The sequence below is a fragment of the Molossus molossus genome, unplaced genomic scaffold (assembly GCF_014108415.1).
Source record: "Molossus molossus isolate mMolMol1 unplaced genomic scaffold, mMolMol1.p scaffold_m16_p_1, whole genome shotgun sequence".
NCBI lineage: Eukaryota > Metazoa > Chordata > Mammalia > Chiroptera > Molossidae > Molossus > Molossus molossus.
The window spans coordinates 10,448,243-10,520,331 of record NW_023425344.1 but is presented as its reverse complement, the minus strand read 5'-3'; the positions used below and the strand labels follow the sequence as shown (position 1 = coordinate 10,520,331).

General features: G+C 43.5%; 1 long non-coding RNA gene across 1 annotated transcript; it reads right to left on the bottom strand.

Annotated features, from left to right (window-relative positions):
• Nucleotides 1-46,356: 46,356 nt before the first annotated feature.
• Nucleotides 46,357-59,147, bottom strand: LOC118631661. Its single transcript, XR_004959880.1, has 3 exons — nt 59,117-59,147; nt 47,170-47,234; nt 46,357-46,394 (listed from the first exon to the last, which is right to left on the bottom strand). It is a non-coding gene; the product is annotated as an uncharacterized LOC118631661 (long non-coding RNA).
• Between the last annotated feature and the right edge of the window lie 12,942 nt (nt 59,148-72,089).

Here is a 72,089-nt window from a genome sequence, read left to right as displayed (position 1 = left end):
TGTGCAGACTTTGATGAAACCACTTAAAATGCTTCTTGTACATGCTCTCTTTTATATCAGTATATTGTATCGGTAGGTATATGGCTACCTGAGTTCACGCTTTCCCTGGGAAGACTCATGGAATAATGTATTTCTCTGTGGTTCTAGACCAGTGTGGCAGATGATCACCCAAGCCTGTGTACACACCCTCAAGAGTGCTGGGCGCTCATTATAAATGTCCATCAGTTCAATCACTTCTTATTGAGACATTTACTTTCCCAGTGAGTTGCTAGATGACTTTTGATGGTTTTGTGTAATGATTATGGATCTCAGGTTCTACGTCTGTTAAGAGACAATAATCAGGGAATCAAAAAAAATGTAGAGACATTTGGAGAGTATGCATTTACCCCACACACGGGAACTGCGCCAGATCCCAGAGATGTAAAGGTGACTCAGCCTGGAATTGCAGGGTCAAGAGCAGGATTGTTGCAATGAGCCCTCGAAGCTCCAGGTGGAAGTCTGTATGTCCTGGATCAGAAGCAGTCCCGAAAGTGGGCTCATTTCTTTCTTCAAACCATGTCTGGACCATCTCTTTCACCAGGTTAACATTAAAGGTAAAACAAGGTAACAGATTATAAGCGATGTGAGTAAATAAAATTACTTTAAAAATTCCGCATTGGGGAATTATCGCTGAATCAGTGGGTAGAAGTCATATATAATAGCCAGGACATTTAGTTAGTGGAAGGAGATTTTTGAGGATCGATGGAAATAGTTATTTCTGGAAATAGCCTGTTGTTTGCTGATTACTGTTAGTTGGCACCCGTTGAATGCCTTTCCCCTAATGTACCTAGAGATTTGTGATGGAATTATCTATGCAAATTGAACACTTTAAAAAAGCCCTCCGCAAACCTGTATGTTATATTTATAAACTTTACATTGTACTAAAGTCAGCAAATGTCACAGAATTAAAATCAGTAAATGCAAAAGTGAAGGTTTCCATAGCAACAGTAACTAACCCATATTGCATGTAAAATGGAATGTACATTAGGATTTACATTTAATCATCTACTAGTAGAGAAAGATACTATATAGAACAGCTGCCACATGATACATTGAGGTGACCCTGGCAGCTCTTCACTTTCAAACTCTAGGTTTTAGCTCCCGTCACCCTTTGTATCTACTAAGTTTTGACTCCTTGAAGGAAAATGAGGTAGAAAGAGTTAGAGGCAATGTCAGGGCAGAGGTGTGCACCCCAAGACTTAAATGTAGCAGAATATCATCTTTGCATAAATTATCAATCAACTCAATAGGTGTTTCAGAGAAAGGAATCGATCCAGAATACTAAACGCTTATGAAATTGTTGCCTGTTAGGTGCTTAAGAAAGTTTATCCAAATCTTTGGTGCCTCTAACACTTGGTAATGAGACAGGGTTTCATGGCTTTGAGTTGGTTGTAGAAAAAGGCCCAATAGGGCGGTGGTGGGACTGGGGGCAAAGACGTGGGTCATAGCCCCAGTTCACCACTTCTGTGCTCTGGCCTCCCTTGGTGAACTTCAGTTTCCTCCTATAATGTATCCCTTAGCTATTACCAAGGGTTCTGTGTCTCAGACAGGACTGGGAGGAGGAGGATGTGGGATACTTTGTAGACCCTGAAGCTTATGGGGACGATGGGATTGCTAGTGTGTGAGCTGCTTCATGAGGTGGGCACGGTTCTCAAAAGGTGGACTGCCGGGGCCTGTCCTTGGCTGTGCCCTTGCATGCAGGATGTCCCCTCGCCTGCCGGCCTTCCTGGCCCTTCGGTAAAGAGCTCCAAGCCGCTCTCAGCAGCAGCAAGGCCTTCTCTTATCAGGAGATGGCTCCCGATACAGTCCCATGGCACCGCATTTTCTCTGATAAAATTGGGAGAAATGTTAGTACTGACTAAACATATGACTCATTCTAAAATGCACTTATTTTAAAAAATAATTTTAAAATTATTAATCATAAGTTTTCCCCCATAAACCCAAATGGGTTTTACATTTCCTGGCTTCTGCTCTCAGACTCTCTACATAGACGGTCGAGAGTAGGCACTGGATCTGCCTTTTATCAAGTAACCATGGTAATTTCTAAAACATTATGTTTAAGTCGATCAGTTAATTTCACATAGCTGAAGGTGTTAGAATGAGGTTATCTGCCTATGACCAAGATCAGAATTTTGCTGCCAGTCTGGAAGCCCTGTTCTAGTCATAACCCCTTTCCTTATGTAGTATTAAGGGGCTTTTTGGGTATAAACTTGCTGGTGTTTTACCTTGAAGTTGCAGCTGCTGTTTGGAATTCGGCCTGCCACACTCGCCAGTGACTACCCGTTGGCTATGTTTGGTTCATTTATCTTCCCGTCCATCAGATGAGCCATGGCCTCCTTCTGCTTCTTCCTGCCCAGACTGATTGCATATGCATGTCTTGTGGCTGTCGGTAGTCTATCGTCCCTGGCTTGTGTTTTAGAGTTTACATCATCTTTTCTTATGACACAGAATTTTCAATTTATACTTTGACATTTTATTTTATTACATTTTTTTTTTTTTAGAGAGAGAAGAAGAGAGAGAAACATTGATCGGCTGCCTCCTGCACGCCCCCTATTGGGGATCAAGCCCACAACCCAGGCATAGGCCCTGATTGGGACTCGAACCGGGACCTCTCAGTCATTGGACCACGCTCAGTCCACTGAACCACACTGGCCAGGCATATACTTTGACATTTTATTTATTTACTTTTTTATCCTCACCCGAGGACATTTTTCCATTTTTTGTACAGACAGAGTGGGAGGGAGAGAGAGGAAGAGAGAGAGAGGGAAACATCGATGTGAAAGGGACACATCGAGTGGCTGCCACCCGCACGACCAACCAGGGCCGGGGACAAACTGCAACCAAGGTACATGCCCTTAGCGGGATCCGAACCCGGGTCTCTCCGGACCGCAGGCGGACGCTCTAACCGCTGAGCCAAACCGGCCAGGGCTACTTTGACATTTTATTAACCCAATCTCACTCCTGTGCATACATAAATAGGGATATGAATGAAATAAATTGGTTTGCTGTTACTAAGACTTCTCATACTAACTTTTCAGAGTTATTCTTTGATTCATAGCTGTCCACCGTTTTCCACAGAGTATAAATTTGGTGCAGCCAAAAATGTTGGTAAGAGAGCATTCTTCAAAATAATGTATTAGAAGGAAAGCCGTTGGTACCGGGCTCTGAACAGGCTTTGCATTATGTAGAGCTTGTCTAATTTTAAATTCGATTTTCAGAAATGTAGCTAATCTTGTCAGATGCACAATCTCCCGATTCTTAGCTTGAACCATTTGATTTTGAGAAGCTGAGGAGTGATCCATTTTTCTCTCCCAGTTTTCCCAAGTCCTTCACACCCATCCTGCAAAGTATGAGGCTTTAACAAATAATATTTGCCCCTGGGCAATGACAACCATGACTTGACAGGGATGGAAAATTAAAATCTTGTTGTAAACATACCTGAGACTTCGGAGCCTGGCACCACTGGTACTGGGGAAGTGCATGTCGGACTTGATGAAATACTTGTAGATAGGGAGAGGGGGGATTTTACTGCACTTGTTGTTTCTAACCTGCTTTCTCACCTTAAAGTATATTCTAAACATCTTTTCATTAAACATTATGTAAAACTAGAGTTTAAGCCCGGCCCATGTGGCTCAGTGGACTGAGTGTCATCCCATGAACTGAGAGGTCCCAGTTCGGTTCCCGGTCAGGGCTCGTGCCCAGGTTGTGGGCTCGATCCCCAGTAGGGGGCGTGCAGGAAGCAGGTGGTTGAGGTTTTTCTCTCACATCAATGTTTCTATCTCTCTCTAAAACAAAAAAATCAATACAAACATATCGAAAAAAACCCCAAAACTAGACTTTAAGATCTGCAGGTTTCTTACCCTATGCGTTATCACAGTACCATCAATGCTTTTTTGGTCTTGTCCCCTAATGCTGTTGTAAAGGTTTCCCATGTGTTTTTGTTTTTCCACTCGAGTGTATGTAGGGTGTTGAGATATTTAAAAATGATGCTACTATTGTTCATAATAGTAAAAAATCCTGAAATAATCTAAATGTCCATTAACTGTTGAATGGATAAACCAATGTGATATATCAATAAAATGGAATAACTTTTAAGCCATAAAGAGGGAACGAAACTCTAATAGAGTCTACAGCGTGGATAAACTTTAAAAATATTATGCTAAATAAAAAAAAAGCTGTCACAAAAAGACCACATACTGTATTATCATGTGGTTAGGGACAGGTGGGGACAGGTGTTCCTGTGATGGACATGAGGGAAAGGTGCTAAAACCAGTCATGGAGATGACATACTACTTGATAATTTACTAAAAATGAAAACATTATGGCTTTTATGCTATACCTCAATAAAACCACTAAAAAAACCCTGTTCTGCCACCAGAATATTAAGTTTTAAAACAAAATATATGCAAACTAATATAAAATAATATGAAAATATTGTTTTAGAAAACTTCTTTAAAATTAAAGTAATTTATACTTTGAAGGCATAGGATCGAGGTGTAGACAGCCTAAGGACAAAGAACATGCTTTGTCGTACAATTTCTGGGTGAACAGAGCCCTGACACCACCAAGGTCAACCACAGGCCACATGTCAGATGTGCTCTTCCACCATTCCAGGTCCACCCCTGCCCTAGCACTTTCGATGATGGGCAGCCCACGTCATTTGGGGGCAAACTATCCTGTTGACTTAGTGACAATAGTTAAAGCAATATAAAGAATTAATCCCAAGTCAGTCTTTTTGTCGCATTCAACCGTAGGCCATTTTCTGAGCTTGTGTTTACAAGTCTGTTCTTTCTTCTGTAAGACAGCATTCTACTCTCCAGATATTGGGAGCTAATGGGCCCATGACTCTAGGTCTTCTCCTTGATGGGCTAAATAGTCCCAGAGGACCCAGCTGTTCTTCAAGTGCCATGGAGATGCCCATATGTGCCATCTCCATAGCATTTTACCAACCTGCCTCTTGACTTGCCTAACTCCCCACTGGGCAACGAGCATCTCCTGATTGCTTTCCTTGGCTGTGCGTCAGTGGGACTCCTAGAATTGGTCTACGAAGCAGGGCAGTTACCCCCCGGGGATCAGGACAGTCTTGGTTTGAATATGGTGGGTCTTCTGCGTTTCCTGCTTTGTTTACAGAAGTCATAAGAAACTGACTTGTAGATTTGTCATCTTTTAATGAAAAATATGAAAAGTTAACGAATAGTCAGAGGCTAGTTATACAACACTGATCAGAAGCTGTAAAAAAATTTTTTTCCTTCTTGTACTGGCTTTTAGACTACTTGCAAATGTTCTCTTTGATTGTAACCCTACAAGAGGTGTCTACAGTCCTGCCTGCCTTTACTTATAACAAAAGAAGCCATAAGTTTGCCTAAGAACCTGAGAAGACCTGTTGGACCCATTTGTTTCTCCAAAAATATTTAAGTGCCTGCCATGTACCTGGCATCTATTCTCAGTGCAGGAAAAGGAGAAGCAGTATCCAAAACAAAGGTCTTGTTTGTTTTGCCAGTTTAGAACTTAAAATTCTATGGAGGAACCAGGTAACAAACAAGCCCACAGATGCATATGTGATATAGTAACATGTGGTGATAAAATACTATGAACACAAATAAATGGATTTGGGAATAGTGAGCTATGGTGGACAGCACTCTGATCAGGGAGGACTTCTCGGAGGAGATGGCATTCGAGCAGAAACTGGTGTGTGGGTAACTGTCTTAACTGGGTCCTCTCTATATATATAAAGAAAGAACAAAGCATGTATATACATACATAACTTTATTACACATTTTACTGACAGAAAGAAATGTAGTTCACAGTGTATGAATAATAATAAAATATCCAATATTCTTTATTATAAATTCTGTGTAGCCAATTAATTTTCCCAAACCGCTTTCATTGATTTTTGCTGAATTTTTGTATTCATAGCCAAACTGTAATTTTAATTGACAAGAGTAGTTCTGACATGGATGTTAGCTGATGTTTTCTTTTGCATTAATGAAGAAGAAGAAAATGAATCAACATATATAAATATCTGAATTTCACTCATTCGTCAATGGCCTGAGTTACTTCTCTTCTGAATAGGATAAGAGTTTTCAAATACTAGAAGCGTATTTCCTCAAATGTGCTATTCACAAGGTAATGGCTATACTTTTATGCTTAATCTGCGTTATTAGCATTTCTGTCCATCACTTTTGCAAATCCAATCAACAAAACAAAAATCAAGCCCCGACTTACAGCATTTGCCAGTTCCTGTGGTGTAAATATTCCCTAGCTACTTTGGAGCTACCAACATGCAGTCACTGAACATGAAGAGCCGCACACCATTATGTAATAGTCCCACCACATAGATGCAACAGACATAAATAACCTCAAAAGCATAGTAACAGTGAAACAGAGCAAAATAATTAGGCAGTCTCGAGTATTTATAACCTGTGTTTTTAATATAATTGATTTAACTGTCATTTAGCAACAGTCACAAAAGTCCTAAAAAGTTTCTGGCCATCACTTTTCTTATCTAAGATGAAGAATTTGGACTAATGTGATATTTAAGCTTCCTTTAAATTCTAACAAGCTCTGAAACTAGATAAGTCTTTAAATTCTCTTCTTCTAATGAATGCGGTGGGTCCTGCTCCTCTTGGCTCCGTGGAGACTCCTGGCTTTCTCAGCTTTCCCCGGACATTGTTATGGTTATGGTTAGGGTTAGTTTTCCAGACTCTGCCAGTCCACTGCATCTTCAGTGTCTTCTACTTGCCTCCGAATTTGATGGCCTGCTTCTGCAGCCTTCGTGTAAAAACTCAGTGGCTTGCTTTTCCCAGTTAAGTATTTGGGGATGGTAGAGGGCAGCCATTTGTTTCCAGTGTTGTTGCTGGCTGACATTCCAACTTGGGCACCCGCTCACATCAACTCAAGTCACTCGCTCTGAATGAACATGTCCCCAGAGACTGAGATGCCTGTCTGAGAAAAGACTGTGAATCGAGAAACAGACTCAAGGAACTTACTGAGTGCTGTGCTTGGACCTCCACATTGATGTTCTAGACCACTTCCAAATTAGGGACCGATAGATAGGTATTTTTTTTTTTTTTTAGATTGTTATGTTGGAGAATGACTGAAGATATCACAAGGGAGCGTGAACATCTGCACATTAGTTATGAGCAGCTCCAAAGTCAAGAGATGAAGCCCATGAACTGTACCCTTATGATTTAGAAACTCCCTGCCTCGATAATAATCATAATTTTTAGGTACACCCACGGTGTAGTGGTTAAAAATTCAGGCCTTTGGACCTGACTTGTTTGCGTTTGAATTTTAGACCAAACATTCCTTGGCCACATTATCTAACTGACTATGAGTTAGTTTTCTCATTTTGAAATGCAAGGTGATAGTAACAGTAACTACTTTGTCAGGATGTTATTAGAATTAGATGAATTATTACTGTTACACGGTGTTCATATAAAATGGTAGTTTTAGAAGCTTCATCATACTTATAATTTTATTTTCTCTTTAGAACAACTCCTGTCTTAGCCAGTTTGGACTGCTATAATAAAAATACCATAGGATGGGTGGCTTAAATAACAAATATTTATTTTTCAAATTTTTGGATGTTCAGATGTTCCAGATCAAGGCACTGGCAGATCTGGTGTCTGGTGAGGCATACCTCCTGGCGTGGCCAAGCACTGAGACACTTAGCATGATGTCTGACAAATGGTAGTAACAGTCATCATCATCAACCTTATCATCATCAACATCATCAACATAGCCATCACCTCCATCATCATCATCATCACCACCACCTCCATCATCATCATCATCATCATCATCATCACCACCACCATCATTATCATCATCATCACCATCATCATCATCACCACCATTATCATCATCACACCATCATCATCATCATCATCACCACCACCACCACCACCACCATCCCCTGAGAGGAAACAGAACTTTAAGGAGGTTAAGCTACTGGGCTAAAGAACACTGAGGTGAAGGTCTTGAATAGGCAGTGCCCCGGTGAACAAGAAATGCTTCTATGTTACATTGTACTTGGTTGCAACTACTTTGGTCATCATTCTTTGAAAGGATTTATCCCTTCTCAAAAGGTTTCATCGTTTGACTACGAAACATAATTGAGTGGGGAAAGCATTGGCCCTGGACTCCAAGTTTTTCTTTTTATTCTTTCTCTTCATTGACTAACCTTAAGTATGACCACAGACAATTCACATCTCTTTAAGGCTCAATTTCTTCATCTGGCAAATGAGGGTGTTAGACCAGGTAGCCTGTCTAGTTTTTCTTTATGTCACAATTTTGCTTTATTTATTGGATTTAGTTGATTTCTTTACTTGTGTATTTATTTTAATTATTAAATCCATTCTTAAAGTTAAAAAAAAACAACAATGTGAGGTAGTATAGAGAACTTTGTTATTCCATCGCCAACATCTCATAAGTGTCTAATTCACCCCAGTCCTTTCCAGTGTAGTTGTAAGTGTGCTGCCTCGTAACTTATATGTTCATTAACTTTATATCCTGTGTCTTTTCCATACTGATGCCTTTTTGTGTATTGATTGTTTTGAAATGGCACTCAGGAAAAAGAATTCTGCACCGTCACCTTCCTTTCCTCCAGCTCTTATCACCCAGCCCTCCGTAGATATCCTGTTAGGCTAGAACAACAATGATACTTCCATGCGGCGATAAGGCCTTTGAAGGGAAATAAAATGGGACCAGGGGTTGGAGAGTGACGGGAATGGGAGGAGCTGATTTAGACAAGGCCACGAGGGGAAGTCTGTCCGAGGGGACAGCGGTGGAGAGGCCACCTGCAGGAAGTGTGTGCATGAACCGTGCGAAGGGCTGGGGAAGAGTGTTCTAGGCGGGCAGCAGAATGGTGGGAAACCTCTGCAGTGTTCGTGGGGCAGCAAGGGGGCCCGCGTGGCTGAATGCGCGAGTGGAAGAGTCTATTCCTGAGCCCTGAGATGCATCAGTGCTCTTGCCCTCTCCTTTCCGAAGTCAGGCTGGATCCTCCCCGTGCGACTGTGGGCAGCCAGGTGGCGGGCGCTGAATCATATGCTCTTAGTCACTTGCTCTTCTGCTGTGGGGCTGATTTGGCTTAAAGAGAAAGAGGGGGTTGGAGATGCTACCCTCCATCTGAAGCGCTGCCATCACGGGCAGCACACATCTACCAGATGGAAAATGGTCCTTCTCCCGCAGGCCCCAGGACCCTCCTGATCGCTGGGGCTGGCTGGGAGGCTCCCTGGCTGTGTCTCCAGCGGGGCTTGTGGAGCTGAACCTGCCACCAGGCCAGTCCTGAGTCCCCACACATTAGAAACTTGAGCGCAGTCCCAGTAGGTTCCTTCCTTCCTGCAAGAGGGGCCAGAGCAGCATTTTGTGAGTACTGGTCAGCGGCACCCCTGGGGGCCTCAACATGGCCAAGGGAACTGTAGGCAGAGGCCACTTTTTAAGACATGGTTTTGGTTTCCTCGTTCCTGTCTTTGCAGCAGATGTCTTTGTACTCCTGGTGCCATGAGAGGGGCCTTTCGTACGCTGGAGATAATTACCAACCCCGGTCTTCAGTCTTTACATTGTACCCGAGTCTAACATTTGCTTATGAACTTGGCACCAAGGCGGTCAGAGGGCTAAGGCACAATCTCGCATGTGCAAAGCAAGTCCAAGAGGCCTATTATGTTTTCAGGAGTTTTCATTCTCATGTTTGAAGGTAGGGCTGGGTTCTGATGTGATGAATCACTCTTGGACTTACCCCTGCGTTTGTGTATCAGCTTTGCCCTTAAAACATTTACCTTGGATCTTTGGAGCAGAGATCTAATAAAATTGTAGAATAGGAAAGAGTCATGTATATTCATCAAGTTAGACTAGCTCAGGAGCTCAGTGCCTTCATGAAACACAGTGGGTGGTCATCCCCCCTCCCTCTCTCATTCATGTGACCGTCCAGTGTGGGTTGGTGGGAGTAGGGATGGGCTTTGCTCCACTTTATACATTCAGGGACCTCCTCGTGTAGCAGTTACACTGGCTTCCTGTCCAGGGCTTCCCTTAGGGCCTCTGCATTCAACCAGCCAACAGCACAGTGTGTAAAGGTGAGGCAGGGGCCTTTGAAACAGGCCTGGAGGTGGTGCAGAGCATGGTCCAGGGCTCAGCCATCAGGAACTCAGAGGATGGCTCTGGCACCCAGTGTTTCTCACAGTGCTTTGCTGCCCGCCTGCATCAGTCACTTGGGGTGGCAGGTGATGACTAAGAGTGAACATTCTCTGACCCAAACCAAGACCTATGGAAGCAGAACAGCTGAGTGCGGGGCCTGGCGATCTGCATTTGATTCTTCTTTTTTTTTTTTTTTTTGCTTATTTCTTGGGGATCTGCATTTTAATAAACCGCCCCAGCTTGAGGTTTAAGATTCACTAGCTAAGAAAGTAGAGGGTGAAGAAGTAAACACGATATTTATTTAATCATGTTTATTGAAGGAAAAACATGATAAATGCTCCTCTCGTTCTGCTTTCTCTACCTTTGGCACCTTTTCAAAGAGGAATTAAATTAATAACTTGTTGATTTGTAACTCTTGCCCTTTAAACATGTAAGCTCCCAGCACGCTGCATGTCAGAATCATTAGTCAATACATCAATACTCTTAAGGAGTCTGCTCACTTAACTAATAAAGCAAAGCCAAGGCTGTTTTTCTCCCGTGTCCTTGGCCGCCGGAGCCGGTGCCCTCTGACTGGAGGCACGCAGGCTGCCAGGGCAACGCGGGTGATGGATGGCTCCTCTGCTCAGCTGGCTGTGACCCTCGGATCCTCTTCCCTTTCCTCATCCTCTTCCTTTTCCTGGTGACCAATCTCTGCGGGGCTTGGCATCCTTGTAAGCGTTACACAAAGAACTTCAATTTTGCCGGACTTCAGGGGCGGAGGGTGGTGGCATTGTTCCTGTTATCGTTTGGCTTAATAATTCCAACTTCCTTATATTCCCGTGGGAACGTGGAGGCCTTTAAAGACGACCAAGGGCTTCCAGTAGCATGGGTCGCAGACAGCCTGTTTGGAGAGAGCTCACCCAGGCCCGCGCTGGAGGCTCTCCGATTCACCTGAGACAGGGCTGTTTCTATAGTTACACTGGCACCGCACTTGTATTCCTATCTCCAGATATTTAGGGGGAGAATCTAATAATCAAATATGGAGAAAATGGTATTTTACTCAAAAGAAAGAGACTAAGTGTTTTCGTTCTATTTCTGCATAGCAAACGCATGGAGATCTTATAGCCCAGAGAGTGAGCCATTCTTCTGAAATAATCTTCATAGTTTAAAACAGCTATGAACAAGATGAAAAAACTTTTCACTGAGAACTTCTTATGTGGAAGCCTCTTGACATCCTTTGTTTCTTATAACAACCACATGAGAAAGACAACGCTGTGCCCATCTTACAGATGAAGAAACTAAGGTGTAAGATGGTTGGGTTGTTTGACTGGCGTGGGCTCCTGGGGCAAGTGAGCAAGAAGTCAATGCAAATCAATGCAATGCAGTTCAGTTCAGCTCCATTCAAACATCTCCTGGGCACCTATGGAATGCTCCCAGCACATTCAAGACTTCACTAAGTCTCTGTCTGGGACATTAGGAACAGCATTGCAAGCAGAGGGAAGAGTGTGTGCAAAGGAGGAGTGGCCAAGCCTCATGGATCTGGGGGATGTCTGCTGCTACCATGTGGCGGGAGTAAGAGCTGGGCTGAAATCATGTCTGGAGGCCACACAAAGCTGTCTCTGAGCTTCCGGAGCCAGTGAGGAGAAGGCTTGAGTGTTTTAAGGCAGAACTTCAGCAGGATAATACTCGTGATTCAAAGGAGGGCTGGGATTGGTGAGAAAGTTGGAAGTGAACGGAGCTATCTGGGGAGAAGTGAGGAGGCCTGAGCTAGATTTTGGTCCCCAGAAGCTGAAGGGTTGTTATCCATCCTGTATTCTCTGAATGTCGGAGGCAATTCTGCCTCACAGAGAACACTGGTCAATAACTGGAGACATTTTTGGTTGTCACAACTAGCGTAGAGAGCTATTGACATCTAAGGCATAGAAGAAGCCAGGCATGCTGCTAAACATCAGACCACGTACGGGACAGTCCCCCACAACAGTTTCCCAGCCCAAAACATCAGTGGTGCCAAGGCCGAGAAACCCTAACTGATCTGTGATTTGGGTACAACTGGCTGGGCTCTGACTAACAGTCCCCCTTTTGATCAACTTAGTGAGTCTGTGCTTGAGTTTCTTTATCTGTAGATGTCAGAAAATAATAGAAATAATTGAGTGGTAGGACAAAAAAATTGTATGAACTTTCCCAGGATTATTTTCATAGATTTGTTCTTTATGGACTCATCGTCAAGCAAGGAAGAAGTCCTCCATACCCCTGTGAAGCAAACTGCTGGGGTGGTTTCCTTATAGTTAACGTGTCTATTGTATTTAAGCTGCAGAATCCTCGTTTCAGGACTAATGCCTGCCTTTTTGGCAAATTACCTTTAATCGATTATTTTTGGGTAGCTGTAGGTATGCCCCTTGGGGTATCCAGTTTTATTTCACTGGGCAGGTACAGATCCAGGTGGTAAAGAACTCCAGTGTGGCCAAGGTCAGTATATTGCCAGCTCTGAAATAAATTCACCCACCGTGACTTTGTCCACAGATATGGATCACTGCCAAGACTGCTTCAGCATTATAGAGTCTCTCATTGAATAGGCATGGAACAAGTGCTCTTTGAATGACATCGTCTGCAAGCACTTTGTCAGGGGCCGTAGAGCATTTGGATGGAAGAGACCACCTGCACTTTTACAGATGAACAAACTGAGGCCAGAGACGTGGGGTGATTTGCTTGAGGTCACACAGCTGCTGGGTAGCAGCCGCTGTGGATAAGTACTACCAACACCACATTCAGGACCTGGCAGTGTTTCCTTTCAGTATGGGCAGAGGTAGCTCAGGACGGTGGAGACCTTTAGGTCCTATCTAATGCAGCGATGCTCATCAAACTGGGGGGATTGCATATCAGCTCATTTAAGAGGACCACTTTGTTTTCTTCGTAACTTGGGTCTTCTTGGACCTAAATGATCAAGGCTCTGAATTGGGCTACATGCTCTTAGGACACATTTTTAAAAAGTCCCATTAGTATTTAAATGTATAGGAAAGTGTAGGTAGAGGAACGTGCCTGTAGGATCATATTACTTATTAGACTACCCAAACGCACCTGACTTTCTTAGTGTCTGTCTCAGCAGAAATCCATATTACGCAGACCCTTTTGGCTAGGTCAGGGCCTTGGAGAGTTGCAGTGTGGACATTTTCTCCATGTTTGCAGTGAATTAAGGGCCACATTGCCCGAGAGGCCTGACGCTGAATCCTGTCTGTATGACTGACTGACCTCTTTGAGCAGTGTTCCCATCTGTCAAACGGGGATAATAATGGTACTTGCCTCTACGTACTGGAGAGGATTCAATTATTTTAAAATTTACATTTTTTTTTGCATAGTGTAATATATATATATATAATCTATTTTTTATTATTGTTATTATTATTGTTATTTCACAGTGAAATGTGTCTAGCACAAAGCAAGTTTCAACCAACGATACTCTCCTCTCTTTTTTGAGTAACATCTCTGCCAGCAAGTGTCTGTGTGGCCCAGTGCAACGCACGCCCTGGAAGGGGGCCTCAGCTTTTTAGTTGAGGGAAATGAGAACAGCCCCTCCTAACTCAACACGCTCTGTGTAAGGAGCCTCGGCATCTGTGAGTCTTGTTGCAACACAGTGAACGAGTCCAGAGTGACATTGGGAGGGACAAGGGATGTGAAGCTCCTGAGGGTGCAGAGAACGTTTCTCACCGTGAGGATTCGGCGGTGAAACCTCACCCCTGTCATCACATAGAAGTAATTAGAGGTAGGACGCAATCGGGGTGCTGGGGGAACTTCAGTACAGACGTACAGATTAGTATCTGGTTAGCTGGCCCTTACCGAGTGGCACCGGGTAAATCACCCCCATGTACTGCCAATCTTGGCAACAGAGTAGGACTCACGCACTGTACAGCCATCAGAACTCAGGGGATCACACGTTCAAGTGGCAAAATGTTCCCAGGACAAGCCGTTGTCTCAGCTGTAGTGTAATTGGAGAAGCAGCCCTCCCGGGACCAGAGGACAGGTCTGCCACTGCTGACTGTGTCCTGGAACCACTTTTCTTAGCTCAGTTTCCTCATCTGGAAACGGGAGATGAACAGTCATGGGCTGTGGCCGGACTTTCAGGAGGGCCTGTATCGTATAACACCTGACACATGGTGACCTTGAGAGATGCTCTTTTATGGTTATTTGTTTTTTTTAAAAAGGTACTGGTTGAGCAAGATTCTGAGGCCTCTTTTGGTTCAAAAACTTAGGATTTTCAAGTTTGGAGGGTGAGCTGATGACATGGCCATTAGCCAGATCATTTAATGGATTAAAAAAATACTCTAAAAAACACGGGCAACAACACAGAATGGCGCATTGACGCAGTTTGTATAAGTCAATAAATATTCTATCAGGTCCAGGATGGAAAAAAGGATGTTGCCGAAATAATTGTGATGCGATAGTCTAAAAAAAATAAAGGCAACAATGGGCCAGTGTGCTGGCCAGCAGGAAGCCCCAACAATACCCGCACCTTTTTCCTGGACCTTCCCGGAGTTCCTTCCAGGCAGCAGATAACCGACGGGCGATAAAGTCAGGTTCGGTGCCCGCTGAAAATAGAATAATTAGTGTCAAGTTGTTATCTGATCAGAAAATGGACTTAGCAAACACCCTTCCCAAGCCCTGTTTAAGAAAGTCCCTTGTGAGGAAAAAGCGCCTTTTTCACCTGAGCGGTCCCTCTGAGGCTCAGCTCACCTGGCGCATCAGCACGGGCTCACCTCTGCCCCGGGCCCTCGTGGCATCCTGCACAGCCCTCCTCGGGAGCAGTGATGTGACGTCATTTCTTGCCTCGATAAGCCTGCACAAGTGACTCACCCCCTCTGAGCCTCAGTTTGCTCATCTGTAAAGTAGGTGATAATGCTCATTTAAATCTCATCGGCTTGTTGTCAGGATTCTGTGAGTTCATGCAGGCAAGGTGGTTAGCAGTGTGCCTGGCATTACTCCCTGTAGTCTGATAATGAAAGACTTAGTAATTATTAGTAATAATAATCCTGCGAGGAATTGGATTGCCTCCATTTAGAAAGCGAGGAACTGAGGCTCACTTCATCGATATATTTACTAAGCCGCCATGTCCCAGCCCTGTTTCAGTCTGGGCTGAGAGGGGAGCAGTAAGCAAGCACATGTATAAATAGTTGTCATTTATCCTGGATTCCCGCAAGTGGTATGAAGGCCAGGCTGAGGAAAGGAAGAGAAAGTAAGAGAGCTGGATGTCAGGAGTCGTCTCCCTGCTGAGGGGACATGTTAGCAGAGACCTTCATGAAGTGGAAGAATGAACCTCACCCTCAAGGGGAACAGCATCCAGGCAGAAGGAACGGCCTGTGCAAAGACTCCACCGTGGGAGTGTCTCAGTCGGTCATGAGGAATGGCAAGGTCCCCTGGGGGCCACAGCAGCGTGAGCCAGGACCGCAGTAGGAGACGAGGTCAGGTCAAAGGGAATTAGGCTTTGATAGCCTGCTGAAGATTTGGGGTTTTATCCACTGGGAAGCCATTGGAGGCTTCTGAGCTGAACATCTGATCTGAATGAAATTCTGTCTACAGCTCGCCCCAGATTCTTTGGAGAGAAAGGGTCGCAGGTAGGCAAGATGGGAGCAGGGACATCGATCTGGCGCCATTCTCAGTTCCGATGAGCAATGATAGAGGCTTGGATGGGGATGGTAGCGGTGAAGATGGTGAAGATGGTGAAGATGGTGATGGACTGTAAGGAATAACAAGAGAGCGTTAGATCCGTTCCTTCTCCACTCTTAAAGAACGCTGGTCTGCTGGCGGTGGAAGACATGTCAAGGAAACTCTGAACTCTAGAGATGACGTTCTATGGCAACTGAGAAGAACACAGATCACCACGAGCTGGTGTGGTCAACACAAGCTGGGAGGAGAGCATGGGCTTCAGAGACATCCCGGCACATTCGAATAGGCCAAGAAATGAAGGCAGTTACCACTTAACTTTTAGAGCTCTATATAAGGAAAGACACCAGACCAAACATAATGCTTAATGTCTCTAAATATTTAGATTATTTCTAGTTTTTGGTTGGGCAAAGTAATACTGCAGCAAACATTGGTATATTCGCTGTGTGGCCTTAGGTGAGTTACTTAGTTACCTAACCATTCCAGGCCTCAGTTTCTTCATTTACAAAGTGGAGAAACTAACAGCGTTTACCTTATAGGACTGTTGTGAGAATTAAGTGGGTTAATATATATGCAGTGATTTGAACAGTGCCAAGCACACATTAAACGATTTACACGCGTGAGTGTTTCTCTAGAGCGGGTACTGAAGAGCAGAGTAACTGAAGCATAGACTATATACATTTTAATTACAAATAAGGCTTTTCCCCTCTTCTCTGGTCTTCCTAGAACACATTTGTCAACCCTGTAATGGGCACAGTCTACCTGTCCTTCAAAGTGGCTATACCCATTTGTAATCCCCTAAGCAATCAGAGTACGAGAATATTTACTTACTGTATCCTCACCAATGCTGATATTATTGATTTCTAAATATTTAGCCAAACTGATGGATCAAAAATGGTATCCAAATTGAATCAGAGATCCTCAAAGATTTTGGTCTCAGGACCCCCTGACACTCTTTAAAAATATTTGAGGACCCCTAAAAGCTTTCATTTCTCTAGGTAACAGCTGTTAAGATTCAACATGTTAGAAATTAAAGCTGAGAAATTAAAAAAAAAAGTTATTATTCATTTAAAATGGCAATAATAAACCTATTACATATTAACATCAATGACATTTTTTAAATGAAAAAAATTTTTTTTCTCAAACAAATCAGAAGTTAAATGAGAAAAATGGCATTGTTTTTACATGGTTGCAAATCTAATGTTTGCTTAATAGAAGAGCGACGGATTCTCACATCAGCTTCTGCGTTCAATCTGCTGGTATGTTGTTTTGGTTGAAGAAAGTATGTAGAAAATCAGCTTCACAGAGATTTGTGGTTAGACAACAGAGGACTGTTCTAATAGCCTTTTGAAATGATTCTTCTTTGTTCCTATACCAAAACTCTACAAGTGATAGTTTCTTAAAGATAACTTTCGATGTGCAATCTGAAACCATATCATTGAACTTTTCACGCTCTGTGATATTAAAATTCATTGGTCTGTCTTGCACTTTGAATGGATCTTTTACCCATTCATGAATTAGTAATATTATGCATTGGTTATTTGGAAAATATTGGTTCACCGAATTTTGCAAATCTTCCAGATCCAACACTTTTTATTATGCAAGAACAAAAATCGCAGTTGTTAATGTCGCCATCAATCTCATCGGAAAAGTTTTAAGTATTGGAAAGCGGTCAAGCAGACAGCGGCAGATAGCAGTTCAGTATAATTTAATTTTTGCTCGAGAGCTCAAAGTTTATCACTGGCCACAAATACCATCAAGTGTTTTCCTTGAAGTGATCGGCTCACTTTGTTCGTTGTTGAGAAAATGTCTGACAAATATACGTCTGAATAAGTATAGTTCATCTGTTGTCCTTCCATCTAAAATGGCATCAAGTGAAATAAGGCACTAGCTGAGCCTACAGCGATCACACAAATGTCTTTTCTAGAGATGGCATTCATACTTATTTTGTCACACAGAATAGTAAAGAGGCAAGGACTCACTGGTAGGAATGGAAAATACAATGTATAATTTTTACTGCTTCATCGAGGAATTCTTTATTAGCTTCAAGTACATGATAGTGAAGAATACAATTACTCTTTTTTAAAAAAAATCCGGGACTCATTGGTCTGCAAGCCAATGCTCTAATCGCTGAGCAAAAGTGCCAGGGCAGAATACAGTTATTCTTATTTGGTTTGGTACCACTGCCTTGACTTGGGGCTAAGGCCCTGCAGTTTTTTCCCACTACTGCTGTGCACTATCATTGCAAATGTCAACACAGAGAAAAAAGGCAAGTAACAAAAAATTATGATGCAAATAGTTTTGATCTCATGGATCTTCTAAAATGATCTCGGGGACCATTGAAGACTGCCGCCCTAGATAACACTGCGGGGGAGCATATTTTTATCTGTGTTTTCTTCTGCAAACTGGTTATTCACACCCTTTGCCAATTTTTCTATTGGGTTGTCTTTTTCTTATTGATTTTAGAAGTGATGCATATATTGAGAACAGAGCTCTTTGACACATGTGTTGCACATATTTCTTCACCAATAGGTCAAAGCATAAATAATTATGTACATTGAACAGAGTAAAACACTGCATTGCGTGGAATGATACAGAATATACTGACCTACAAAGGCCGAAAAGATATTGTTTAGTGTAAAAAGAAATGGCAAATTTCAGGAAATACAGTGTTACTTACAAATTCCTTTCCACTACAGAAAACAGTTGTTTGATAAATATATATAAAATTATATAACTGTTATATATAAAACAGTTTTATATATACATACACATATATAACTTATGTATATAGAACAGATATGTATATATGTAATGTGTATATGAAATACACAGAAAGATAAACAATATCTTGATGGATAAACACCCAAATTATAACACAAAATGATAATAACCATTATTTCAGATGGAGAGAGAGGACCCACGTCAGGGAGTTATATTGATTGTGCCTTTGATTTATAAGGTATCTGATTTTCTTTTACAAGGAGAATGTGTTTATGAATTTATTAACTGAAGTGAATAACTTTTAAAAAATTATAGGAACATGGGTTCTTGATCTTTCTAGCATAATAGCACACGAGGAATGAGATTTTTATGTACATGAAAAAGAGTAACATTGTATGCGTACTTACACAAACAAGAGTGTTTTCTGGAAGCCGGAGGACTTTCTTTTGGTTGCTCCCTACTTAGAAGGGACGCCTACTCCACTGTAAGGAGCTGTGGGCCGAAGATTTCACTAAACTTAAAGTGACCTTTTATTTTTTCTATTTTCCAAATTCTGACCAACTAATATAAATAGTCTTAATTCAATATTTATATAAAATCCAGGGTATAGTAACCACTGTTAACTTAAAATGTTTGGCTCAGTTTGTTTGATTTAAATATTAGTGACTGACTTTTACACTTTGGTAACTGCCTAGCTTTCTTATATTTACCATAGGAAAATAAATACATCTAAGTTTTTAGCCCCAAAGGCACCATTTAAGGGATTTAAAACAAATGTTACCCTTGCATTGAGTTCGTATAAGAAATGAGATCATGAAATGCTAAAAATAGCTGATGTCAAATTAGGGAAAGCTGGAGGGAGTTAATTTCCCAGGTATTATCTTCTGAAGTTATGTATCTCACATCTCCCACGATCCGTGTCGTCCCATGATTCATACCCGCAGAACATGTACTGGAATGATCCTCGATTTCATGTCACATCTTTCGTCCAGATGATTCCTCCAGCGCGTTGGGAATGGCTTCCCCCACGCGGCCCTGCCCAGCCCAGCCGTGTGCATACGAGCTGACCGCTTCGGTGACTGTAGGTGTGGGGGAGAACAGGTCCATCCTGTTTATCCCCTCACGCCCTGGAGCGGCAGGACTTACCCTGCAGAAGGAACATTTCCTTCCTCCAGGATCACGGGCAAGAGCACAGGATACCTTTGTAATTTTCATTTAAATGCCTAATGGCCTTGGTGAGGGATGGAGTCAAGAAACTGAAATGTACGCGGGGTCTGCTCTCTGCCAGGTGGTCTGAGAGGCCCTTTCCACGTTTTAGATCGTTAACTGTACCTTCATAAAAAAAACTAGTGAAGTGAGCTGTTATTATCTCCATTTTACAGCTGAGGAAATGAGTCTGGCCTGAGATCACAAAGCTAGAACACGGCCAAATCGGGATTGCTCCCAACTTGACCTTAGCGATCAGGCTGGGTCATCACGCTTGCTTTCCTGCTAGAGATGGAATAGCAGGGCAGGCGGAGGAGCCTTCCCAGGGGTCTCCTTCCTTCTCCAGCACACAGCGCTGCTCCTTGTCATCTGCCCTGCTCGCGTCCTGTTGACCTGGTGGCCGTTGTCCTCACCTAGTGGCTCATGCGACTCAGATTATGCTCAAACTACCTGGACCTGCATTCCCCTGTGGACATGGTGCAGCTGCTCCCCTGCCCTTCCCGAGCCTGTGTTTGGAAAGGATTTTCTAAACTTGTCTCCCCTTCCCTTCCATTTCCCCCGGTCCAGATGCTGCATCTTGTCTTCCCTCCTCCTTCTGCCTGTCAGAAGCATCACTCACTCACCTTTCTGTTGTGATTGGCACCATTTTCCTGCTGAGAAACTCAAGACCCTTGATTCCATGGTACTGCTGTCCTGGTACTTTAATTCTACTTCCCTGAGCATTTTCTCGTTCAGTGTTTATTATCGCCTTCCTCCTGCCATGTGTGGTGTTCTGGGGTGGGCTCCTGCCTGCTTGTGAAGGTCAGTTTTTACTTTTCAAGAACACTGTGAACCTGGCAATGCCACGTTGGTCACTTGAAATTGGCTATGGAGTTGTATTTACAAAGTAGAAATTGACAAATTTCAAAATCAGCCGTCCTCTATCCCCAAGAGCATTAAACATTCACCAGCACCTCCACTACTTCTAAGGCCCCACCATTGATGTGGCTATTTTGTAGGGTGGTTATTCTTTTTCAAAAATATATGTTTTTATTGATTTTTTTTGGAGAGAGAGGAAGGGAGAGACAGAGATAGAAAGATCAATGTGATAGGGAAACATCGATGGACTGCCTCCTGCACGCCTCCCACTGGGGATCAAACCCACAACCTGGGCACGTGTCCTGACTGGGAATCAAACTGGGACCTCTCAGTCCATGGGACAATGCTCCATCCACTGAGACACACCAGCCGGACTAGGGCATCTATTTTATTTTATTTTTTTGGTATGTGCCCCTAGCGGGAACCAGACCCAAGACTCTCTGGTCTGCAGGCCGACACTCCAACCGCTGAGCCAAACCGGCCAGAGCTGGGGTACCTATTCTTAACAAGATTTCCTCTCATTTGATACATTCTTTCTGGTTGATATCTCTTTCCCCCATCACACACACACACACACACACACACACACACTGTCAACTGTACCCTATCTATCTGCAGACCTAAACTCCAAAGTTTCAGACCTGTGTATCCAATTTCTGAAAATGCACATTTGAACAGACCCCCGAAGTTCACCAAGTTCCACCCGAACTTACCATCTTGTTCCTTTCCTGTGATCCTTACTTCAATTACTGTCTCCGTCTTCCACCATTCCAGAAATGGGGTGTGGCCTCTGTTTCCTCAGCCACGCTGAGCCCAAGAAGACACTGTTCAAAGGGATGGGCATTCATTCCAGGAGCTAGTTCTTGGGCGGTAACATGAAGGACGTGGTGATTTTAAGATAATGGTGTGGTTTTCTTTTTGATTTTCCAGACTGTTCACATTTCTTCTATGTGGGAAATCTGAGACCCTCAGGTCCTGTGAATTCTGCAGTGAAAACAGCATTCTCCTCTGTGCTCAGGAAGGGGAGGAAATACATTAATGTAAATTAAGCATCTAGTAGAGGCCAAGAGTCTTAGAAGCTTTTCCATACATAAGTTTACTTAATCTTCTGAATGTTTCTATGACGTAGATATTACCATCATATTTTTTCATGCAAGGGAATTCAAGCTTTAGCTAAAATAAATAGCTTATCCAAGGACCACAGGCAGTAGGTGGTAGAGCCATGCTTTGGACAGGCCGATAGGACTCCAACGCCTATGACCTCTTCATTACCCGACACTGCCTCTTGCTAGGTGTGTCTGTGAGCAGGAAACTGGTCACTGCAGCATGGATAACAGACTCACAGAAAGGGCCTCTTCCCCTCACCCCTATGCAGAAGCTCCGAGGTCCTCATTCTTTCCAGTGCTGCCTTCCTGTTTTCCCACATCCGAAACCTCGCTCGCCTGCCAGAGGACCTATGTAGCGTAACACCCACCGTATGCCCAAATGGACGGACGCAAAGTTCATTAACATTTTTTGGAGTTTTTAGGCTGAAAGAGATTTCCTCTCTTGGAGAGCATTGTTAAAGGCATGGTTTTCACAATTTTTTTAAAGGTACTAGTATGCAAATGCCTACTATGTGACTAACTGGTCCCCTAGGAGGGATCAAATGTAGCAGAGGCCAGAGGTACAGCAAAGAGCTGGTGCCTCCCTCCAAAGTGTGGACTCCCCAGAAGGAGACAGGCACTCAGCCCGTGAAATAAGTGGTCAGAGTGATGAGAGGGGAGGGCCAAGTGCCGTGTGCTCAGGTAGCTGGTTTAATAGCTCCTCCTCAAAAGATGGGTTGTGTTTTCATCATCAGGAAACAGTTATGAAGTGTCACTTGAGACTCCATTAGTCACTGTATTGTTAAATGGCTCCCAAAGAATTAATCCATCATTAGAGCCAGAGGGATATGGAGGCAGTCCCACGACTCTCTGAGAAGGGTCCGCGTGAGTCACCGTCCCTTTAGTAGTGTTCTGCCCATGTGGAGTTTGCTCATGATGCAGTGTGCCTAACATTCAGTGCACCTGTATTAGACAGCTTTATACCAGACTTTGTTGTTGTTGTTGTGAATCTTCACCTGAGGATGTTATTTTTCCATTGATTTTATTTTATTTGTTAGAGAGAATAGAAGGAAGGGGAGCGGGGTAGGGGAGAGAGAGAGAGAGAGAGAGAGAGAGAGAGAGAGAGAGAGAGAGAAACATCGGTGTAAGAGAGACACATCCATCAGTTGCCTCCCACACAACCCCTACCAGGGCTGGGGATTGAACCTGCAACCCAGGTATCTTCCCTTGACTGGGAATCAAATGCATGACCCTTCAGTGCACAAGCTCTAACTACGGAGCCATACAGGCAGGACAGGCAAGAGCTGATATTTAAATGAAGATATATGCAAGAATAAACAAGCCTGTAAACATTTTGGCAGAAGCCAGTGGCAAACACAGAAGGAGGAGGAGGAGGAGGAGGAGGAGGGGAAGGAGCAGAGAGAGAGAGAGAATATAAATACGGCTGAAGCAAATGGTCTGAGATTCAATTCAAGAGGTAGTTGGGAGCCAGATTATATTCATCTCCGTAGACCAGGGAGAGGAGCTGCAATCTGGGATCTAACGGTGGTACTCTTGGAAGGCTTTGGAAGGCTGAGGAGGGAGTGGCGAGCTGACTGACGCTGTGGCCACATGGCTCTGCTGGCTGTGCAGAGGGCACTCCCGGGAGGCCCCTCCGGCGCTCCACTGGAGACCGGCTGGCGCGGACCGGAGTGGCGGCATTGGGGTTGGGAAGACGTGTGTGGATTGGAGATGTATTTTGCTAATGGACTTGTGAGTGTTAAGGGAAAGAGAAGATTCACATATTTGTCTTTGGCAACTGTGTGGGCATCGGCGCCATTTACAGAGCTGGGGATTACTCAGACAGAGGTGGGTGAAGCTGTAGGAGGGAATGGTGTCTCCTACACTCAGGCACCTGGCCCTGCAGCCTCCAGTAAAATCCCGATCAGCTGGCCACCCTTCTGCTGGGTGTCGCTACAGGTGGAACATTGTTCTACGTGCTAACCTGAACTCTGCCTTCCGGCACCTTCCATCCACGTGCACATTCTTGTTTCTGGGGCAACACATGGAAAACATCACTGTCTTCTCAGAAAGTGTTGCCAAAGACTCAAATATCAAGATTTTTGACATTGTTTTAACACATTAAACATTTGTGTAAAAATGCCACTAATCAGATCACAGTGTGTATATGTGGGTTTCTCCAAGCTAACTGTGTAATCTCTGTGTGCATCCGCGTCGTGTGGCCTGAGTTCTCAATGAAGGGCTAAGCCGCTAGTGATGGCTTGTCACCAAGACACTCTACATAATCCATTGTTTTCCTTTTGGCAATTCACTTTGTACTTAGTTTTAATGTAGTGTATGCTTATTGTATAAGAAAAAGAGAGACAGATAGATGGGAAAAAAATACCATCTGGCATCTCACTACCCAAAGACCTTGATAGTTAAGTATGTGGCTTAATTTTTTCAGTGTTTTTTTTTTTTTTTTTTTTTTTTTTTACTTTTATCACAAGGGATGGTGTTTGTACAATGCATGCGTATTTGGCTTTTTTCATTTGCATTATAACGAATATTTAAAAGTAATATGTCTGAAGGGTTTCTCAAAGAATATTTCTCACCACACTTGCTGAGTATTTCAGTCCATAAGGTAACTTAATTTATTGTCAGTTTTAAGGATTGTTGTTATTTTAGTGCTACGATGGTGAACAGATTGTATTATAAGGCTTCTGCTATAATTTGAGTAACATCCCAAGGGGGTCACAACGCCAGGGTGTGGAGTTTGTACCATCGACCCTCCTGTGAGGATGGATTCGTGGCCCTTCGACCACACTCCGGCCTCTGTTGAATGATATCATTAAAAGAAACATTTGCTGATTTCATAGGGGAAGAAAACCTATTTGGTGTTGATATTCTCATTTGTATTCTGTGGCTTACTAGTGAGGATGAATGTTTTTCTATATGTTTGTCATTAAATTCCCTTGTTTCTGGATTGTCTGTTTTTACTTTTGCCCACTTATCATTTGAATCTGTTATTTCCCTGCCCTCCACATCATTATTCCATCCCTCATCTTGATATAAAAACATTTACAGGAGATTTTTTTATGAACCAGAGTCCCACTAACTAGAACATTAAGTATTCAAATTTTGGGTGAGAGGCAAATTGAAAAGAGAAAAATATATGACACACTCTAAAAGGAAAGAAATTCAAATACAGTACCATCTTTCTCCACCTCTCAGTCTAAAACTCATCAAAGCAAAAACTGTTTTATTTAGACATCTGGGAAATGTAGTTTGACAAACATCCACTTGATGACTGTCAGCATCGTAAGAGACTTTGATGTCAAAAATCCACAGAAACTGCTGAAATAAATTATATATTTTTATGACACAGTGCTCTTTGCTGACTCATTTGCCTTGTCCATGTGGTATGGCTTTAGCATCTTAATACAAAGGGAAGGCTCCATTTTCATGGAAATGACATGATAGAATTAATAAAAAGCTCTGGGGAGTCTGGGAACTTCAAATAATGGCCTTCTACCTGCTTTGAGCAATGCTCACGCATGGTTGCTTTTCAGTATTTTTAACATATAAGTGTTTCCAAGATTTACATATTCAATGCTTTCATAACGCTAGAAACACGCTCTCGCTACCGCTGAAGTTAACCAAACCTCCTTCAAAGTCTGATTTCTATGCATGTGGGCCATAAAAAATACATAGACGGAATCTTTAGCCTTACTTCCAATAAGTTAAAATGCAGCTACTCCTGTCGGAGAGTTTGATCTTTCACTTACCTACAGCACAAGAGAGAACATACTTTGCCTTCTGTTTATCAAACCCGAAACTACTGCTGTTAGTTGTTGGAAATTATTAAAAACGAGTTAGTCCTCTTGATGGCATTCCCTGTTGGAGGTGAGGGTTCTCATCTGTTAGCTAACAATGGGTGGGCACACCGTCTAGACTCTCAGGCTATATGAAGAGTGTCAGGAAGAGGCCAATGGCCTGGAGACAGTGTGATATGCAGAAAAAGTATAAGAGTTGAATCAGAAAGACTTGGGCTTAGACGCCATCCTGCTACTCAGTCGCTCATTTCTTCTTGGGGAAACGGTTTGATTGATCTAGCTTTCAGCTACCTCATGCCCAACCTCATCAGTTAATTAGGACTAGTAATACTTCCCTGGCCTGACAATTGAGAATTAACTGAGATAGATACACACCACCTAGCAGAGTGCCTGGCCCGTTGTACATGTTCCACAGGTCTTCCTTTGTTATTATTAGTGCCATTGTTATTATCTCTGTCTCTTGCTATTATAGAACATTACGGGAAGAAGAAACAGTGGATATGGGCTAAAAATTACCTTTTATTTTGTAAATAGCCTATATTATAACTAATATTAGCAACCTCAAGAAATGTTTATCGAGCATGTAACTTGTGCCGGGTCCTTGTGCCTGCCAAAGAAAGGCAAGAGAGGAGAGTGAACCCCAGCCTTTGCTGCCTGGGTTCCTTTGAGAGGTGGACACACCCACCAGGGCTCGAAGGAAACAGGTGCAGTCACAGAAGGGTCACAGGACAAAGCTGGGATGGGACCTTGGGCACCCAGTAGAGTTGTGGTCCTGGTTACCAAAGCTGCTCTTTCCTATAGAGACTCAATGTGAAAACCTGGGGGGGGGTCTGCTCACACCCTTGCACCCCATTTCTCTCCCGCTAGGCTTTCTTGGTCTTCAGGGTCCACTGACCTGGTGCATCCCTACCCTGTTTTAGCATGGTGAAAGTGAGACCCCAAATCTGAGGAAGTCACCCCTCGCCTGGGACTGTGCTCAAACGTTCATTTAACTCTTGCCCCTTAAAGAGCCAGACTGAACTCCCCGCAGTGGGCGCGGACCCTCAGCATCTGCTCCTGCAGGTTCGCTCCGGACCCACCATCAGCAGAAACACCACATCACGTGGTTTCTTCTCTGGCACCTTTAACCACAGCCTGCATTCTATTTGCTTTCAACGTTTGAGACAGTATCAACCCTGAAATCACACAAATGCAGGTGAAAGAAAACAGGACGTGTGTAGGTCACGGAGGGCCATGTTTTCGGAGTTTCCGCGAATGATGCTGATGCTGTGAAGAGACAGTGAGGCCAGGGAAGCAGGCTTTGGACCGCTGTCTTGAGAAGTCATTGACAAGAAGATTCCAGGTGGGGAGAGGCAGGGGGTCTTTTCCCGAAAGCAGAGAGTCAGTTTGATTTCTTAAAAATTAAAAGCTTTCGTGGCTCGAGGACACATCTCAATTACACCAGAAAAAAGCTGAATGGGAAAAAGAATACTTACCAGCAAAATAACAGACACAGCCTTGCTGGCTGCACTGTTTAGAGGACCATGCGGAGCCCCCAGGTTCTTAGGAAAGCCAGTTTAGAAGTCCCTTTCCCAGGTGTGGGGCTTCGGAAACGTAAATAGAGCCCGAGGGAAGGCTCTCCTTCAGCGACAGGATGTCACTGGCCACGGACTTGGGAGGAGGCGCCCAGGGAGATGGAGAGAGCGTGTGGTCTGACCTCTGCGCCTTTCGCCTGCAGACCCGCTATTCATTGCTCCTAATGGGAAAGGCAAACTCTTAGAAATTGGTTTATAAAGAATAAAAATTAAAAAATAATACGGCCCCATTTTGTATGCCATTTGGTAATGCCTTCGATAATGTATAGAATGAGACTATCTCATTTTTTTTTATCCTCACCCGAGAACATTTTTTTTTTTTTTTTTTTTGCATTTATCCTTAGATAGAGCCGGAGGGAGAGAGGGAGGAAGAGAGAGAGAGAAAAACATCGATGTGAGAGAGACACATTGCCACCCACATGACCCCAACCGGGGCTGGGAACAAACTGCAACCGAAGTATGTGCCCCTAAGGGGAACCGAACCTGGGACTCTGTAGTCCACAGGCCAACATTCTAGCCACTGAGCCAAACCAGCCAGGCCAGCATTTGCATTTTAATGAACTATAATATTTAACAAACATGAACTCTATACAGGGTGGGCAAAAGTATGTTTACAGTTGTGAGTACATGAAACACAGCTTATTCTTGTATTATTATTTATTAATTGTTGTATCTTTTTTCCATATGAATAATTGTAAACCTACCTTTCCCCACCCTGTGTAACTTACACCAGTATTTAACATACAAGAATCTGTTGAAATCATTCATTCGTTCATTCAGTCCTTTGTCAGCTCTTGAACCAGACTCTGCTAGTCTCTGGGGACTTAACAATAAAAAAAGAAGGACATGGTTTCTGCCCCTAAGAAATATACATTATTTTTAATACTAAAATTGGAAACAGCCTCACTGTTTAAAAATGAAGGCAATGATTACTTGTAATAAATTTACTGACTGTGGATACTGAAAATGGTGTTTGTGAGGAAAGTGTTTATGCTATATTAAGTAAACACGACAAGAGGACAGATTTGTATATACAGAATGATGATAATCATGCTAACAACGAGGGAAGGAAAAAGTACCACAAAAAAAAAAAAAAAATGGTTGTGTGATGAGGTTATGGTGGACTTTCCTTTTCTTTTTGCGATATTTCCTTTTTGTTGAAGATAATGGTAACAGTTTCCCCTGACGATAAACTTACTTTTCCAGGCTTCCTGAGCTTCAGTCCATGAGCTTGTCTAACCCTCACCATAGCTCTGTGTTACAGGTGAGGGAACTGGGCACCGGGAGTTGTCTACCTTGGCCTCAAACCCAGGAATTCCAGTTTCAGAACCTGACTTCTGAACACTGCCCAGTTGTTCCTCAAAGAGAGAAACCGGTCTGGCTTTACCTCTAGCAATCACAGCAGTGTCTCCAGAGCTCAAGCTCTGTGTCTTGTTGGTAAGATGATCTTAATCATATCCACTGCCCAGCCTGGCCAGTGTGGCTCAGTGGTTGAGCGTCAACCCATGCATCAAGAGGTGGTCGGTTCGATTCCCAGTCAGGGCACATGCCCAGGTTGTGGGCCCATCCCCAGTGCGGGGCATGCAGGAGGCGGCCAGTCGATGTTCTCTCTCATCAATGTTCCTATGTCTTTCTCTCCCTTCCTCTCTCTAAAATTAATAAAAGAAAAAAAAATGCCCACTGCCCAGAGATTGCTGCAGAAAGTCTCAAATACAGGGGTGGGCAAAAGTCTCTTTAAGTTGTGAAGAAGGTGTGTCCCTGACTTGGAGTTCATAAAACCATTACAATAATCATAACCTGCATGTCTTTTTCCATACAAGCAACTGCAAATCTACTTATGCCCACTCCGTGCAATCATGATTTTGGTAAATTTTAAATTTCCATTCAAAAGGCAGTTATGGTGCCTATTCAGAATATTTTTGAGTGCCTTAATAAATGTGTAGTCTGGGATACTGCGAATCCACTCACATTTTCTGTGTTCTAAAATAAACCTTATTAAATAATTTGAAACATTTTTTGTTGACGTATACAAATGGAAATCAGCTAGTTTATATGTTTTAAATAACTGTTTGGAACATACATTTTTAATCAGTTGATGAAAAACTACATTTTGATGATGGATACAAATATAAATCAGCTAGTTTATGTATTTTGAATAACTGTTTAGGACATGAATTTTTTTTCCTTAATTGATGAAAAACTGTATTGAATCAGGTCTGCTTGGAAAATTAGTTCCGTCTGCTAGCTGGTTCTCTGTGCTCCTTTTCTCTCGGACATGCTCAGCCCCTCACTCGGGGTAATTTTCTTGGCTCTTTCCTTTCAAGGTCAAGGAATGACTATAATTTGCACTTTGGAGATATTTGTCAGCCAAAGATTTTAATTCCCAGCCAGTAATAATTGGGATTCTGGGCTTAGGTTTCTCTATTAAGCTTTTTACCTGTTGACTCTGAGTAAAAAATAATATGGGTAGAAGAATTACAAAGGTGACGCTTAAGAGCACATGGAAGGATTATAACCTTACAACGTGCTCACCAAAGCCATGAAAACAGATGAGTTCCCTAAGAGGTACCCAGCAATCTACCGTTATGGACTTTCAGAAGGAATATATGAATTCCACGTGGGCCCTGATGGCCTTCTGGAGAAAACGGGGAAGAGCTGTGTGTTCTAAGAGTTCATGGTGTTTTCGGTGACGTCATGTGCACTCGACATTTAATTTGAAAGTGGTCCGTTGAAAATGCCATCTGGTTTTCATTTGTAGGGGCCCACTTGCAAATGGGAGGTTGGACTCCGCGACCTCCTGCTTTCTTTCCAAACTCTGAGGTCTTTGTGTTTGTTCGAGTCTACGATAAAGGCAACGTTTATTTCCTAGCACAACACCGCTATTTGTGTAGGACGGCAGAGTGTCCAAAACATTTCCCCCCGCACCCTGTTCTGTCTTAAAGAAGGGGAGGGTGGGAAAAGTGCCAATCAAATCTAGGCTAAGGTGCTGATTATGCAAAACTGCCGATGTTTCTCTATGTTGTTTGCTCTCGAGATGGAAAGCAATGTTCTCATTCAAAGGTAACTGTGTGAGAATTAGAATCTTACTCACATCCAACATCTTCTAAAGGGTTATCAAGCACCTGTTAGGGAGCTGCACCCATGATGTATAATGCCATTGAAAAGCGGGAGGATTTGACTAAATCATGTCATCATCTAATTTAAACATGCAGCTCATCTGCTTCAGATATTTAAGGGACAATATTGATTTTTCTGGGGTATTGTGAATCCACTCACATTTTCTGTGTTCTGAAATAGACCTCAGTACACTGGCTGTGTTAGCTGTGCTTTCCCTGGAAATTCAGGTCTGTGCAGAAATGTCAAGGCTAGCTATGGTTATGCCTGTCCTGAATTTTAAAAAATGTAATAACTGAATCTTTTTCTACGGGGGCTAAGAAAAAAATGGTATTCTATAATTTTCCTTAGGGACTTGGGTAGATAAGGCCGGGCATATGTGGTGTACCCAATCAAAACACAATTTCACAGGTTATGAGTTTGCATGAGATGCAGTCTCTCTCGTGGAACCTGGGTTTGGGTGTGCATGCAGAAACGAGGGGATGCTGCTGCATCCAAGCAGATACCCTTGCATACTCTTTCTTTTAAATATATATTTTTATTGATTTTTTTTTAGAGAGAGGAAGGGAGAGGGAGAGAGAGAGAAACATCTATCTGAGGCAAAATATTGATCAGCTGCCTTCTGCATGCCCCTTACCGGGGGTCAGGGATGGAGCCCGCAACCTGGGCATGTGCCCTGACCGGGAATCAAACCAGTGACCTTTTGGTGCTCTGGACAATGCCCGACCAACTGAGACACACCGGCCAGGGCACCCTTGGATACTCTTAGTCAAGGCTGTATTATTACCTATGGCAGTTTCTTCCCTGTCTTCTTGGAGTGGCACCAGGGAGCTATGAGCTCTGTTTCTTCAGGTAGCAGAGGAAAACCTTCTTGTCCATCCTTAGACAAGACAAGCTGTTTGCCCCACTAAGAGCCCTTGTTTTCTCAGTACTGTGTATGTGTGTTGTGCCTACTGTGCCAAGTGCTTTAACACATTTGAGAGTTTTTGGGGGTTGAGCATCTTTGTCTGAGATTGAGAGATGCCACGTGAGTCATCCAGAGTCAGAGGTCACGGTCTGACCACTGTGGCTCCTATCATTTGCATAATCTAAAACAGCTTCCCTGACGTAGATGCCTATTAAAGCCACGTGATAGACATGGTCTTCCTTCTTTAACACTTTCCCCTTTTCAGGGTTGACTTTCTGCGAGTGCTCCTCTGTTATGGCTTTCCTGGGGAAAGGTCAGTGGTTGGAAAAGTTATAATAGAAAACACTAGTATGCGTTTGTGTACATATTTGTAACCAGGCTCACTCATGAAAGAATGTGAGGCGTCTATACATATATTTACATGACTGTGATCATGTACACATATAAGCTTAGATTACACTTTGTCACTTAAAGTCACATGCCTGTCAAGTTTACCACTGGCACAGAGCACCATCAGGCTCAATGCCTGAGTTTGCCATTATTGGCGGGTGGTAAAGTTACTCAACTCCTTAATCCTTAGCACCTTATCTGTGAAGTGATTATAATATTTCCTTTCTAATAGTGTTCTTGGGAGGATAAAAGGAGATGATAAGTCTACAAGATCTTTATATATTAAAGAGGACTATAGAAATAGTAGGTATGTGTTATTAGCATACAGGGATTTAGAGGACCTTTGAGGTCTCTTAAATCCAGAGGCTTAGTGAACTTTGAGAAAGTGTTGGACACTTTCAAAAGGCCCCAAGAGCTTATGTGTATGAGTGAGTGTGAGTGTGACTGTGTGTGAGTGTGTGTGTATGATTAATGGACCTGCTTGTGAAGAGCTGGATCCACACAAGGACGTTTCTTTATCTACACACCGAGAGTAACACTTTCCTCATCATTTCAACGAGAACAGGATGTGACACTTGTCGCATAGTGCCTGGCACAGGTAACTCTCCATGATTTTTCTCAGTTGAAAATTTTCTATGGAGAACATAGGCTGAATTCGTTTTGAATGTCTGTTCTACCATTTATTAGCTGCCCACCTCCACGCCCTGTGAGTCTTGACAAATTCCTTAACTTCCATACATTACTGAAACTGTGACACATTTTTTACCTTGAGAAAAATACTTCACCTTCTCAGCCTCAGTTTCCTCGTATGTGAAATGGAGATAATTCCCACCAAACCGGGTCATGGTTAGGCTTAAATACAAGCGTGTACATTAGGTGCCTGGAACGTAAGAAGCTTAGAGGACACTTCATTCTCCTTCCTCCTCATTCACTGTTGGGAGAGCGTGTGTCAGTCTGTCTGCAGGAAACATCTGAGGAACCTGCTCTCAGGTTTGGTGGGACTTTCCCACTAACACAGAGCATAGTGCCAACCCTTCCAGGATCCCAGGGAAGGAGGCTTAAAAACAAAGGCAGCTGGAGCCTCGTGAGGCCCAGGCACTGACCTGGCTGTGCTCACGGACACTTAGAGTAAGTTCTTTAAGATGCACAGATCTACCACCTCTTTACTTATGATTATATATTTTTTTAATTTAGATTTAAATTACAAAAAAATTAAATGTATTGGGGTAATTTTAGTGAATAACATTATATGCATTTCAGGTGTACAGTTTTACAATATGACGTATGTATACTCTATTGTTTGCTCCCCACTTGAATTCTTTACTCAGTGCACGGAAGGCCGAATCGTTTATAAACATGAATGGACAACAGGGGAAGGTCTTTGCCTGTACGCTAAGTCACCTGCATTGCCAGGCAGGGAAATGGTGACCTCAGAGTGTGTTGGGAGCTCTGCAGCTAGATGCTTCCCCCAGGGTGTTCTCTGAAGGGTGACAGTCCTCTCTGGGTGCCCTGCTGTAAGTACTCAGCAAGAACTACACTAATGACCCAATAGTGCTTCCTAAATCTGGGTGCAAAGCTTAAGGGTAGGTTTCAGAGATGTGTATCTTGTGTCTTTAAAGGCCCAAAGGGAGCCCCAGGCGTGTTTGTGAAATCCAGTTTAGAAGTTGCTTTTCCAGGTGTGGAGATGCAGAAATGTCAGCACAGCTGTGGTGAAGAGCGCCCTGTGGTCACATGCCCAAGGACGTGAGGTGGGGGTCTGGAGGGAAGAAAGGAAGGCTCCTTGGAATCTGCATTTCTGCTCGCTGAGCTCCATTTCTCCTTTCCCCTAAGCAGGGAGCAGCCAGCTTCCCCCAGCGCTGGAGCAGAAATGTGCCTTTCCAGGAAAAGTCTAGTTCATATATGACTACGTCAGAAAAAGTCCATGTTGTGAGAGGTCATTGTTCAGGAAGATGTCTAAAATTCTGAACTGTTTGCATAAACAAGGCTTTGCTTGTTGTCAATGGAGATGGAGTCGAGCTTTCTTTATTGCAGAAAATCTTCTTTTATACTTTCTCAGTGCCCAGGCTATGTGATGTGAGATCAAAGCATGAGCTTTGTCTTTGCCATCAGAGGTCTGAGTCCCATGCACAAGTTGTCTGCTTTACAGAATTTACTGAATGTGCATCGAAAGCCTTCCATTTGTTCGAGTGCTAAGTGCTTGGAAGTTCAGATATGAAAACACATCCCTGCTTAACAAATAAACACTGTTTTATTTGTTTTTAATATAGTGCATTAACAACTTTGGCCACACTGAACTGGAGGCGGGTGGGGGTGGGGGTGGGGTGGGCTCCTACTATTCTCTTCTGGGATTACTCATGTGACTGCAGTCTTCTGGCAGCTCTTTTGGGGCTGGATGGTCATGGGTGGCCTTGTGTGCATGTCTGATATTAGGTGTTGGCTGTCAGTGGGGTCATGTGTCTCCAGCTGTCTAGCCCAGTATACAAGTGACTTTCACATCTTTACTTACATCTTGTTTACTAATGTTCCATTGATCAAAGACAGTCATATAGCCCAGCCTAGAGTCAAGATGGAAAAAGACTATACCAAGACATGGGTATAGGAGACATTCTTCATTGGGACCACTACTGTTATGGTCAACCACAGGCTGTGAGCTAAGTAATAACAATTATTATTTCATTTATTTAGCACCTCATTTATGTGCCTTGTATGGGGCTTGATGCTTCAAAGACACTATTTTATTAAATCTATGTGGCGATTCTTCAAGGTAGATATTATTATTCTAAACTTTTTTAGGTTAGTTAAGTTGCCTGAGGTTATACAGAGAGGAAATGGCCAAGATTTTAACACTGAACAGACTAATTTTATGAAGACACAGGGTTGGAAAAGTAACAATTTGGGAAACAGATGAGGAGGTTTGGAATTGTTGTGCAGGTGGGATGTAGCAGCTCAGTGTGGAAAAGGTTGATCAACCATAAGGGCTAATAATTCAGGAATGTCTTCAGTGACCTCTAAGGATTTTAACTGGACCTTTCTACCAAATGGGAAGCATCGGGCTTTGATTATGAGGTGAGCTAAGTTCAAAATCTGGTAATGCTACTTCTAGAGGGTGCTTATTTAAATTTCATGAGTCTCAGTGATCTCATTTTTAAAACAGGATACTGCTCTAAGAAGTAAATAATTCCGTGTATGTAAAATTCTGAGCACAACGATGATTGGTAGCTGGAAGGAACTCAGTGGTGGGCATGAATGACCGGTAGGGAAAATGGCAGAGGGAAAAGAGAGGGCATTTTAGGCAAGGAGAGCAAAGCTGGGAAGAGGGAGGAGATCTGATAGCAGGGATGACCTTGACCGCTGAGTTGTGAGAGGTTCCCGCTGATAGCAGCGAAAGTAACAATGGTTAAACAAGATGAAGCCTAAGTGTGGAGGATCTTGACATCCGGGCAGAGGAGGTAAATTTGCCAGGTTGGCAAATAGGGTCATGTGAACTGCCTTGAGATCTGGGAGCAACCAAGATGTGCCTGTGATTTTGAATTCTATGAAGACACAGGGTTGGACAACCCATCTTTTGAGCCTGTGGGTTCCCTACTCTCCAAGTTCATCCTTCCAGCCTAGCTTTTTAATTAGTTCAAAGGAGTTTTAGATTTGAGTCCCATCAACACAATACTTTGAGTTTATTCAAATGTTGAGAGTGAGGCCAGTGGTGCAATGTCAGTCCATCTCTCTCTTCTTTGTTAATGACCTGGGTTCACACCAAGGACATGCTTATTGATATAGTCATTGTCATTGGAAAATGCAGGGTTTTTTCTCTTGATTGAATCCCACTGTGAAATACCAGACAGTGATGACTTGTAGCAGGCTGCAAGAGCCCAGTGACTGTTCACAGTTCTTCCCAGTTCTGTGTTTAGTGTTGGTAGCTTAAACTCCTCCTTAGTGGGAGTATTGACACCACAGAAGTTGGCAAGCACTGCAGATCAGGGCTCCCCACCCCACCACCCCTGCAGCTCCAGTCACCAACACATCATTACGGCCCAACTAATGTAAGTTCGAGAAGGGCAGGTAGCTGGTATAACTGGGAAGAGAATTCTACCTCTAAAAAATGGGTGTATTTTTTGAGTCACTTTAAAACAAAACACCACACCGAAAGATATTGGTGATGAAATAGAGTAATGGGAACTCTCATATATTGGAGATGAGAGTATAAAATGACATGACCATTTTGGAAACTCTTTGGCAGTACCTTATAAAGAGAACCTTACACTTACTCCTGGCAATTTCATTCTTAGGTGTTTATTTACCCAAGAGAAATGAAAACATATGCCCACAGAAAGACTCATACAAGAATATTTATAGCAGCTCTTTTTAAAATAATGACCAGAAATCACAGCAGGAAAAGGGGTGAACAGTTTGGGTTTTTCCATATAATGGAACACTACTCAGCAATAGAAAGGAATGAACCATTGATACATGTAACATAAAAGAATTTCAACATAGAAGAATCTCATAGAAGAACAACATATGGAAGAAGCCAGAGCAAAAGAGTATGCAGTCATAATTCTGTTTACATGAACTTCAAGAACAAGCGAGTCTATCCATGGCAACTGAGCAGAACACTGATTGCCTCTGGCGGTGGGGATGGGGTGGAGAGAGGATTGACTGGTAAGAAGCCTAAGATAATCTTCTATGGTGAGATGAATGTTCATATTTTGAAAAGGATAGTGGTAACCTAGCTATATATAATTTTTGAAACTCAAATTGTACATTTGTGATCTATGTATTTCATGATACATAGATATGACTTCAACTTAAGAAATCAGGACCAGAGGATATTTAATCCGCACCAGAGGATATTTTTCCATTTATCTTCAGATAGAGTGGGAGGAAGGGAGGGAGAGAGAAACAGAGAGAGAGAGAAACATTGATGTAAGAGAGATACATTGATTAGTTACCTCCACAGGACCCCAACCAGGGCCATGGACCGAACTGCAATCAAGGCACATGCCCTTGATTGAAGTCAAATCCTTGACTCTTTGGTCCACGGGCCAATGCTTTAACCACTGAGCAAAACCAGCCAGGGAAGGGCCCACGTGTTTAAATGTAGGATATGCCTGGAAGGAACTCTTCTTTCATTGTCTGTGTGGGATAGGAGCCGAGCAATTGGAGTCCAGCAGTCTGGGGGTTAATTCCATCTGCAGTGCAGACCATCTCTGTGGTTTGGGGATGGTTACTGAACCTCTCTGAACTTCAGTTTTCTCTTTCGAATATAGGAATAATATATTCATTTATTCTTTCAATGAATATCCCGTTAGGTTGCTGTGTGGATGATGGCAGTGGGTTGGTGGGTAAGGCACACCCTTCCCATCCCTCATGGATCCTACCCTCTAAAGCTTTTACCTATGGGGGCCATATGCCTTTAGGGGTCAAGACAACTGCAGGCTGATGGGATTCAGTTGCAGACTGTGGCACACATGCCCGTGTACTCACTCTAATTAGTTCAAGCCCTGTCAGCATGATGGCCCAGTCTTGCCAGATCTGATTTTCAAGAGAATCTGGAAATCCTGGTGGTGAAAGTTTGACATTTCATTCACTGTTTTCCCAAAACACATTACAGGCCAAACACTTAGGTTTGTGACTTTTCACAAACTTCACTCATTCATACAACATTTATTTATAAACCTCCATCTGGGATTTATCCAATCTGATCTTTTATCACTGTTTCAGTTTCCCTGTGAGTAAAATAGGAATATTCAAATCAAGGGTGAAATCATACGGTGGGTGCTCAGTAGACACCAAGTTTTACTGGGTCAGTCCTTCAACTTACAGGGTTTTTCTAAACTGCTCAAATGATCTTGAAACTGTGCTCTTTAAGAATGTGAGAGGTTCTCAATTTGACCCCCACCCAACAAATGTCATTTCTGTTCCCATTTGTCAGCAGTATCGGTGGCATTTACAAAGGTCCCTTGAATTTGATCGTCCTAATCTGGGCAACAGGTTTTCTCAGAGCACTCTAGGGAGAGTATTAAAATGCTGCTCAAAAATTCAAAACCAGCTGCTGATCTCTACTCTAATCTACTTCAAGACTTAGGGTGTGTCATTTTGTTTCACTGGGAATTTTGAAGTTACAGTGTAAAAAGAGAGTTAGTGTCCATGTGCTGAACAAAGAACCAAATCGCAAACATTTTTTTCAAAGAATGTTAAACCTTAAAAACTTACCTTGTCTAAGGAATAGAATTCCTTTGTATTTCATTGTTTATAGATGTCAAAATATTGTGCAGCCAGATTAGGATAATTAAGATATTCTCTTTTTATTAATTTCATCAACATTGTTCTTTCCCTGTTCCCCAAATTCTAGCTATCCTGGCTCTCCTAATTATAAGCTGGGCAGGTGATCTTAAATAAGACTTTTTAAAATTGATTTTATTTTGAGAGAGAGAGAGAGAGAGAGAGACATTGATTTGTTGTTCCACTTATATATGCATTCATTGGTTGCTTCTTATATGTGCCCTGACTGGAGATAGAACCCATAGCCTTGGTGCTTTGGGAAGATACTCTAACCAGCTGAGCTACCTGGACAGCGCTCAGACACGTTGTTTCACCCCTCACTGCATCAACTTTCCTCCTGGAACATGGTACTAATCATACTACTTCTACTTTGGAATTGTGAAGATTAAAGAAAATGATATGTGGTATAAATACTTTCCGCATTACCTGGACCATAGTAAGCATTTAATAAATGCATTACTGGTTATTATATTTATCATTCTTTGATTCAGTAAGGATTAGGTTCAACTGCGAGTGACAGAACACCCAAACTCAGTGTCTTGAACAAGTCGGAAGTTTGGTTGGACATGAATGCAGGCAACCCGAGGCCGGTCGTGTTGGTAACCGCATGCAAAGAGGAAGTGAAAACGGAAGGGCGAGCCCCCTTCCTTTAATGACATCTCCCAGTAAGTGCAGTACTTTGACATCCCATTGGCCAGAACATGGTCACATGTCACACATAGTTGCCAGAGAGACTGATCTATATAGGCCAATTTTTTTTCTGAGTGGTCATCTGCCCAGCTGAAATCCAGGGCTTGTTACTGAGAAAGAAGGAGACAATGAGCACCTCTGTGCTGTCCCATTCCCCACAGCATGTCCCACACATACTCTTCCACGACGCTGTCCTGGTCCCTGGATTCCTCAGTTGTTTCCTTCATTGTAGAATATTGAAGAACATGCCTTGGCCGAGGAATATTCCATTGTATGCATGAACCATAGAGATCTCACCATTTGCAACAACATGGATGGACCTTGAGGGTATTATGCTAAGTAAAGTAAGTCATTCGGAGAAAAACAAATGCCATATGATTTCACTTATATGTGGAATTTAAAGAACAATATAAGCAAACAAACTAAACAGAATCAGACTCATAGACACGGAGAACGGCCTGATGGGTGCCAGCGGGGAGGGGATTTGGCAGCACTGGGTGAAAAGGATGAAGGGATTGAGAAGTACAGATTGCTAGTTACAACGTGGTCACGGGCATACAAAGTACAGCGTAGGAAATATAGTCAACAGTTTCATAATAACTTTCAGGTGGGTACTGGAAATATCAGGGGATCACTTTGTAAAGTGTATGATTATCTAACCATTGTGCTATACACCTGAAACTAATACAAAATAACATTGAATGTAAATAGTAATTGAAAAATGAAAAATAAATTAAAAAAATAAAAGGAATACACCTTGGATATCCTGAATCTGACTTTCTTATCACCATCACCACCCTTGTCCAAGCCACTGTCCTCTGTCCCAGCATTACTGTGGCAGCCATGAGTGGGATTTCTGCTCCAGAGTAAACTTTTGAAAATGTAGGTCAGATGGTCAGATTATGTCTCTCTTCTCTTCAGTACCCTCCAAGGACTTCCCATATTACTCAGAAGAAAATCTAAAATCTGGTCACGCCCTATGGGATCTGTACTCCAGCCACACCACCAGCCTCTCGTTACTCATCCTATACTCCTAAAAAAGTTGTCTTTCTTCATACTCTTTGCACTTAAAATAGAAGAGCAAGCTCAGAGAGGCTGAGTGAATTGTCCAAGGTCATGCAGCTAGGAAGTACAGGAGCCAGGATTCCAAACCAGGTCGCTTAGTCTGCAAGTTCTGTATTATTTTATTCAACGCCAACTGCATCAATGCTGAACGAATGCTTGGTTGTTTAACGATGGATTCCATAGAGCCAGTCAGTCTGTTTTTTTAAAAGGATGGATTTTTCTACCAATTCACAGTATTGCTATGAGATCCACAAGTCCTTTTGCAGGAGACAACAATGTCTTAGGGGTTCTATCTCTTCCAGAACCCATTAGGACCCTCTCCTCTAACCCTTGTAGCATAGACAATCATAAGCCTCATCAAGCCTGAGGTCAGCATGGGCTCATTGGATCAGCCATCTTCCTCTCATGGACCAGAGGGAGTGATGCTCTGGGAGCTGAGGCTGGCCCTCCACGGGTCAGTTGACTCATCTGCTGCTACTCATGCAGAATCGTCTTCGTTCGGCACAGGTGAAATTAGATGTCCCTTCTTACCTCACTCACTGAGATGCTTCTTTCGCTGAGCATTGCAGTGGATTTAAAAGGAACAAAGAGGAACATCCTTGTTCTTAAGGACTTCTTCATTTAGATCAGTTATTTAACTCGAGGAAGGGGGGCACTTTGTTTGGGCTTCAGAGAATCTGCGATTCCCTAGAAATTGTGCACAAAATCTTGTCTGGATACGTACATGCATTTGTTTTTCTAGGAAGAGGATGCAGAGCCTTTATCAAGTTCTCCGAGGGCTCTGACGCTCCAAAACGATGTGAGAACTACTGGTAGAAAAAACGTCCCCAGATGCCTCTCGTTCTCCAGCACAGAAGATACACACAGTGCTCCATTGCTCCTTTTCATCCTCGAGACAACCTCATGAGTTAGTATGTTACCATGGTAATTTCACAGATGCAAAAACTCAGAGAGAAGGTTTAATTCCTTTTTAATATCACACATAAATTTTGAGCATGGAAATCATATTTTCAACCCAAGTCTGCTATACACTTAAGAATCGTTTTCTATTTTTATATTGACATCTATTTCATCAAAGCAGCACATAGACACATGATTTTAAAAATAGAATTTTTTAAAAGTTTTTTTTTTCTGTTTCCTGCATCATCTCTTTCCTTGTTTTCCCTCTTCTGTTTGTGTTCATCTCACTGTCTCATGTTGGAAGCTGCTTAAACTTGAGGACCCTTGGTTGTACGAAGTGCACGCTGCCAGATGTTAATTACAAGGTCGGAGTTCATGAGGAAGGCTTCTTGCCTCGTGGTCCCTCCGCTGGGAGTGGGTAGCCAGCTGATGTTTTGACTGCAGTGACCCACGGGAGTTTCTAGAGTTTCTTCTGCGGCTACTGCAAGTTTCTCCAGAAAAGAACTTTCCAACTGCCTGCATAGGGTGTGTGAGACCTGCTGCTGTTAGGAGGCACTAGGAGTTCTGGGTAGGTGAGAGGAATGTAGGGTAAACAGAGCCCCTATTTCTGATTCCTGTTTCACTCATCTTCAGCCACACAGCTAACTTCTGGGCCTCTCTGGGGTCCTGTGGGACAGACTGGCTCACTTCTCCTTCTCTGCAGGCTGCCCTGTGCTGGGAGTCTGCCTTTTCGTAAAGATATTACCACTTCTCCATTCAATTTCCATCTTCCAAAAAGTCATTGAAATCTCTCATCCATTTCACCTCTTCTATTCCCTTCGACCCCTGAAGTTGGACATTTTCTGTTCCTTCCCTGTCTCTTCTGATACGATTTCAGAAAAATGCTGGTGGTCTTGCCACAAGTGTCAAAGGGAGTTTCTAGGCTGGCTCCTTCTGCTGTCCCCAAGCCACCTCTCAGTATCTGTCACATTCTGTCCCGACTCGGAGAGAGCCAAGAAACACCTTCCAGGGACTCTGCCCTCAAGTCTCTCACAATCCAGCCCTGATGAAGCCATGCCCGTAGATTCGACGACCTCTAATGCACGTGCACAACCACATGCACAAAGCAAATGCACAGATGGAGGACTGGAGATAGGGACCCGAGGTGGCGGAAATGCATCTAAGATGAGGGGACAGCATGAGCAGGACCCTGAAGGCAGAGAGGTGCCGGGCAGAGGAAAGCAGTGGGCGTCGTCTGGGCACGAGGAAAGGCATCGTGGGAAGAAGGGTCATACACATCCTGCCAGGTTCCAGGTGGGGTGGGACTTGAATGTTTGATTAGGAGCTTGGGTATTGTTTTGTCCTAAGTTGGTGGTTTGCCACTGACATCCTGCGGACTGATGGTGTAAAGGGCGTCTGTGAGGACGGAGGGGAGGAGCCCGGAAGGGAAGGGTTGGAGAGCAGAGAGAAATGGAAACACCCTGGGAGAGGGAGGGGGACGAAACTTGGGGACGCAAAGAAAAGGAGATGGTTTGGCAGAAGTGAGAGGCTGGGCAAGAGGAACATTCCAGGGAGAGTCTGGAATATAAAGTGGCAACCACCAAGAGTCAAAGAGGAGAATCCGGCTGGCCTGTCTGCCGGCTGGGAGGAGCTTGTGTCAGGCGATAAGAGGCGGAAAATCACTGAGGTCCCTGAGGTCTGGCCCAACCAGGACAAGTCCCAGAAACATGGGGACATCCAGATGCTGAAAACCCTGGGCTTTTCCACGAGTCTTTGTTATTCCTGCTCAGACACCCCCCCCCCAACCCCCAAAGTCATCAAAACACAGACATATGTGCAAATTTTTGGAATAAGAAAAAAAGATAATGTTGATTTTGTGTTTTGGGCAAAAATGTGAATATTGAATTGTAGGCCGACAAGAGAATTTTCATGATCTATTTTCATTTTCAAATTTCAGATCACTTTTTTTATTGTTTTATTTTTGGTTGTTTTTGTTTTTTGTTTTTTTGCCATTTTCAAAAATGAGGACGCTCCAACATTAATCTGCTTAGCAAATCTTGTGAACTAAATCAAAAGCCTCGCAAGCCTATTGCAAGCATGTCAGGATCGTGGACTTATCTTAACCCAGGAAAATTCTGAATTGTGTTTAAGGGCAAAGAATGAATGGGCTCTTCTTGATGCTCCTTAGTAATTCTTTCTATCCATTTTTCGGAACTCCAACTTCCCTTTACTTATTGATTTATTTATTTTTATCCTCACCTGATGACATTTTTGCATTTATCTTCAGAGCGGGAGGGAGAGAGGGAGGAAGAGAGAGAGAGAAACATCGATTGGTTGCCACCCGCACAACCCCAACCAGGGCCGGGGACAAACTGCAACCGAGGTACATGCCCTTAGCTGGAATCAAACCCAGTACTCCCCGGTCCATGGGCTGACGCTCTAACCACTGAGCCAAACTGGCCAGGGCTAACTTCCCCTTAAAAAGATCAGCCTGCATGCAGCCTCTGCTTGTTGCCTCTCTTTCTGACGTCGTTCACCGGTTGTATCGGCAATGCTGCCCGGCGTAGAGCCCCCTTCTCTGCGGACCAGGCTCGGGCAGAACCTTCCAGGAGATTCCATGGGGCCAACTCCTGGTCTGCCTTCAGTTTGCTGCTGGGGGAGGGGCTCTGTTTCTACGTCATTAGTGCTCCTGGGGCAGGGTGTGACGATGACAGCAGATGAGAAGCCTCTCAATGCCCTTTCTGTGGAACTGGTTTGCCCCATCTGCCGACTTGGGGTTCTCACGGGGAGTCTTCCTCTCTCTAGGTTCTGTCTGCATTCTGATTGTGATTGACCCTCTCCACCGATCAAGCCCTGTTCCGTCTCTAATCAGCCTCGAATGGCCCCGTTGTTGCGGTTCCGGTCTCGCAGCCTCTCTCCGCTCTTGCCATTTGCATCGAACATGGCTTTGCTGTTCTTTCTCTGCCTCTTGGTCCTGGCCTTTCCCAAAATGTTTAAGCTGGTTGAAAAAAGCAGATTTTCTCAAGCATTTGCAGTCAAATGAATAAGCTAATAAATCATAAATGGGCTTAGCAAGAGGATTTTCCCCTTTCATGGCATACATTAGAGCTCGGGTCTGGCAGTTGTTGGAAATGCTTGGGGGAGAACTCTGTCTGTCTTCCAGAACCTTCCGCGGGAGGAGCCCGGCTCACCCGAGTGAGGCTAAGGGGATTGCCATGCACCAGAGACAATGTCTTGAGCATAACAGTTTAATCCACCCATTTGCTGGTAAATATTCATATTCTGGGGATGGAAGTTTCAGTATTTACAAATTCTTGGAAGTAGGATATGTAGATCAGCATAGGGTAAATGTAATATTTGTTTCTTTGTTTTAAATGGCCACAATCACCAAAACCGAGGTTCATTTTTGTCCTTTTGCTTTTGTTCACACTGCAATAAAGCCTGGAGGGTTATGGATACTGAACTACTGGTAAGAGGCACTCTGGCGACTTCCTTTTGTGTTAAGTGTGAGATTTAAAATTGGTCGGCCCAGTTATGATGTAAATATTGTTTTTGTCTTAATATTATAGCTAGGTAGTTTATGCTGTCTTTCTATCTACCATCTATCTAACTTCTATCTACAAAATTCTCTATCTAGATTAGGTAGAACATTAAAGCTAAAGCAATTTACTGATGTTAATGATTTATATATACATAATGATTATAACGAATATGTGTGTGTATCATATACACAAATACACACACATGTAAAATTAGTTTTATGGGTGATTAATAAACTAAATTTGGAGTGCTTTAATTATATTAAAGCTTTCTAGAGAAAGCTTTGTGGGAAAAATCTGGCCATATATCTCATCTCATATAATATTTAATTCACATAACAACTCCCTGATGCAGATATGAGAAAACCAAATCACAGAGCATGAAGACCCTTGCCCAGAATTGCTGAGCTGGGTCCAGGGTGTTTTCTGTTTCACCAAGAGGCCAATCAAGTTCACCTGACAAGGCCCCGCCTACCGATAGGTTTGGCTGGAAGAAGCAATGTCATCCTGGGCTCAATTAAAAAAAAAAAAGTATTGATCAATTCATTCATACCACAAATATTTATTGAGCACCTACAAGGTGCTCAGTGTTCTAAGTACTGGAAAAATACAAGAGAAGAAACAGATTAAGTGCCCTGCCCTTCGGGACTTCCATTCTAGAGGAGAGTCATGGATCAAGCTATCCGCCATGATGAATTATAGTCCCGCCATCTCATATATGAATAGAATTAGAGCTAAATCATGTGTCACCCTCATCTCCTGTAGGAAGAAACACTTTTCTTCTTTACCCTCAAGGTCTTGTCCTGGTCTTGTTTTGGATTTCATGGGCTCACCCAGAAACCCACAGACTGGATGTGGTAAATGGGTGTTCAGGGAGCCATGCTTGCCTTGAGGATTCAAAGTCTTGGATAAGGTCAGGGTTTTGAGTGTTTCTCACACTCTGGATTATTAATCTGGAAAACCCTGGCTTCTGTCTCCCAATTATCTTTTTCACTATTATTTGTTCTGTCTGGTTTATCTCTTCACCCGATGAGTGGCCTGTAGATCTTTGAATCTATGAGCCACATCTAGGATTCATATCTTTAAAAAATAATTAGAGCAGCTTACTCCATGTTCTTAACTTTTATTATATCATGAAGCAAGTCTCTTCCCTCTGCCTGGTTGAAGTAGTCTTCTCACATCATCTACGTCGTCTGCTACTCATCCTTCAAGGGCTCACTCTATGGCCCCTCTTACAGGAAGCCCTCCTTCTCTGACTTCTTATACACAGTCAGTGTCTCAGCTCCCACTGCATTGAAAATGTTTCTCTGTTAGCCCACAGATATTACTCAGCACCTACCACATGCCAGGTAGCATTTAGGTGCCATTAGCGTTCATTACCACATAGCGTAATGCTTGCTTTATTTTATGTCTCCCTTGTGTGGCTCCAAAAATACTGAGAGCCCAGTCTTATTCTTTTTCATGTCCCCAGCTCACAGGGACATCCTGGGACATGGTTGGCACTCAACCACCCTATGCTGAGTGAAGGAAATCCCTCTTCAGTCTTACAAGCATGGGTGAATACCATGCTGTGAGTAAATGCTTCAGAAATTGGGTGGATTAAAGATGCCAAAACTTTGGCCGGTACGGCAGTGGGAGCCAAAGAGGGGAGTTAATATTAAAACCATGGACTTTGGGTTTAGACAAAGTTGAATTCACACAGGTTTAAGTTCCAAATGTACTTTGCCTTTTGGACAGAGACACTCAGTATTCCTCAAGTTTAAGAAAATGATGATGCTAACCTACTACATAAGGTTATGTGGGTTAAAGAAGACAATGTTACGTGGATTAAGACAGTTCTTACCTGAAATCAATACAAAATAATAATGAAAATAAACTGTAATTGGAGACTAAAAAAAGAAAAAAAATTTAAAAGATTAAAAAAAAAAAGACAGTTCTTAGCACATGAACTCATCTCAAGTGCCCATGACATTACTTGACCGAGGCATGCGGGCAGATCATCAGTATCCTCACTCCGGTCTTTTATGTCCAAAGCTAGCGATTAACTCTTACATTCAGCTTTGTGAGAAAACGCATGTGCTTACAAGTGCGCGCGCACACACACACACACATGCACACACCCGCACACACCTGCACACACGCATTCTGTCCCCCAGTACTTCTCACTCATCTTTCATTTGTGTCTGAAAATCAAGACAAGAGTCATTCCTCCTTCAGATGGGTGTCCTCAAGCGGTGAATGATAGTGTCAGGCTTCTTCCACGCTGAGCAGCGGGCACGTTCATTCTGAAGTGTGCCCGCCCCTGCGGAACTCAGTCCAGCATCCCCTCACCGTGCCGCGCACAGTGACTGGTGCGTGATGCCGTGTTAAAAATAGATGTAAACAGTTAACACTTCTTTGAGAGGGAATCAGATCCTCACTTACAGCCTTTATCAACCAGCTGGTTCTTGTAAGCGTCTTCCGATCTGTGTGCAAACATTACTTTTAAGTGATCAGCCGGCATAATTAGGTAAGATTGTACACTAGAAGCACAATTCCGTTTTTCTCTTCATCTTGGCTGGAAGCAGCAGCAAACATCGGGGATGCTGATACCACGAGAAGTCAGATGTGGGAGATTTCTCCAGCAGCTGCAATACCTTGCTAATCAGCAGGGTTAGTTATTTATTTATTTGTTTTCCTTTTTCAGTTCCGAGGTACAGCTTTAAGGAACCTCAGCCAGAGAGGTAATTAGGAAGCCTGGTACCATCATCGCTGGCACAGACAGCTCGGCTGGGTCTAGGCTCTGGGTTTTCTTTCTAGCTGGATGTTTTAGTATTTACTGCCTTTCATTTGAATGTACTTAAAATTCTCATTGTATCATAGACCTAAGTCAGCTTCAGGGAAACGAAATTTAAGAACTGGCTGGGAAAGGGATTGGGGGCTGTGATTTCATTTGTGATTTTCAAATGAGCAGGAAGTTGTTGAGCAAGGAAACCAACCCGATCTGGTAGCTTCATGAAGAAAGTGGGCGTGGAGTGAGGGGACCCACATCCTAATAGGTCACTTAACCTCTCTTGACCTTACTCACTGATCTGTAAAAATGGGGATTTGGAAATAGCCAGTCCCAGATGTACTGAGAGGCTGTCAGCATCCAACTCTGCTGATTCTCTCCCTTGGAGCTCAGAAACCCAGAAGACAGCCCAGTGCCCGTAGATCAAGTGCAAGGATCCTGGCGGGTGTGCAGGACTGTGCAGTACTTACCTGCGCGCAGTCGAGCGCCGACTGTCTGGTGTCCCAGCCATCACGGACGTTTCTAGCTTGTTGAGCTTGAAGAATACACCAACATCTATTGATTGAGCTGTTGTGAAATGTATAAAATATTGTCTGGCATGTATATGTGCTCAGTAAATACTGTTGTTACTATGGGAACCCAGACCAGAGAGAAATAAAATGATGTAGATGCCATGGGAACACCAGACTCTGACAGGAAATAGTAAACTGAGACCTGAAGGAAAATGTGGGAGAACTTAAGACAGCTCCCCCATCACATGCGTTCTAGGCTAGCCGACATGCTCCCTTCTCCGTGAAACACTGGTCGATGCCCAACGCTCATGGCCGCTAGGCCACGCCACGCTGCTTTGCCCATGTTCCGTAAACCCGCCGACTACCAAGCCCTCTTATACCAGTTTAAGGAACTCTACTACAAAAATACTTAGTAATGTTCATGGGGCAGATCATAGGCAGCAGTAGCAGCTCAGCTTCCATGCACGTGTATATATAGAGGGTCTCGTTTAACTTTTTTTTAAAACAGCCCTAATAAATCCTCTTTTATGCCCATTTTACCAATGAGCTCCATAGTGAAAGTCGGAGCTGAGATTTGAGCCCAGGTCTCTCTGGGCCAAAGCCACCTCATCCGAAAGCTCTGTAGCAGGTTCCCAGGTGTAAACACAGTGAGCAGAACATTCCAGGGAGAGGGGACAGCATGTCCACAGCCTCCAGACAGAGATGTGTCCTAGGCTCCTTCCTTCCAGCCCTTGCATTTCATCATTTAACAACAGAGGCCATGGGTTTCATTGTAGAAAATGAGGCTCAGGGTACTAGGGCAGTTTGCCCAGTGATTTTTACTTATAAATTCTTTGTCATGGCTTGGTTTTTGTTTTTTAACATTGGGATTGTTTTCATTCTTAGGTACCAGGGATAAAATGTGTGTGTGTGTGTGTGTGTTTGTTTCTTTTTTCTTTATTGATATTAGAGAGAGAGAGAGGAAGGGAGAGGGAGAGAGATAGAAACATCGATGAGAGAGAACATCAATTCGCTGCCTCCTGCATGGCCCCCACTGGGGATTTGGCCCACAACCTGGGCATGTGCCCTGACTGGGAATCGAACCAGCGACCTCTTGGTGCATGGGTCGATGCTCAACCACTGAGCCACACTGGCCGGGCAAGGATAAAATGCTTTCAAATATCCATGTAAAAGCCCGATGGTTTGAAAGGCAGTGGTTTGTTTACAGCCTTTTTGAAAATCAAATCCCAAAATAGCACCCTTGATATCAAAACAGTGCTCAGGAACGCCCAGGACCCCCAACAGTGCCTTCTGGGGTCACGCCTCTCTGGGTGCTCCCAGTCCTGCTGTCCTGGGAATGGGGGGGCAGTGACAGGAGAAGGGGGGAAGGTGCCAAATGGATGAAGTAACTCAGAGAATACCAACTTCAGCCTTGCACATTAACAAAAATGTTTATTTTTCTCTTGCAGCTGCGAAGTATTTGGTGATTAGTCAACCCATTTTTAAATGATCAAATAATGATTAAGGATTAAAAAAAACCTCTAACTATTTAAAACATGACAGGAACACTACTGCTCATGGAAACTTGGCTTTTAGAGAAATCAGGCTCAAGGGAAAGAAAAATATTTCTATACAGTTAAACATGACCTGTCAGATCTTTGTCCTAAAGCGACTTTAAAATAAGACACATAAATTGTCAGGCTATTTTGAGTATGTACTGTGCAGAAAAATGTTAGTCTGTTTTCCCTCAATTCTCTCTCTCTCACTTGTCTTCAAAATATGAAGCGATAGGGGTTGGGGTTAGGAGGATTGAGCACAGGCTCTTTCAGTGCAGCCTGTTCACATGGGAAGGAGCCGGGGAGTATGTGAGATCCCGTGTTCTGCGCCTTCCCCGGCTCCTGGAGAACATGCCAGGCGTGTTTCCTCTGGAGAATCTGTCCCAGCAAGCTCCCTGCCAGGAAAACTCTGCCCTCGGGTTTGCAGGGGGCTGACTCCGTCCTGCCATTCAGACCTCAGCTCAAATGACACATCCTTTGAGGTTGCCTTGACCTGCGAATCTGAAGTCATCACTGATTATCACAAGCTGGTTTGTTTGTTTGTTTGTTTTTTGTTTTTCCCTTTTCGTAACACCACAATCGGCAATGGTCTGGTTCCTTTACTTGTATTCTTGTTCTTTGTCATCCCCTATGCTAAGCTGTAAACTCCAGGGGACCTTGTCTGGTCACCTCTGCCAAGAACCATGCCCAGCACAGAGCAGACACCCTATAAATATTTTCAAATAAGTGAATGAAAAAAAAAAAGAAGTGCTTTTAAAAATAGTTATGTGAAATTGAAATTAGTAAAATAAAAACAAAAATCTAAGGTGATATTAGTCATTTCTAATTCTTTTGAGCAAATGGTATCATGCATTTCTCCCAAAGTGCATTTAAACTTTACTCCTCCTGTGCTAAAGTGCCAATTTCTAGAAGTCCAGGATATCAGCACTTTCCAAAATGAAGTGCCTTTGCATTTGGAGTAAAATGTATATTTTGCTGTTGGCAGAATACACAGGGAAGAGTCTGCATTGTTTTCTATCTGAGAGAAGACAAATTACTAGGTCCCATTTCCTGGCCAACAGAATGCAGCAGATCAGAGAAGTGAGGTCGTCTGCAACTCACCTTGACTCTTCAGACCTTAGAACATGTGCCTCCCAACATTTGTAGAACTGTTGAATCGTGGAATTTCAGTATAAAAGGATGCTTACGGTCCACTCACTTCACCTAGTTAGTCCCTAAATCTGACACTTGTCTCCCTAAATCACGTCTTTAATTTTGTAGATTGTATCCTCTGAATTAATTTAGCATCGATATGATATTGCTCACACTTGTGTTTTAAAATATTCTCTTGAGGTTTAATTTCTAGACATCATTGCACCCCACACTGGGAGGATGGTCCTGATGTTTTTGAGGTAGTAGAATTTCATTTAAAAATATTGTTTGAAATGAATACAAAATATATGGGCTGGTGCTTGGGAATATCTGCTGTGCAGAGATTTCTGTTCTGAGGGTCGAAGTTTGGGTATTGAGAAGATATTATTATTTTTTCAATCAAAATTTCACCTAAAGTAGGAATGTTTTCTTGAGTTTGAAGAATAATACATGTGCTGATAAATATCAAGAATATTATAGCAAATAGTCATTTTATTCAGGTTCTTGTTCAAAGCAAGTTAGATATAGCCTTTGCTTTATACAAAGTTATGGTTGAAATTATGACAGTCCCAGAATCATCTTTTTGGCCTGGAAAAAATCATGAAAGGTTAACCTAAAACTTTTTCTAACTACAATAAGAAATATATTTTTGGCCTTGGCCAGTTTTGCTCAGTGGTTAGAATGTTGGCCCTTGCAGACCGAAGGGTCTCAGGTTCGATTTCCAGTCAAGGGCATGTATCTGGGATGCAGGTTTGATCCCAGGCCCTGGTCTGGGTCATGTGGGAGGCAACCAATCAATGTGGCTCTCTCACATAGATGTTTCCCTCTTTCTCTCTGTCTCCCCTCCCTCCTTCCCTCCCTCCCTCCCTCCCTCCCTCCCTCCCTCCCTCCCTCCCTCCCTCCTTCCCTCCCTCCCTCCCTTTCTCCCTTCCACTCTATCTAAAATCAATGGAGAAATATCCTCTGATGAGGATTACCAATAACAAAAAGATACATTTTTTGTTATGATCCAGTACATACACACACACGCACACACACACACAGGCAAGCACAATTAGAACTAAAGAGTTCCAGTGCCCCCCTCCCTGTATAAGATGTATTCTACTTTTAATTTTATACCATTTCATTTAAACAAGATTGCTTTTGCCTTTATACATTGATTTAATCATTATTTGGAAACTGCTAATCTGGCCCAAATCATTCACTTTACAAACGGAAAGACAAAGGTGCAGAAAGAGGACCCCATACCCCCAGTTCATATCAAATTCAAGAAATCCTGCTGCTAAATTGTGTTAGCTAAGTTATTGTCTGTCTTCCTTTCATTACAATCAATGATCCCATAAAATCATAAGTAGAAACTACAGTTTCATTAAAAAGGAAAATACACACAACATATCTCTTGGGTTTAGGTCTAAGTCTTCAGTGGGCAAATACCCTCAACTTTTTGAGCCTTGGGGAACTCATTTTTTATACTTAAGTCCTCACCATAATGAGCTTCAGCGTAGCTCTGCCAGATGATTATTGAGACAACGTGGATGAAAATGCCTGGTAGAATTTGTTGTTCCCATTTTTTTTTCACCTTACTCCTCTCAAATCATATTAATTTTAAAAAAAGAACAAAAAATAAGGGACAAAATACACAATAGTGTATCTTGTTTCAATTGCCTAAAAGTCAACTTTCTCCATCATACTTGACGTGGCTAAGATGGCCATAGATTCGTGGGCAGTTCTCCGGTCCAGAGGTGGGGCCTTGTTTCCCTGTTCTCACATCCCAGCTGGCCTGGGACGGCATTGACCAGGAGTCCACTGCAGGAGCCATGTGGTGCCGTGGTAGACCCCTCTTCAAGTGGACTGATACCTTGTTCCTTCTGAGTGCTCAGCCATCCTGTGGGAAGTGTGACGACCATGCTAAGGGGCCGTATGGACAGGCCCTGGGACCACATGGAGAAGGAGGGGGCTCATCAAAACCCAGCCTTCCAGGTGTCCCACCAAGGGGCCAGGCAGGTGGTAAAGTCTCAAGGACCCTCCATATCATCCTTGCCTCCAGCCACACCCATTCTAGTTGAACCTGTTTGATCCTGTGTTGAACAGAGAATCACCCAGCTAAGCCACGGACCCACAAAACCGTGAGATTTAATGAAATGGTGATTGTTGTTGGGTTTTTTTGGTACGTGCCCCTAGTGGGAACCAAACCTGGGACTCTCTGGTCCGCAGGCCAATGCTCCAACCGCTGAGCCAAACTGGCCAGGACGAAATGGTGGTTGTTTAAACCACCAAATTTTGGGGTAGTTTCTTAACACAACAACGGATAACCAGAACACTTGAGCTGCTACAAATAGTTCAAGTAGGCAGTTCCCTAGAGGCAATATAGCAAGGTATCATTTCTGGGGCAAGACAGCTTTGACTGAATCTTTGGGCAAGTTACTGAATCTCCTGGTGCCTCAGTTTCCTCAACTGTAAAATGGGCATAATGATTTTATCCTCTTCATATGGTTAATTTGAAGATAAAGAACACTATTACCAGTATATATAAAGTTTGTAGAACAGGCCCTTGCACACAGAAAGTGCTATGTAAATATGTGTTACTATTCTAGAGCAAGAAAATATATATTTGAATGTTGATTCAGGTCACAACTCAGGGGATCAGGTTTTACTGCTTTTGGATTGTGAACAAACCTTTGTTCTGGGTCTTCAGGTCTCTGGAAATCTGACTTGCAAAATAATTTAGATTATCCTTAAGAAAGTCCCTATGGGCCCTAAAGGAGATAAAGAATCATAAACAAGGAGCAGAGAGACATGACATTTGCTGGAGTGGCATTTGGTAACAGGTACACTGTTTTTAACATTGTTATTAGTGATGTGGGCAAGAGGTTCAGTAGCACATTCATCATATCTGTGACATGAAATCATGTAGAAGACGAGAAAGCAGGGATTACATCTCTATATCAGGAGACAGTAAGATAGCGAGCTGGGAAGAAGATGAAACTAAGACAAAATGCAGTCAAGTTCAAGATTTGGAATTGGATCTGTCGATATACCAATTCTTTAAAAAAATGATTTGAAGCATTTCAGTTGAACAAGTATTTATCAAAGAAGGTTTGTAACATGCCAGGCAAGGCACTGTGCTGAAAAAATGAGAACTCCTAGGTAAATACGGCCTGTCCCTCCCTATAAGGACCTTAGAGCACTATAGGCAATGCAGACTGAAACTAATAAAAATAACACAGGATGATGGGTGCAAGAATAAAGGTATGTGCAGGGTGCAGATGTCATACAGATGGGGGGTGAATGCTTCTGCTTGGGCTGATGTGTACAACAATGGACATGTAAACAAAAGATGCAGAAATTAGAGACATAAATAGGACACTGAGACTATGTATATAAAGGGAAAGAAAATAGAAGCCCACAAGAGCTTGCATATTTGAGAATCCGATTTGGCTATTTCCTTCTTTTTGTGAAGGATAAAAAGAGAAAACAGGATGAGTTACAAGCTGCCATTGGAGAGAATGAGAATTAAAAATAAAGATATAATTAAAGAAATAATTGATACATTGGTGGGGGCATTTTTGAACTTGGAAAAAAGACATGGAGTAAAGGAAGAAAACTTCATTGACATCACATAAAGGGCATTTGCCTTGTCTTTGGAAGTAATAATGTTACTGGTAGAAGTGGGGTATCCCTAGCCCACTGAGTGCTGGGGGTGTGGTCCTTAAATATCTCAAGAAAAAGAATTTTCAGAGATTTGCATAGAGGATGCATGTTTTTTATTTGCCTAGAATTACATCCCTGGGTTTCCAAAGTCCCCTTTCCCTTAATCCAGTCCTGGAAGAAGTTCAACTGGAGCTTTAGCAGAGCTAGAAGCAGAGCCAGTGTCCAGAGTTTCTGTTCCATGTTGAAACTGGGTCCACTTCAGCATTAGGGTAGTTGCATCCCATTAGTTCATTATGTGGGGACCACATGGCTGTGGGCCTTGTGGGAAGATGCAAGGGAGCCAAGAGAGCATGCCCCCTGCAACAAGAGTGCCAAGAGAACCACGAGAAAACGAGAAGGCAAATTTCTTTGTTTAGGGGATTAAGTATCTCAATTCTTCCTGCATTAGCAGTAGCCATGCTCACTCCAGCCAATGACCTGTTCCCAGGTGTGAATGACAAGCAAGTGCCTTCCTTGTGTCACCCAGACTTTACTGGGCACACATCTGTTCTACCCTGATCCATTCCCTTCCCCCAGGGATCAGTGGGGAACCGACCCATGGCTCCCTGGGGAGTGTTAAACTGCAGCTTCCTGGCAAAGCTGCACAAATGGCATGCCAATCATATCTGGCCTTCCCTTTGCTCTTTTCTGGTTATTAATAACTAGGTTAATTATAATGGTATCAATATGATTTTAAGCCAAATATATTAGAACTCAATTTGTTCACTTATCCATTCACTCAGGGAAGCAGATCTAATGGAAATTACACATAGTCATTGCTCTTCCAAAGCTTACAGTCAGGTAGGTGGGGGGATCTTCAATCAGATCACTGTGCCACACATCGTCACAACTTTGTCACCTTACAAGGAAAAAGCAAAGTGAATTGTGAGAGGGACAACAGGGATCTAGTACTGAGGGATTGCCTTAAGGGGTTCTTCTCTAAAAATATGATGTTTGACTCCAGGCTTGAAGAGTGGGTCACGTAGGTAGGAAGGGAAGGGATGGGGCGGGCCGTTTAGACAGAACTACAGTCTGCACAAAGCCCTGAGGTAGGAGGGTCCTGCCAGACAGGCTTTGGGGAAGCAGATGATTTGCTGGAAGGGGTACAGGATTTCAATAAATACCATCTAACCTTAGATAGCAACACTTCATTTAATGTCAATAAAAATTTAGAGGTCCTTAGAGCCCAGTAGAATATTATGGATAGTAAACCCCTTTGAAGCTGGGAGAAACAATTAAAGGAGGATCTTCTATGCTTTTCACCCCCCTCCCACCCCATGACCCTATCACTAGTATCAGGGATAGTTTGGAGGTGATTTTAGAATCTGGACTATTTGGTCTAGTCAGGGTACTAAGCAATACGGCATTAGTATAGCTTTCAGTCAGAAAACCTGGTTTCTGCACTGTCATCCCAGTCATATATCTGGGATGCAATGGAAAACACAGTACCTTGCTTTGGACTTGCAATTAAAAATGTTTATTACAGTTCATGTTCTTCTGCTCTGTGATAATGTTTAGGCTTGATGTGAACACATGCTAAGTAGCACACTTGAATGATCTGAATATATAGAATTGCATTTCCCCAAATACTCTTCTTCTTCATAAATCCGTCATTGCTTTTTAGAAGGAAAATAAATTTGCTTTTGAATGGAGCACCAGAGTTTTTTTCTTCCCATTATTAGATTCTGCATGCTTGAGTGGGGTGAAAATCCCACTGAGACCCAGAAGAAGCCCCGCCTTCTGTAGGAAGCTTTCTGTCCTTTCTAGTTAGCTCTGACTGCCTATTTTTGATGCCCCTCATATATATATATATATACACTTCCTCCCAATTTAACTCTCTTAAGTGCTTACATTATTTTTTTTCATCTTGATTATATTTTATTTTTTAAATCCTCACCCAAGGATATTTTCCCATTTATCTTCAGACAGAGTGGGAAAGAGAGAGAGAGGCATCGATGTGACAGAGATACATTGACTGGTTGCCTCCCAATGACCCTGACCAGGGCCGGGGACCAAATGGCAATTCCTTGACTGGAATTGAACCCGCAACTCTTTGGTCTGCAGGCTGATGCTCTAACCACTGAGACGACCCAGTCAGGGCATTCTGATTACATTTTTAACCATAATTCCTAGCTTGACAGCTGGCACTTGATAAATTTCCAATGTGCCTGTTGACAGAATGGACAAGAAACAAGAGATAGGAGTGTTGCATCACTTTGGGCTCTTAAGTTGCAGAAAACAGAATGTGACTTTTGTTAACTTAAGAAGATAATTTATTAGAGGATTACAGGGGTAGCTCAGAGGATGAGAACAGGCTTGGGAGAACTGGGGGACCAGTGGACACCATGGGGTATTAACCACACCACTGTTCAGTAGGAGCTTGTTGAGTGCGATGAAGAAGTTCATTTCTCTCTTGAGCGTGGAGGTTCCAAGGAAATGTGAAGGTGAGTTTCTCTTGCTTACATCATGCATTCCAACAGTAATAATAATACCCTCTCCCATGTCCTGTGTTCATCACGTCTTGGGATCTCATCGAAGCCTCTTTCTGAATCCGAACTCATTCACTCCTCCCAATGACCCTATGCATGAAGTACTATGAGTGTTCTTGTCATACAAATGAATAAACTGAGGCACACCAAAGAGTCAGAAGTATCTGTCATCAACATCTCGTTTTATAGTCTGTATCCCATTGGTAAAGTGTGAATGTTAATTTTGTTTCTTAACCATCTTGCAAGAGCATGAAGAAGATTAATGAGGAAATGTTGGCATAATATTTAGTGCTCCCTGGAAGGAAGCGTCTGGTGAATGCAATTATTGTTGTGCATTTTCATAATAATGAAATATGAAATATCGTAGTATTTTATGCTCTCCTTTTTAATTAATCTTTCTAATCCTAGCTCATGATCAACTTATTTTTGAAGCCAAAGATTTCAGAATAGTTACTCTTTCTTATGTTTTTTTCCTCCTAATTTTATAAATATATATTTATTGGTTCCAGTCTTAAGTATTTATCATTTTTAATTGTTTTTCCCTTGAAGGTCAGAGCCCTAGGGATGCAAGAGATTAAAGCCTGGGTCAAAGAACAGTTGTAGCTCTCCTGGTGGGCAGATGATCAAATTTGGATTTGGGAGAACAAAATAAACCATCCTATATTAGAAGTTCAACTGCAAGCACAGAGTTAATGCCCATACTGCTTAGATCATAATAAGGAGCCCTTCCTGTGTTAAGAGAAAAAGGAAAGGAGAGAGGGAGAGAAAGTGATCTGGAAAGAATTTCCCCTTGATATCTTGTCACTCACCCAAATGGCTGGTGATAATTGGACACTGGAGACATTTGTGAGATCAGACAAGATATCACTTCCAGAAGCTACATCTCTGACAATGGCGTGTCAGTCATTATCTCCAGACACAGGGGCTCTATGCCTTGGCTAATGCCAATGTGCTAACCTTCAATTATCAGAAAATATGGTGAGAAATTATAAAAGATGGGCAGAAGACTTCATCCCGGAGATCAAGTTTAAGGTTATTTGTGCTAATCCCAAATTTCCCCATTAGTGAAATAGACATGAAGGCATGATGGGGCAGGGTTGGGAGGCCAGAAAAAAAAAATTGATGGCTAGAACTGGAAAGATTTTCATAAGCCTATGAATGAACTTCAATTTTTTGTTAACTAGAATAATACAATATTCTTTGTGTCAGTCTTCCAAGTTTAAAAAAGTACCTTCGAAGACCGAGTATACCTGGTTTGACTCTTTTTCCTAAGTGCATTTTCATTGCACTGTTCCCCAAGGGACAACTAAGTGTTTTGCAGCAGACCTAGGCCTAAGTTGATATGTTTATATTATACTATAAATGAAATGTTTATTCTTTAAAAAAGTGTTTTCTTTATTGATTTTAAGAGAGAGATATAAAAACATTGATGAGAGAGAACATCGATTGGCCACTTCCTGCATGCCCCCCACTAGGGATTTGGCCTACAACCTGAGTATGTGCCATGACCGGGAATCAAACTGGCAACCTTTGGTGCATGGGTTGATGCTCAACAACTGAGCCACACCTGCCAGGCGAAATGCTTATTCTGTTAAATTAAATGTATATGTTTAGCCCTGGCCGGTTTGGCTCAGTGGTTGGAACGTCGGCCTGCGGACCAGAGAGTCTGAGTTCAGTTCCCACTAAGCCCTAGTGGCTAGGGGCATGTACTAAAAAAAAAAAACAATGTATATGTTTAAGGTGGAGTGAGTATACATTTTGGGATGGATAAACTGTATTTAAAATGATACATTTCCACAGTACTAATAGATTGGATGATCATTATAAAAAATATGGTACAATAAATACTCTTTTTCTAAAAGATTCATTTCAAGTTTAATGGGTGTACAATGGAGGCTTGTAAGATAGTATTAAAAAGTTTAGTTAGGAGCAATATTTCAATGGTTGATTAATATAATATAGTGGAATGATTTAAAGACAGTTCTATTCAGTGGTAAGTATTCTAATCAATTTATTGGAAGCATTAACTGAGCAGCTATGGTAAGCAAGGGTCTTTTGACAGGGATGGATTGACTTTGGTACATACAGTAGCTCTGCACCTGACTCCTGATTAGTGCTCTACACAAGAGAAGAAATAAACTCAGAAATCCTGACTCATCTGAAGATTTTTGTAGAATAGATACCAGGTGCACAGCACATCCATGGATCAGTTCACCCAACCTTTAGACATACCTGTTCCGTGACCGGTTATTCTTGTATTAAGGCTGGGTAGATGGACAGATTAAGAAACTTATTGGAGGTCAGACCTCTGGGAGGTAGTGGACTAGAATTTGAATCTGGTTTGATTGCATCTGTTATGGGGGTTCATGGACTCCCTACGCCTTCTGTGACCCTCGAAAACCTTTTTTAAATTTGATTGTAAATCTTCCCAGGGAGATTATTAATAGCTGTATTATCTTCTCAGTGGAATTCATAATGAGATCTTGTATCTTCCTCCCAAATTCGAAAAGCTCATATGTATTTGAAAAGCTAAGATTTAGTCATAACACAATAGATATGTTCAATATACATAGATAAATAGATAAAGTTCAACAAAGATACTGTGATGAATTGCCTGGGGATAGTATAGGGTTTGAAGTGATAGAAACCCTGTGGTGTGGTGTGATTTGGGGAGGTTTTTCCTGGGAAGAGGCATTTGAGGGGTGCCTTAGGGATATGCCTCACTATACTTGGGTCATGGACCTGGGGTCCAGGTTTGTGCACTGCGACGAGATTCTCCCTCCCCGCCCTCTCTCTTCTTAAAGTTACAGTTGACAATGAGAAAAAAATTAATTACCACGCATGTCTCTCTCCCTAGAGCCGATTACCTGCAAGGCTGTTCCATGAACATTCGGCTGAAAACAGCAAGGTGAATGCCACTTGGAAACGTTCCACTCAGAGTGGATGTCCAGCTGCTCATTTAGCTCATGAACTGTTTGTCAATACTGACAATTAGTGGGCTAAAGATTGCATTGACCACATGACAAGAATCGATATGTGCAGTACTTGTTAGTTATTTACCTTTGAGTGTATTAAAGCCCATAGATTTCTTATAAATCCATCAAAGCCATCCTGCTATGATCTTCTCGACAACATGCATTGACACATCAATAAATCCTTTTGACGAGGGTGATCTGTGAAAATCAATACCAGTTTATCAGTGATTCCCATGTAGTCTTTTTTTTTTAAGGGTCTTTAAGATCATTTCCCAAAGCAGGAGAAACACTGTGATTTAAGTGCAAGGCTTGTAGTCAAGTCACTGTGCCTGGAAACACTGACCTTGATTAAAGGCCTGTGCTCAAAGGACATTGGTGAATCCCTTCCGAGGGAGAGAGGCGCACTCACTGATAGTCCTGGTGACACAGCCACCTTCGGAAGTGAGCTGGGGCATTAAAGACTCATTGCAATCTTTCCTGTTTGTGCCTGCCTGGTCTTCACCACCACTCTGTCTCCAAGAGAGCTTGAGACCTTCACAGCAGTTCCTCCTCTTATTCCCAGACAGCTTTTAGCAAAGACACGTAATGCCTGTTTGTTGAATAGAGTTGCTTTACATTATTTATTATACACGCTGAATTAAACCTTCATGCTAAGCAAAAATACCCACAATTTAAGTTCACATACGACAATAGTGTATTAGTTTAGGATAGCTGCTATAACACACAAACCTCAAAATGTCACCGTCTGCCATGCCATGCATGGTTCAGTATAGCTGTTTCTGGACAGCGAGTGATTGTCCTCTACATGATGCTGCAGAGACCCGAGCTCCTTCCAGCTGTGGCTCTGACATCCTTTAGTGCCTGGGTGATCTTGGTTCATCCTGAGAAAATAGAAAAAAGAGAAGAGAGAAAGAGAAACATTCCCCCACTTCTTAAAACCCCAATCTGGAAATGACACTCATTTCTTTGGTTTATAGACTAAGAACTTAAAACAAGATGCAAAACGAGATTTGTCGAGGTATTCCTAGGTAGGCCATGTCCTAGAGACAGTCACTCGGTTCGAGGGGAGCCCAAATCTGCTGTGGTGTTAAATGTATGGAATACAGATCTGGAAGGTATGCTGTTGCGATACTTCACAAAGCTTCAAGCCAACAAGGGAGATGGTCCATCTTCCTAAGCTAGCAGAATGTATAGACTTTCATCCCATTGCTAATCTCACTGGTAAAACCCCCTCCATAATGATAACCTTTATTTCTGTGGGCTTCCATGGACCTCTGCTTTTGGCATAATAGTTGTTACATCGAAACGGTCTCGTAAGTCTCTCCTCTGAAAGTTCTGTTACCAGTGGCAATTAAGCAGTTGCTGAAAAGTAAGAGTTCATTATCAGCTCACGTTTTCCCTCCCTTTTAAAACAATATACAACCTCAGAAGAGGTGTGACTACACCAAACTTTCCGGCTCCCAGGTCCCACTGGTCATTAATAAAATCCGCTTGCAGTTCTATTTGTCTCGGCTTTTGTGTAGCTGCCTTCTCTCCGCCTCTTATAAAAATCTTTGCTGAGCAGCCATGTCTGTGTCCTGCTGAAACTAATAAAATTATATCTATTGCTCTCTTGGGGGGCTCTATCCAGAGTTGCATTGAGATCCAAAGACAAAGAGAAGTTTCTGCTGGCATTTTGCTGTAATTAAAGATCCCAGAGTGTTCCAGAGGGGCATAGCTAAAGAAAGCGGTATCTGCTAACTTTGAGATAGTTGAGGATTTTTGTTTTGTTTTGTTTTTTGCTTTTTTTCTCCCTCCCTTCCTCCCTCCCTCCCTCCCTCCCTCCCTCCTTTCCTTCTTTCCTTCCTTCCTTCCTTCCTTCCCTCCCTCCCTCTCCTCTTTTCTCCTCCTTCTTAATTTTATCCTTCATTTATTTTTTTTGAATGATTATACAAACTACATTGATTGTTTAAAGGTATCTGTTCTATTGTTCTCCAATACTTTTTTAAACATAGGAACCCCCTGGCCATATGGAATTGGGAGAAGAGAAAATGCTTTTGAGAAAGCCTAACGTTTGTAAGTGAACCTAAATATTGAAATTTAAGAGGAAAGTTCTCCATTGGCAAAAGATACACTTCCTAAGCAGTCTTTAGTGGGGGTTTTTGTTTTGTTTTGTTTTGTTTGTTGCCGTGTTTTGAAGTCTTTGTCAATTTCTCATGCGCAGGGGTTGGGGCTCATGCGCAGGGGTGCAGGGGTGGGGGCTGACAGATAAATGGTTAATCGGAAGCACAGGGTGAACCAAAACTGGGTGTGGGGAAAGAGAAACATCTCAGCCTCCGTTCTTAGCCGTCGTGGCTTCTGCAAATAGAACATTTGAGGGGACACCATGGCGGGGTGCTTGTGCTTCTCTGCAGTTCGCTTGGCCACGGGATGAGAGTGGACGGTCTGGGGGTCTGCATGGTGGCGGACGGAATCGCTCATTAGCCGTGAGGAGCCAGTGATCCTTGTGATCCACTGCTAGCGCGCATTCCTCGGGGACATTGATTCTAGGCCAGGCTGTACTAGTAAGACAGGCAGACGAAAGGCTCGCACGGGACGAGGAAAGAGTGAGTGAAGCATCAGGCGCCGGCCTGTGTCTGATGCACTGATTCTCCCGTGCACATAGGCTGTTGTTAGCACCGAATTACTCCTGGTTAGCAGGATGCTTTGGTTACTACCCACCATTTAATCAGACCATATGGCTCCTGAAATATTACACATGTGAACATACTACTGATATTGCGACCATCGCTGTTAACGTTTTTTAAAGGCATGATCGGCCCTGGCCAGTTTGGCTCAGCGGTTAGAACGTCGGTCTTCAGTCCAGAGAGACCCGGGTTTGGTTCCCGCTAAGGGCACGTACCTCAGTTGCAGTTTGTCCCCGGCCCTGGTTTGTAGTGCGGGTGGCAGCCACTCGATGTGTCCCTTTCACATCGATGTTTCTCTCTCTCTCTCTCTCTCTCTCTCTCTCTCTCTCTCTTCCTCTCTCTCCCTCCCACTCTATCTGAATAAAAACTGGAAAAAAATAAAATAAAATAAAGGCATGATCACATTCCGCTTTAGCCTTCTGAGGTGCACAAGGCAAGAGTGGACAGCCCACTCTACAGACGGGAGGATGGAATGACATGTATTTCAGGGGTGACGACTTACAACAGGGCCACAGCCACATGTAAGAGAGAATTATCAATGGAGTTCCAGCATGAGATTGATTCAGGCCAAAAAAAAAAAAAAAAAAAGCAGTTTTCTTAATTCCCAATCCATGGCTCTTTCTACCAAGGATATTTGAAATAGAATAATACTTATCATAGCTAACACGAATACAGCATTTTGTTAAGTAAATGCTTCATATATGAACTCATTTAAGCTTCAAAGTAATGCTATGACATAGGCCCTGTCATTGACACTACGGCATCTATGAGAAAGTTGAGAGGTCACCCTTAGAGACATAAACAGTAAGGGGAGGAGCTGGGGACACTTCGTCTCAACACCAAACAGCTATCATTTCCAAAATTTGTGCAAGATTCTTGAAGGTGTCCCATGCCCTGGGGGATCCAGAGTTTAGATTCAAGACTTATCAGCTGTGTCCTAGGTCCTGATGAAGTCTGCAGAGAGAGGTACCAGATGTGGTGAAACAGATCACCCTAAAGCAGCTCCTCGGTCACAGTCCCCTCCTTCAAAGGCAGTGTCCAGTGTCACCCCCCCCCCACAGTGAACTCAGAGCAGCCCAATGGGCATTCGTTCATATATTCACCTGCGACGTACTGCGTGCCCACTGCGGGCCAGCCACTGAGCTACAGAAGACACAAGGCTGAAGACACCCTGGTCTTTGTCCTCACGGAGATCTCAGCCTCAAGGCAAGAGAGAGATGGGGATCAGGAAAGTATTGACTTCAGTAAGGGCTCCAGCAGAGGCAGCAGCAATGTTCTCCCTGAGCCAGAGATGGGAGGGATGAATTTGGGCTAAAAATATAGGGGTTCAGGCAAGGAGGGTATTTAGTGGCTGCTCGGGAGCTGAAATCAGACAGACTGGGTCCAAGCCATGGCTGGGTCAGTGTGTAGCTGGGAGATGTTAGGAAAGTTGTGTTTCTTCCCTGAGACTCATTTTCTTATCCTGGCAAATGTGGGTGAGAATCCCCCTCCCAGGAAGGCTCCAACGCGAGTTGCGGTGTAAACCCCTCACGTAGCCAGCGTTGGAGAAGTGGGGTGATATCAACAGTAACCATCCCGAAAGCTTGGCAGAGGCTGTGACTCTTCACAACGGCAGGGCTCTGGACGCAGGTTGTCAGGCAGGGAAGAGAGGGTGTGAGCAGGAAGAGGACAGTTCCCACCCCAGAATTCAGCACGAGCACAGCCGCAGAATAGTGTCTCCCCCGGCACAGTCCTGAGCAGACAGCTCCACCTGCCTTTTCTCTCTGCAGGCTTCTCCTGCTCCTGTCGGCTCTACATACAGGCAGAGGAATCATCTTCCGTTGCCGTAATTACTCTCAGAGCATCTTCCCTCCTGGGAAGTAGGCAGTGGTTCCCAATCGCCTCTCGAATGGGCTTGAATCAAACTGATCACAGACTCCAACCCGCCCTGGTACCCAACAGCCTCCTCTCATCCCTCCACGTGCCCTGGGTGTTCTCTCCCATCCAATCCAGCGAGCTGCTCATGACTCTGCATTATTTTCCATTCCTTCGTCCCCAGCAGTGGGTGGAGCCCCTGCAGCAGCACTGGACAGACTGATAAAGAGTGGGAGTGTGTGTGTATGTGTGTGCGTGCGCGCATGTGTGTGTGTGCACTCCTGTTGTGGTTTTAAAGTGATAAAATATGGGGAAGCTTGGTGGGTAGAACTTATCTGGTCACAAAGCAATAACTTTGAGCCAGATAAACATTGACCGCCATAGAGTGAGTTGTGTTGGCCTACCCAGCACTTAGAATATTTGAACACAGTGGTATACACTTTGGCCCTGCCCCCACCGCTGAAATCCTTATGTGGAAGCTCTAACCCCCAGTGTGATGGTATTGCGAGATGGGGGCTTTGGGAGGTAATTAGGGTTAGATGAGGTCATGAGGGTGGGGCCCTCAGGCTGGGACTGGTGTTCTTGTAGCAGAAGTGCCAGGGCCCCGCCCCCCTGCCCCCATGAGCATCAGTGGGAAAGCAGTACCTGAGCCCGGCCGAGCCAGCTCCCTGATCTCGGACTTCCAGCTTCCAGAACGATGAGCAAACGGGTTTCTGGTCATCCACCCAGTCTATAGTATTTCCTTAGGGGACCCGGGCCGACTAATAATCCAGTGTTACAGTGCCTAAACAAAGAGAAAAAGGAATAAAGAAAATGAAGTAAACTACAAACAGACACAATAAAATAGAACGAAAGGAAAGCTCACCGAGACCTGGGCTCTCTCCCACATGGCGACACTTGCCTGGAGCTGGGTGGAGGCTGCCCTTCTTCCCCTGACCCTCCAGCTGGCCACAGTCCTTGGTGACTCCCGTGGTCTCCCTCTGCCACACGGGGCAGGCTGTGCCTGTATATTACCTGCAAGACAAGTGAGGGTCACCCTTTCTTTGCTGGGAGCACACTTTATTGAAGACCAACTACGGCTTGTATTGCATAAATGAAACAATAGAGTAGCATATCTGTATTTATAAGCAATCTTTAAAAAATATTTTTAAATTGATTTTAGAGAGAGGAAGAGGGGAGGGAGAGAGAGAGAGAGAGAGAGAGAGAGAGAGACATAGATCCACACCCTGGGTATGTGCCCTGACCAGGAACTGAACCCGCCACCTTTTGGTGTACAGGGATTTTTCTCCAACCAACTGAGCCACACTGGGCAGGCCTATAATCAATCTTAATAAATGTACACCGACGTTATGCTAAGAACTGGGCTCAATCATTTTGCTCCCTTTATCTCATTTAGTACATGAACAAAGCTAAAATGAGTATCATCATTTCCACTTTACAGATGAGGAAACCAAAATGCAGGGAGGTCAGGCAACAATAAGGGTAAGCATCGAGTTCTAACCCGGATTTTCTTACCCCACCCGGTTCTCATTCCCTTTGTTCTATCTCTTGTGATTATGTGGTTGAAAGTGTTGGTTACATGTGAAGCTGAGACGTGTATTTTCTTTTTCCTCAGTTGTTAACGATTTGGTAGGTTCACCCGCCTAGTGACACAGATGCAGCTTTGATGTAATTTATTTTTAAAACAAGATCAAACTTGGTCCTGAAGTCAAACCGTCCTTTATAATTTGGAGTCTGAACTATTTTTCTTTTTCTTTTTTAAAAAATATATTTTTATTGATTTTTTATTTTTAGGGAGAGAGAGATATAAACATCCATGTGAGAGAGAAACATCAATCGGCTGCCTCCTGTGTACCCCCTACTGGGGATCGAGCCTGAAACCTGGGCATGTGCCCTGACCAGGAATTGAACTGGGACCTCTCTGTCCATGGGACGAGCTGAACCATTTTTCTTAAATGATTTATATTTGTTCTCCTCTCCCAAACAAATATTCTTATAAAGTGCTTCTAACGTTGCAGCTTTCATGGGAAGTCATTAATCCCCCTAAGTTAACATAAATAGTAATCTATTCCCGATTCCCAAGAAATTGATGAATTCAGTCATTTGACGTAAGCTTGGGGACTTTTAAACTGAAAAGGGGATGGAAGACAAACAATGGAAGGGACCAACAAAAGGGGGTCAGGGATTTCTAAATCAAAAGAAGCTGACATTTGCCCAGTGCACAAATTATTCCTGCTGCCCTGAGAGTCAGGGCCGACAGGGAAGGTGTGCAGAGGACGTCACTGCTGCTTCGAACAATCTTGATAGGATGGCAGCCCTCGGAAGTCTCTCCTTTAAGCAGCAAGATGCAGAACGGATTTGTTCTCAGCGCAGTGGTAAGGGGACCTCTGGACCCGAGACTGTCCTAAGACTCCGCAGAATCTCTGGGACAACCAGTGGTCCGATTTCAGATCTCAGCCTGGAGGCTTTTTCTTTTTGAAACTGTGGCCTGAGATCCATGCCCCTGGTGGTCAGGAGCTAACACTAGCACTTAGAGTCTCCCCCATAAGTCCGGGAACTGGTACCCACGCACCTCCTCCGTGCCCCTTCTGTTCCATTGGTGGCTGCCCCCAGAGAGATCCGTCATCAAAGCTGCCCATTTCACAGCTGTGTGGCCCGGGACAAGTCTCTGACATTCCTTATTTTTTGTGTGAGAGAATTAAATACTTCAGAGTATTGTCCCCCCATAGATGAGATGGCAGAAATAAAAACCCTAGCACTGAATTTTCGAACAAACCCATCCTCACCCTGAGGAGTTGGGCCCTGACGTTTGATTTGTTTGAACTCTGTTGCTTCCATCTTGTTATGAGACCTCGGGGAGGTTTTACAACACCTTCAGGAGTCATTTTCTTCATTTCTCAAATGGGATGGAAAGTCACCGCCGCGTGAGCCTGGGGAGGGGCAGATAACAGATCCCTGTAGAGCCTGCAGCACGTGCCTGGCGCAGGGTAAGCGCTGGGGTATTTTCACTCCCGTTCTTTTCTGGATTCTGTCTATACCTGAGTGTCTCTTCAGACAGATCTGACTTTTACCTGAAAAGTGGACATCAGAGTCACAGTGGGGTACAGCTGTCCAGCAAGGTGCGCCAGGGGGCACACGCCCTGCTCAGTCCTTGTCCCCCACCCACCAGCCTCGGGCCACCCACAGAGCTGCACCCCCCCCCCCAGCTCGCCCCCAGGAAGGGCCACCCCCCCATCTTGACTCCAGCCTGGTCTTTACCTCTTTGTCTGGAAGTTCTATTCCCAGAAGGTTGGTGCATTTGTATGGGGGACAAGAAACAATAGCTGTTGAAGAAAAGGAACATAGGCTTTCTCTGGTGGCTGCTGTCCCTCTGAGGCCAGCTGGGCAGGTCCGAGGTGCAGGTGGGATGGGCCTGCAGCCCTCTGCCTGAGCTCCCTGCCCCCTCACCTCCGGAGGGGAGGGGTGGGCTTGGACGCAGCGATATGGGCGGGGCGGGAGTGGTGGGCTGTAACCACCACCCCTGATGGGAGCAGCTCTGCAGTAAACACCATCTAGCTAATTCACCTGTGCGCTGGAGGGGACCTGCCTCTGCAAATGGAAACCACAGCCCGGAGAGCGCACTTTGGAGAGAGGGCTGGAAATCGTGCTGCCTTGGGGAATGCGTGGAGTTGCAGGTTCCTGGGATTCTCTGGGAGCTTTTCCTTGGTAATTGACGGCACGGACGGGCCAGCACATTAGAAAGGATTTGGGAATCTGCCTCTTTCCTGGAAGCACTTTTTCTAAATGGATTGGCTTCCCCCCCACCCAGATTGTGGGTAGGTGGGGTTCAAAATATATTCTTTCTCTCTTCTTTTTAAATAGGGAACTTCTGGGTTTTTTTTAAGAAAGACAATAAAACACTGTGAAATTTTAGGAGGACCTGTCCAATTTTATAATTCAATTTCATGTGAAGAGGGATGACAATTACTACGCCGTGCTCTCGGATAATGTAATTAGATCTGTGTAGGCAGATAGAAGGAGATCACTGGGTGATTCACTGGGTGACAGTGAATCAGTACATTGGGGAAGGGGGGTGGCTTAGTGATTTGTCCCCCAGCGAGGTTTTCTAAGAAAATACAGCTAGTATGAGTCTGCTTGCCCTCCTTCCTGTATTTCTTATTCCTTTAGCTTCCCTCTCCTGTGTATGTAAGTGACCCTATTACGCTCCCAGTTCCATTTATTTGTTTGGCATTTTTGAGGGGCCTCACTGTGAGTCAACGCCCTCCGCTTGGAGTTCGGGGCGCACAAGTAAACAAACGAAAGCAAGCGTTGCTCCCTGCCCTTGCAAAGTGCAGCCTGATGCAGGCTACAGACAATTAGGCAGTGATTGCAACGCAATGAGAAAAGTGCTATGGTTTGTGAAGCCCCTGGGGCTCCTGGGAGCCCATAGGATGCACATCCATCTAAACCAGACTGAGAACGGAAGGCGGAGTTGGAGGGTGCCCCTCGGAGTGGATGGAAGATGGTTCCAGGAATGTGCCAAGTCCTGGGGGGACAAGAAGCACTGTCCCCAAGATGGGAGTTTGGGGGTGTCCTCAGGGTCATGTATGCAAAGTCTGCGGAGGGTTTTCTACAAGGAACGCCACGAACAGATTTACGCTGTAGAAATGTGTCTCCTCGTCCTCTTCATGCATCCATTCCATCCCATGACCGTCCACAGGGACGTAGGCAGTCTCCACCTAGTCTCCATGTAGGCTCACTGTCCCGAGAAGAGTGACCGACTGCCAAAGGGCGATGTTTTATAAAACGCAACATAATGAATCTTATCATATGCACTAGAGGAATGCTGACACACGTTCACAGACAGATGCAGAAGCTGGTCTGTCCATAGAGCAGTAACTTCACACAGCTCATGCAAAAGCCATCTCCATCATTACCATTTCTCCGCCGACCAGGGCCATGGACAAGCTCGGAGCAACGGAATGCGAGGCTCCAGGTGGACAGGAGACTCCGAGTCTTTTTAGCCCATTTCACATTGTTTTACGATTTTTCCTGACAGCAGAGAAACCTGTGTCTGGTCTGGAAGCCGTGTGCATTTCAGAACACGGCCACTTTGCTCTGGACCCAGAGCCGTCCAGTCACGTCCCCTTTTCCAGTCTTCTCCTTTGAATGTGTTCATACACTGGGCATCGGTGTGGGATACCAGTTTAGGAAAGCAATCTACTGGGGGAAAAAAAAAACCTATCCGATTTCACAAACAAAACCACAGGAAGCCCAGTTGAATTTGATTTTCAGATAAACATGAAATGTTTTTTAGTATGAGTATGCCTCAAACATTACATGGGACCTGCTTATACTATCAAAGTATTTGTTTGTCTGAAATACAAATTTAACTGAGCAACCCAATTGAGACCCTGAGTGTTAAGCAAGTGGTATAGACAGTTGTGTTCATAGTCCAGACGAGAAGACTCAAAAGCCGGGAGGTGCCACTTTCCGATTTTGCTTTTGTTTTGCTCAGTGTTTTGTTGAGTCATAAATCCTGGGTAGATGTCAGGGAGGAGATCAATGTCAGAACAAAACTGGGTTCAAGGCTGCAGGCTGGCAGGAGCCTGTATTCCGGAAGGAAAGGAACGAGAGAAGGAGGGAAGGGAAGGGAAGTAGCCAGAGGAGAGAATTTTCCATTCTCTCCTTCCCACTCATGTTTATAGATGACGAGCACTTGCCTGTTGTGGAAGAGAAAACTGGGCATGTGGGTTTTGTCACAGGGTGGCTCCTCATTAGGATTAGAGTTTCGTTCCTAATTGTCACGCACTCACCCTGGGACCTCAGGTTACCATGTGTCTGCCGGAGGCCAGCAGGTGCTTCCCGCACTGTGTTGAGAGTTTGGGGATGTGAATTGGGGGACCCATTCCGGTTCTTCCAGACTTTTATAGGATTTAATCATTCATACTGCATAGCTTTGTAGTGAATTTCTTTTTTGTTTGTTTTTCTTCCCTAATTGTGCAGTTGGCTGCCTAATGGAAACCCCAGTCTTAGGATGAGTAAGCATGGCGGAATCGCTGTCACTTGCCTGGAAGCGACTGCCCAGTACAGAGGCAGGGGAAGAAGAGGGGCAGGAAGTCTGCCATGTTCTAGAGGAGCCTGGACATTCAGGGCCACATTCTGCCCTCACAGAGAATGCTAGGCACAGAAAGGTCCCCCAGGCACTGGCCCTTTGGAGGTGTTGGGAGAGGGAGATTGGGGCCTTTGTGGTTTTAGCAGAGCTGGTCCGTCCATCAAGACTTTCTGAGGGATGGTAATTAATAACCAGGAAAGTTCGGAAAATCACAGAGGAGACCCAGCTTCGTTGCTGTGGCCTCATGTTTTTAGTTTCTCTCTCTTATTTCCTGGAATGTCCTCCCTCTCCTTGAGTCTCTGTACTCAGGTCCTGTTACTTCTTTCCAAGATCCAAAGTCTCGCTTTCGCCTTGAGCTTTCTCCTGGATGGGCCGATGCTCTAGTTCTCCCATGTGAGACCTGGGGCAAGTTACCGAACTCTTTTATTTCTCTCTACAAAATGTAGCTGGTGACTACCTTAACGGATATTTGCTTTGTAGAGAAACAACACATGGAAAGCCCTCAAGAAGTCACAATGAGGCTATTATCTTGAGCAATGTACTATGTAGTGACCATACAACCATCTGTGTAGATGCACTGAATTCTCACAATCACCCTGTGAGAGAGGAAGCATTATGAATCCCATTTTACAGCTAAGAAAACCAAGGCACAATGAAATTCAGTTGCCTAAGATAGTATAGCTTTTAAGTGCTGATATTCGTACATCACCAGGCAGTCTGCCTCAGGGGACTGCTTCATTAACCACAATGCCCAGAGCCTTTCTGAAAAAAACCTTAGCTGCTATTGTTGTTATTCCCAGCTAGTCTACAGAATACCTGCATCCAAGAGACTGCAACAGCTATTCAGCTCCTCAGGCATATTAATTTGGGAAGATTCCCAATTTATCTCAGCATATTAGAGTATCCAAGAAGTCAGAGAATAGAGACAATACTCAGTGATCCCACTTCTAGGAATATACCCTAAGAAGCCTAAAACACCAATCAGAAAGAATATATGTACTCCGATGTTCATAGCAGCACTATTTACAACAGCTAAGATCTGGAAATAGCCCGCGTCCATCAGTAGACGAATGGATAAAAAAGTTGTGGTACGTATACACAATGGAGTGCTATGCAGCTGTAAGAAAGAAAGATCTCTTATCTTTTGAGACAACATGGAGGGACCTGGAAAGTATTATGCTAAGTGAAACAAGCCAAGCAGAAAAAGACATATACCACATGATCTCACTTATTTGTGGAATATAATGAACATAACAGTCTAAGGAATAGGGTAGACCCAGAGATGTGGAAATAGGGTACAGACTGACAACCCTTGGAAGAGGGGGTAGTAGGGGGAGGAAGGAGATAAACCACAGAACTTATATACATGTAGGCATAACCAATGGACATGGACAACAAAGCCAGGGTCGAGGTGGGCGGGTGGGGAGGAGGGTGTCAATGGGGAAAAAAAGGAGAAACATCTGTAACAAAAATAAAATAAAAAAAAAATAAATAAATAAATAAAACAGACCCAAACATTTAAAAAGTACTTTTAGATGTACATAAAATTGCAAAAATAGTCCAGAAAATTCCCATGTACCCTGTGGCTGTTTCCCCAGTTGTTAAGGTCCTATGTTAGTGTGACGCATCTGTCACAACTGGTGATCTGATGTTAATGACTTATTATTAGCCGAAGTCCACAGTTTGCTCAGATTTCCTCAGTTTTTGTGTAACATACCCAGGCCTCCACCCAAGATTCCACACTCGATTGAGTCATCCTGTCTCCTTAGGCTTCTCCTGGCTGGGACAGTTTCTCAGACTTCTCTTGTTTCTAATGACCTTGACAGTTTTGAGGCATACTGGTCAGGATTTGCATATGTCTGTTGTTTTTCTCGCAGGAGACAGGTGCTATTGTTTTGGGGGAGATAAGGCCGTGGAGGTAGAGTGCCCTTCTCATCACACCGTATCAATGGTACATATTATCAACACACTTTCTTAGTGATGATGTTAAGCTTGATCACCTGGCTGAAATAATATTTGTGAGGTTTCTCCACTATAAAATTACTCTTTTTTTCCTCTTTTAGTACCTTATTCTTCGGAAAAGAGTCACCAGGCACAGCCCATGCTTAAGGAGTGGGAAGTTCTATGCCACCCTTTGCAAGGGTTTATCTACATAAGTTGTTTGTGATTTTTCTGCATGGGAGAGTTGTCTCTTCTCACGTATTTATTCAACCCTTTGTTTATATAAGCATGAATCCATGGATATTTGTTTTATACTTTGGGTTATAATCCAGTACTTTGTTATTTTTCTTTTTTCATAATTATTATTCATCTTATTAAGTAATATTTAATTGCTTCAATAGAATTTAAGATAGGTGGGATCACTAACAGTATTGAAAGGAGCATAAGTTTAATGTATAAAATATACTGCAGTGTCCTAAGATTTATTTGCTTCAATTACAGGT